The sequence below is a fragment of the Cricetulus griseus genome, chromosome 4 (genome assembly GCF_003668045.3).
Source record: "Cricetulus griseus strain 17A/GY chromosome 4, alternate assembly CriGri-PICRH-1.0, whole genome shotgun sequence".
Classification (NCBI taxonomy): domain Eukaryota; kingdom Metazoa; phylum Chordata; class Mammalia; order Rodentia; family Cricetidae; genus Cricetulus; species Cricetulus griseus.
In genome coordinates this window covers 28,214,354-28,286,442 of record NC_048597.1, presented here as the reverse complement: position 1 = coordinate 28,286,442, position 72,089 = coordinate 28,214,354, and the positions used below count along the sequence as shown (strand labels likewise).

The following is a 72,089-nucleotide window of genomic DNA, read 5'->3' as shown; positions in this document are numbered from 1 at the left end:
ACTATGAGAGCTAATACTCAGTGAGGAGAGTCTCAGGCCAGTTCTAGTGTGATTCCTCCAAGTGTCCTGTGTCCAACATGTGTAGTGTATTTAGTGATGTCTTATTTCCCCATTCAGGGAGGCAAACAGGGGCATTGGCTATGATCTGCATTATTTTGAGAATCCCTTTGATTCCCTGGCCAGTAACTCAAAGGGAAGTTTCACATACTTTGTACTGGGGTTTTGTGAGATAGATCTTTTCGGGAACATTGTCATCCCAAGTGGCATAACTTCATTCAAACTATATATATATATATATGTGTGTGTGTGTGTGTGTGTGTTTATATGTATACATATATACACATTAATTAATATATGTATATTTTAAGTAAATAAAAATCATGTTTCTCTATAGTTTCTTGAAACATCCTAAGCATTATTTAGACCTCTTCCAACCCTCTCTATCTTTGTTGCCCTGCCTTCCCTTGCCAGGTATATTCCCCCACCAGGTTTTCCCCATTTCCCCCTTCCTCGCCACTAGTCAAAATGTAAAGAGGAATTGACCAAGAGATGCCCAATCCCAACTGATACATCTACAGTACAACCCCCACAACTAAGAGAACATCTAGGAAGAGGTGGTGGAAAGATTGCAAATGCCAGAGGATGATGACATCAGCTGTGAGATAGTGTCTTCTATAGATGACAGTGAAGCTGTGCCCATGATATCCCCAAAACAGGTCATGTAAACAAGACTCAAAAATAACAACACCCCAGAGCAGCCAGCCACAGGCCTGACCAGTGCTGCTGTGACCAAGGGGACCACTACAATGAACAGGTATGTGGTGGAGAAATGGGAGAGGAGAAGCAGAGTGGTTCATGAACTGTGGCGAGAAGAGCAACTGAAGACTTGGTGGTGCTGAGGAACAAGCTGACATGGGTGACCTACATTGCCAACTAGGACCATGTGATATTCCAGTCTGGGCTGCTACCAAGGACCATGTCTGGATCTGTGGGCCTATTGCAACTCGGTTTGTGTTGATATCCATGGCCTATGGCCCATGTTACCACCGGCGGCTATGGGAGATCTGGCCCCATACCTGGGAGAACTGGCCCCACTCCTCACCATGCTTTAAAAAATAGCTGGCCCTGAAGGCATGGGCATGGGATAGAAGGCCCCGACCCTAGCCTGAAGGGGAAGTCCTGGTGGAAGCCAGGACTGATCATCTGAGCTACTAGCTAGGCCTGGTGTGTGGGGCCACCTCAATATCTACCCCTCTATGGCCTGCTGGAGCATGTGAAGGGACACAAAAGCTTTCCAGCATTGATGGGAGAAATCTTACAAGGCTGTATGTCTGTATAGACTTCTTTGAACTTATGATCCTCTGCACTCAATCCCCAGATGCTGGAATTAATCATGAATACCATACCTTTAGATTGTGGCTTTGCTTTTTACCGTTTGTTTTACAAATTAAAGTGTTTCATTATGAAAAAAAGAAGGAAAAACATTCAGTGACCCTAGTAGGAATACAGGATAAAATCACCATTTATGATACAATCTAGAAAGTTGTAGAAATTTAGCATCAGTCGCAAAACTGAGATGTTAAATACTTTTACTTAAAGTCAAGGATGAGTGAAGTCTATACTTGCAGTCCTTCTAGTCCATACTTAAAGGGAAGGGCCAGTGCAGGAAGGTTAAGATCTATAAAATACAACAGTTGCAAACCAGGGCAAAATTGTCGTTAATCACAGTTTTTGATGATCTCTTCCAATCTAAGTGAGTTTTCATCTGTCTGTTCAGGAACTTATGAGCCAAGTAACAACCAGATAGTAGTTGGATCATCTTTTTTTCTTTTTTTAATTTCAGAGTGCAGAAGTTCAGTTGATGAGTTGACAATACTGGAAGAAAAATCAGGATAAAATCATCAGAGAGAAAGAATCCTGTAGTGAACACGTAGCTTGAAGGTGACCCACTAAAGCTGAGCTGTGAGTCTCCCCGCTGACCTTCTGAGTAGGCAGTTTGAAGCAATAGGCTGCGCTTTTACTTTTACTTCTGGTACTTCTGTTTCTCCCACATAGGCACAACCTGATGCCACTCTCAGTATCCCTGCAAGTGCTCTTGAATGGCCAACAGGTCTGTAAACACGTGTTCCACTCTGCTCATCTCTGTCACTTCACCTGTTTTTCCTTTCTTGTTTCTTCCTCTGCCTCCCCCCACACCATCATTTTTCTTCTTTCTTTTGAGTAAACAAAACAAAATAAAAAAGGCATCTGTAATTTTCCAAATGGCACTCAGAAGAAGAATGAGAACATTAGCACGGAATATGTCATTTTTATTGGACATAATTTGAATGGTACATTTTAGTCATTCAGACACAAACAATTCCAAACAAGAGGTCATACCTCTTTGAATTAAATTTTGAGCTTAAATATCTACTTTAGTTAATGCATGCCTTGTGATCAGAATTCCTCCATAAAACGGTTTCTAAAATAGGCTATATTAAATGAATTTAATTGTGCACCTTGTTTTCTATAGATCAAATTTAAATTGTTTCCCATTTTAAAATTTTAACTTTGTAGTAACTACTTTTATAAAGTAAAATCTTTTCTGACATTATTTGAAGGGATGCTTGACATCTGTTCAACTCTGTCCTTACCAAGTTTTACCGTTTAATATTTGTGCCACTGAGTATGTTCTTTGTGCACACTGTTTTCACCAAATCCAGCATTCTTAAGTCAACCTGGAAATGTAAAGTGCATCGACGTATTCACACTTCCTCTCTAAAGTCAAAAGTTGTTAGCACTCCATTAAATTCTTTCAACCAGTTCTATGCCATCTAAACTGTAAAAGTGTACATCCACAGACTTAGGTAAACAATAAGCTTTGCTTTCCCTTCTGTATGTCAAGTTAGTTTCTAAACCTGGTATCTATCCCTCCAGGCCAGTGGAGCACACCGTGGCAATCTTCCTGAGTCCAGTCTCATCAGTGTGCACAGTGCTGAGTCTCAGGAGGGGGGAGAAGAGTTGTGTTTTCACACAACTGGTCCAGACATGTGTATTCTTTCTGCAGTACTCTTGCCCACCACTGCATCACTTGTGACCCGGCGAGGAAGTCTTCTGCAAGCCTCTCTGCCTTACTTTCCATCTGACTGTGCAGAACAAGAAGTTTCCTTATGGCTTCCCAACATCCAGCAGAAGCAGCACCTAGGTAGCTGGATTCAGACTCCTTCTGCTCTTGGGACTGAGGGATGCTACTCTTCACCATGGCTTGAAGCACTGCTTTTCAGTTAAACTTTGAAGGAGGAGCAACACTTTCTTTGCGGCTTCATCAGAGCACAAACTTTAGCTGAGGATCGCTTTTTTTCTCCCCACTTTTGCCTCTAAATTCTTTTATGAGTTTAGGACATATAAAAACACAGACGACTTCCATATTCTTTCTACCTACAGATTTCCCCCAGAGACATTAAAATAAGGAGCAGGCTGCTTTCTCAAGAGACTTAAAGGAAGAGAAGATAATAGGAGAGAGGCTATTGCGGCATCATAAAGCCATCGTAGTGAAAGTTCCACATGATCAACAGTCACATTTGGTCACAAATGGTCACATTTCCAAATGCTGTCAGAGAGGGTGCAGCTTCTGTCTGGTTGCTGTAAGGAGATGTAATAAACTTTCCCCTGGGACACTTCAGCTGCTCTGAACCACAGCTGGTATTTACAGTTCCAATAGTGAGGCTAAGTTAATGGCTGCAAAGATTCAAAGGGGGATATTTCTTTGAGTGAGGCACAGAGGGCATTCACAGGACAGAGTTTTGTTCCCTGAACATTAGGCAGAATAAAACTGTGGGCTTATAGCCAATATGTACTCATGGTGGTGAGGAAAATGACAAAGAATGGGACACATGTGGGTGATAAAGGTTTCTGTCCATTTATCTCCTTCTTTTGTGTGTTGAAAAGAAAAATAATGCAAAAACAATCTATCATATTTTCATGTTCAAGGATATCTTTCAGAAGGAAAGAGGAGAGGAATTTACAATTTCATTTGAAAGCCACTAAAGAAAGAATGCTTCTGATGGTCTGAAACAGGCTTGACAAACATAAAATAAACCCAACCCACCCACCCTGTTTGATATGACCCAATTCCACCACAGAAACATTACCAAGCAAGACTGTAGGTCTAGACAGAGAATTGCTGGTGTCTGTGTGTCTGAAATAAGAGTTCATCTAGCTTGCTCGTGTGTGTGTGTGTGTGTGTGTGTGTGTGTGTGTGTGTGTGTACGTGTGTGACTGAAGATTTCTCATGCACAACATATGTATCAGTGACATTCAAGTTGGTGACCTAAGACATCATGAGTTGACATTGGTTGAATAAAATCCTGGGAGAAAAAAATTCTCCTTTTCTTCTTCCACCCAACTCTGTCTCCCTCCTAACTTCAGGTCCTTTGTTTTTTATCTTATTATTAACCCCATGTATTGAATTAGCACTGTCATATGGACATGGGTATACAGCCATCCATGAGGGGCATGAATAGGATACCTGTAGCCACATCCCCAAAGGTGAGTGACGCTTCCACAGGAGTCAACAACTTCGAATAACTCCTCTGGGGCTTCAGGGGCTCCTTCTCCATGCAGTAGATTGCAATGCTTACCACAACTTACAGTTATTAAATGAATTAATATGTGGAACAGTTGCAGCATACAGGGTTAATTCAAAGAAGATGATAGATAGAGCGATTCTTCTAAGACCACAGAGTAGGTAAAATCAACTGTGTTCGTGTTTGCAATTATTTGAGTGTGGCTTTTCCATTTGGATTTTGTTTTTGTTTTGTTGAGACAGAGACTCAGCATGTAGCCCTAGTCTCCTGGAAACTCACCATATGGATCAGATTTGTCTTTTAACTTGCAGCTACCTTTTCTCTGTCTCTCAACTGCTGGCACTAATGGTATGCGCTATTATGCCTGGTTCAGTTTGCATATTTCCCCATTAACTTTGAAGTTTTATAGACAAGAATAACTTGTAATTTGTGCTTGTGATGAGTATGCTATTTTCTGTCAAAGAAGACTAGTGTAAATTTGTTTTCAGGTGATGCAATGCTCTGGACTAAATCTGTAAGTTTCACCTACAGCAAGATAGAGAGTTTAATAGTGTGACTCTTCTTGATAAGTATTCCCTATAAAACTAATTATTTATGTACTTTTGCCCATCTTGGATGGGGAAATGAAGGGCTTACCACCTTCTATAATATCTATTATTAATTATACAAAATGTGGTTGAATATTGTATGCAGGAAAATTGTTAGGATGATTTGGTTGTAGTCTAATGTGTATATATGAAGTGATTATTAGAAGAATGATAATGGGCTATTATTTTAGATCTTTATCCTCAAACCTAAGCTATTTACATTTTTTCAGCAAATTCCAGATGAAACTGTGGAAGCAGACTCCCAAAACCATCAAATGCTCTAAAATGGTAGTCATATAGAACTGATGAGAATATTAAAAATCAAATTTGTCTTTAACTTTAGAACATAATACAATATCTAAATGATAACATAAAACTAAATACAAATTCTTAAGTTGAGCTAATATATAATATGGAGAGACCCTGAACTGAATGTGGAATAGAACACCATTATAAAGAGTTATCATAATTACATATGCCTGCGAAAATGATGTGATTTCTTAGCAATTAAAGCTATTAGTTCTGGCTTTAGGTGCAATAATAATCATACAAAATTTACAATGAGTCCCCCTTCATCCAAACCAGACAAAGATGTTTATTGTACTTTGATATGAATTTATACTTATAAGCTGAGAAATAAAGGAAAATTCTTACATTTTGTAATATTAGTGAATTCTACCCAGCACAAGCAGCACACACATATACACAGACACACACAGACACACAGACACAGACACACACACACACACACACACACACACACACACACACACACACGAGAGATAAAGATTGCTCTTTCTTATTATAAATTTTTTATTTAATTTAGAAACTATCTTATTTCACATGTCAATCCCAGTTCCCTCTCACTCCCATCCTACCATGCCCCCCAAAGACACCCTTATCTCACTTCCCCATCCACTTCCAAGGGAGGGTGAGGCCTTCCATGGGAGATCATCAAACTCTATCACATCATTTGGGGCAGGGCCTAGGCTCTCCCCTGGGTATTTAGGATGAAAGAGTATCCCTCCATAGGGAATGGGCTCCCAAAATCCTTTTGTGCATTAGGGATAAATACTAATTCCACTGCCAGAGGCCCCATAGACTGCCCAGGCCCTCCAACTGACACCCACATTCAGGGGGCCTCATTCGGTCCTATGCTGGTTCCCCAGCTGTCCGACTGGGGTCTGTGAGTTCCCACTTGCTCATGTCAGCTGTTTCTGTGGATTTTCCCAACATGGTCTTGACCCCTTCGCTCATCACTCCTCCCTCTCTGTGACTGGATTCCAAGAGTTTGTCTCAATGCTTAGCTGTGGGTGTCTGCTTCTGCTTCCATCAGCTACTGGATGAAGGCTCTAGGATGGATTATAAGGTAGTCATCCATCTCATTATCAGGGAAGGGCATTTAAGGTAGCCTCTCCACTATTGCTTAGATTCTTAGTTGGGTTCATCTTGTGGATCTCTCTAGAGTTTGTTCTTAATGCTTTAATATCCCTTACTTTAGAAATACTGAGAAAATAGATAACACAAGTACATCTTCATAAAAGAAGATAAACCTCAAAGTCACTACAAACACATTTTATGCATATTTATATTTCCCATAAAATGTACTACGATTAACTGTGATCAGTACCCAATAAGATAGGATTTTGGTACCTTCAATTTCCTTGAAATCCATAGCAAAAGATATCTCTGAGTGCTTTCTAACCTTTTCATACTTGTAAGAACTGTGTAATTTTTTGAAGATCTTAATTGATTTGGTATTATGAACATTATGATCCAACTTCTTCCCAATACAAAGAAATGGGAAGAGAGTGTCAAACTTTTAGAGCTATCCGAAAATAATCACCCAAATCAGAATCAGACCTGAGCTGCACCAAAAGCAGTCAGGAGAATGTGTTAACTTGCAGCTGACAGGATCCAGTCTGCCAAGAGTCTATTTCAGTAGGTTTGTGATGAGCCAGATATTTGCAGATGACAAGTTCTTCTGATGATCTTGAAGCACAACACAGTTCAGGCTTCACCAAATAGTAACAGTGGAAGGAGTGAAGGATGGACTGTAACAACAGTCTCTGGACTGTCTACCCTTAACTCAAACTCCTAGATGTGAATGTGGTGTGGAGGAAGTCTGGATTCTCCTACATTTTTGGTTGTGACCCTAGCTTTTAATGGCTGAGCTATCTCTCCAGCCTGGTAGGCTGGATTATCATTCATCGTTTTCACTTGACTTTAACGGTAACTTCCACCATCTAGTATTTATTTTGAGCTTGACTTAAAAACCCTAACTTTTGTTATGCCACAGTGACTCATGGTCTACTATCCCTTTCTGTATAATGCAACAAGAAGAGTTTTCCCATAATTACAGCATTTTAATCCACAAATGATAAGGCTGACTATGAAAGAAAGTAACAGCTACACAATCCAAATGCTGATGCTGTTTCCCAAGACACCATTCTCTTTCACCTTTTTGTGCTGATTCTCTCATATTATGCCATGGTAAAATCCATAAATAACAACTAATGTCAGACAGACGGCAAAGGAAGAAGGATTAAAACTGAACCTCCCAGAAACTAACATTTCTAATATCACGTTCTGTGGCTTCTATAGTTTAGTTTCTTTTTAAAATTTTGGTATAGAGCTTCACCGTGTAACACAGGTTGTCTGTTATCTCAGGCTCCTCCTACTTTAGGTTCCTGAGTGCTAGTGTTACAGGCATATATTCTTGTGTCTATATCAAGGGCTTTTCCCCTAGATTGCAGTTTTCTACTTTCCAGAATACGTCCCTTATCTTTAATTTTAGAATTACAAAGCAATACTTTATTTACACCAATTACACAAAGTTCCAATTTTTTTTATAAATACATTATTACTATTATATATTTCTTTGCTTTTCTCAAAACAGGGTTTCTCTCTGTAATCACCCTGGCTGATCTGGAACTCATTCTGTAGACCAGGCGCCAGCTCTAGCTCACAGAGATCTGCCTGTCTCTGCCTTCTGAGTGCTGGGACTAAAGGTATGCACCACCACAGCCCAGTCAAAGCCCCATTTTGTACTTAAAATACAAAAATACAGTTTTTCAAGAAACTGTACTTCAAGAACTTTAAAAAATACTTTTCATAAAATGCTTTCTTGAGTCATTGCATTTCATTTTTCTTTTCATATTTTTTCTCGGCTTACCTAAAATTCCTGTCTTTTTAACCATTTCTTAAAATCCTCACTCTCATATTTTATTGACAGAATAAAACATACTGGTTATGCGTGCTGTAGCTGAGCAGCAGTGGAGAGAACGAATCATGGCAGTGGAGAGAACGAATCACGGAATACAACAAACCCACATAGAAGTTTATTAGGGAGGTAAAGGGGGCCATGAGAAAGCAAAGTGGCAGAAAGACATGGAGGGACAGGTATAGCTTGCTTAAAAGGGACCTTTGCACATGCGTACAGAGTCTTACTCGGCTACACAGCTCATGACACAGCCACTCTGCACATGATGCAGCCATGCAGCACATAATGTAGCCCACAGAGTGCATGGCCCAGAGACTTACAGGCCGTAGGGCCCCTGGGCTAAGTATTTGCCTGAATGATGGCAAAACGTATCCTGCCAGCTGAGAGGGGCAAGCTAACATTATGCCAGAATGCCAACAATGCTTCAAGAGCAATTTCATCCTAGAAAACACAATGAATATGTTTTATGGTTTCTTCTCATATGCACACACACACACACACACACACACACACACACACACACACACACACACACACACACATCCATACCAAGAGACCAGGAGTTCAGACAGACTCCCTGATAGGCAAATGGAAGGAGAGCAGCCATGGCTAGCTAATCAAGGGGGTGAACTTTCAAAATGGCTGGCTTCTTCCTCATCCTCCTGACCTGAGACAAAATTTCTATCCATAAAGGCCACTTTCCCTATCTGTCTGCCTACCAGGGTGACTGTTGAATTTCTAGTCCCTCATTAGCACTGCCAAACACATATGGACAGATGGTCTGAATTTATAAGTTTTGGATTTTATGGTAGAGCAAAAGTGATAACCATTGAGTAGAAATTATGCTTTGAATTGAAAAGTCTGATCTTGTCCTAGATTGATTGTAGCTAGTATATTACCTATTGTGATGGGGGGCTTCAGTTCACTGCCAAAGCACCTAGTCAACCACCAATTCACAAGGGTAATTGGCTGATATCTCCAAAGGACCGCGTTGCTAGGCAACCATGTCACGTAGGTTGGGTGTATTAAGTGCATTTCCACTTTCCATCATTTCAGTTTATGATGTCATCCAGAACAGTACCACACACTGGGTGGAGATAATTAGATAAATCTTCTCACTGTCACAGGAGCAGGACAGAAATGGGAAAACAGGCTTGAAATGCCATCTCACAATGGACCAGCCATACTGTCAGCCCATATCACCCAACACTCAGGGAACATAAACCATCAGTCATTCAGGGTCATTCACTGAGGACCAAGTTGTGGAGCCTGGCTGGATTAGCCACAGTGCAACTACAGAGTCTAGAGGCTTAATCATGAACATAGTAAAGGAAGCAGAGCAAAGATTATGCTGTTCTGAGAGAGAGAGAGAGAGAGAGAGAGAGAGAGAGAGAGAGAGAGAGAGAATTTGCCATAAAAATCATTTCCTAAGATTCCTTCATACATCACATTTTGAATTAGCATTGAGGAAAATAAGATTGGGTACATAGGGCCTGCTCCATTGAGCTCTATGGATGTGTGGCAATCAGGTGGCACACGATTAAACCCACACTGAGATCTCACTCAGATCAGTGAAAGGAGAATGCTGCTGAATTCCCACTGCAGCCCTACTTTGTGAATGAATGAAGATGTTTGTTAGAGAACTGTTTTTCTCACTCTCCAGGCTAACCCCCATAGTGTTAAACAGCAAGTGTTTTCTCGTTCAAGTTTCAGTAATGCTATAAGCCTTGTCTGTCTGCAACTAATGAGCCCCACAGCCTCCCTACAGTTTCCATGTAGTATATTCTAACTCTCTTTGGTTTAATGAATATACTAGTTTTCTAACTATAACTTCTGGTGAGCTTAAGGCTTGCTAAGAAGATAAATGTCATTAAGTTGATTGACCACTGATTTAGATCAAATGGACTAACTCTAATAATGTAGCTCATCTGAATATACCAACTTAAATGATGAGAACTACTGAGCTACATAGGAATCCTTTGAATGCTTCAAAAATATTAAATCAGCTATTATTTTAAGGTCAAATGAAAGCATACATTCTTATTAATAAAACATACCAAAGGGTAGGAAAAATGGAAGCTGTAATCATTTGGGTCAGAACATCGTACCTCAGCTAGGTATGGTTGTACATACCTTTATCCCAGCACTCCAGTGAGTTTCAAGGTAGCCAGGGCTATGTAAGACCTAGTCTCAAAACAAACAAACAAACAAACAAAGTGTTGTAGTTTAGCCGTGGTGAGAATGAACAAAATATGACAAACCCATGTAGAAATTTATTGATGGGGGTGAAAAGAGGGGTTCATGGGGAAGATGCCTTGGAAAAGGAAATGGTGAAGAACAAGGAATCAAGAGAGCCTACTTTTAAAGGGCCTTGGCACCTGTGTACAGAGATTTATGGAGCCATGCAGTGTGTGGGCGTAGATTACATAGTCACGAACGGCCTAGGACCCTGGGCTGACTAAGTATTTGCCTGAGTACTGACAAGCAAATTCTGCCAGGTGACAGGGAGTGATCCAGCATAATACCTGGATGCTAACAACCAATACCACATATTTCCCAAGTATTTTTGTTTGCTTGTTTTGTTTTTTAAACAGGAATCATTTCACCATAAATGTTTTGAGAATCAGTATTGATAGCTTATCTTGGTGGAATCTTTTAAATTTCTGTCTGGCACACTGATTTTCTTTATTTTAATATAAACGTAGTCATCTATCATATTTAATCCTGTACATTGTTTGGTTGATGGGTTATACTCTTTCCTTCCAGGAATCGTCTAGGTCGAAGAAGACACTAAGTCACTCCCATATAGAAACAAACACCTTGCGTTGGAGTTTATAGGGGGCAGCGAGGAAGAATCACGATATACAACAAACCCATGTGGAGGTTTATTGATTGGGTTAAAAGAGGAGTTAATGATGGTCGGCAGGGAAAGGGAAGTGTTGAAGAGATCGAGAGACAGGTGGAGCTTACTTTAAAAAGGGGGCCTTTATGCATGCGTGCAGTCTTACACAGCCCTGTAGCACACGACATATTGACATATGGCCATAGGGCCCAGGGCTGACTAAGTATTTGCCTGAATACTGACAAGAACTGCACAGAGTAAGACTGTGGGGCTGGCTAGTTATTTGCCTGACTGCTAACAAGTGCATCCTGTGAGGTGAGAGGGGGGCAGGTCAGGATACTGCCTAAATGCTAACACCTTGTCCATTGGAGCGCAGCTGTCTTAATTCCATCCCTGTTTCTGCAGAGCTCAAGGAGTGGTGTCTGGCTTCTGTGAAGGTGCAGGCCCCACTTATTAGAATGATAATCTGAGACATTTCACTTACTTTTTCTCACACACATGTTTTAATTATTGGTGTGGAATTAGAAGTAGAAATTACAAAGTGGAAAAGAAGATAGGAGTAGATTCAGGGTGAATGTACTTATGATTTCAGGGGCAGACTTTGCCAACGGTATGCATTAAATCACTGATATGGCTAAACAAGTATGAAACACAGCAACAAGAAAAGATACATTAACACCTATTACCTGTTCCATCATAAATTACACTAAGTAGAAGAAAACTGTGTGTGTGTGTGTGTGTGTGTGTGTGTGTGTGTGTGTGTGTGTGTTGAAGTGTAGGCACGTGTATGCCATGTCATAAGTGTATAAATATGAAAGTTAGAGGCCACCCTGGCTTGTCAATTGTTGCCTTACACCGTGTTTAAAACAGTCCCTTCTGCTGTTTGGCCACTGTGTATACCAAACTTGTTAACTTGGCAGTTTCAATCGATTATCTTCTTTGTCTGCCATCTCACCTAAGAGTACCAGGACTACAGATGCATGTTGCAATACAGGTTCCGAGGGTTCAGACTCAGATACTCAGGACTGTGTGGTCAGCACTTTGTACACTGAGCCATCTCTGCAGCCTGAACCGGGTTTTAAACAAAAGTTTGTTTTTTTTTTCCCAGGCTACTACTGTATAGTAGGATACCCTTGCTATGCTGGACAGTGGCTGTGAGGCTGATTTCCCAATATGCCCCATGGAAGTCAGAGGGATAGACTACAGGTCTACCCTGTATTTGTGGGTGATGAAACACGAATCACAAAACTCAACAAAACCCATGTAGAGTTTATTGGAGAAAGGGAGCAAAGGGAGGAGTAGTTGTTGGCCAACAGGGAACACGGACAGAAGGGGAAGGGGAAGGAAGAAAGGCAAACAAGTGGGAAGCCCTTGCTTAAAAGGGAAAGCTTGCACATGCGCACAGAGTTCATACACAGCCACGTAGCCATGCTACACAGGGCCCTTTGACCTTTCTAAGTATCTGCCTGAATGCCGGTGTGTGTATCCTGCGGGTTGTCAGGGGCTGTGATCAGCATAATGCCAAAATATTAAGAGCAGAAATGTGTCCACAATCAGAGAAAGGCAGAGAATAGCTGCAACCAGTAGCTACACCGGTGTTTGTGTAACAGAACCCTCCTGATGGCCATCCCAAGAGCCTAATCTTAATTTTGGCCTTCTAGCTTCCAAAACTGTGAGAAAATAAGCTTCTGATAGACTATGTTTGTAGTAATTTGTTAGGATCTTTGACCATAGACCATGAGACAAATATGGGGGAATGATAGAGCTAGTTCCCATTCTGACCACAATGTTACCTACATTAATACATAACTTTCATAGACACTTTGGGAGACAAACTACAGTAGAATAAGTATACAACTCCAGAATAATCATTTGTAACTTTTATGTAGCTTGTGAGCAAACGAAGCATAGCTGAGAAAAGAACTGGAAAGTTAAAAATGGGATATGGAACAAAACCTTACTGGCTGGAACTGAGTAAAAGTACAGTGAAGAAAGTTATAAAGCTAATTGAGTCAGGTTTCCTAGCTGGTAAATATAACAGGAACTGGTGTATGTGAATAAGATAATTAGTAAATGTACTGAAAAAAAGAAAATATACTAAAATGTCTTAGATGGACAGCCCTGTACTTACAGTGCTTGACACAAGGAAGCTTGAAAGAACTCCCCAGGCTGCCAGTGAAAAGTGGGTGTTAGTCTGAGTTTGCACACTGAGGTTTTGGTAATTTGAGCAGTATCTGTCTGGGGTAGTTGGTAGGACATGTCTATGTTGTCCTTGTGACTTACTTTGTAGGCATCATCTTGCTCTGCTGTGATAGCACCTTTATACCAAGAAGATGTGGACACAAGGTTCATGTCTGAATCATTTGGCAGCATGCTAATGTCTTTTAGGCAGAGTCTTCCTATATTTCCTAGGCTGGCCTAGAATTTGTGGTCATCCAATATCAGTCTCTAAATGCCCCAGTGATGCAATCATTGCCCGGCTGCAATGAGAAATTTTGACTCATGAATTGTTGATGTAAAATAGAAAGATAGAAAATGCATAGTAAATCAGCACATGGCTGTGGGGCAAGACTCTTCATAGGAATTGCATTTCTATTTATGAAGTGGCTAGTCCAAATGGCCTGTTTTCGTTAAAGCTCAGTGGTATTGAAGGCACTAGCTTATAAAATCTCTCAAGAATTCCATCCAATTCCTACAAACTTCTGGAGCACCATGATGGACAGCTGGAACCTTTGAAATCAAAACATTTTGTAGAATATCTCCTGGGCCCACCGACCTTTCCTTTAAGTAACGAGAAACTGCAGAAATGGTATGTTCATGGAAATGTCAACTCACAAGATGTTGTATTTGAGTGGCCAGACAGATCATGAGGCAAGACCAGATTAATGGGGTGGAGAAATAGGCTTAGTTGTTTGGTGTGAGATGCTGCAAAATGTTTGTAGATATTTCAAAGCTACCACATTCATTTTTATGTTGTTAATTTCTTTTTTATTTGACTGTGGGACACTTACTAAAACTCATTTGGGGCAAAGTCTTGTAATAAATATTAACGATTATGAGGAAAATTCTGTTGGGGCACAACCTCAAAACTTTGAAAGCAGCAAACAAACAATGGAGACTTAAAAATGATGGCACAGTTTAATCCAGGGTAAAGAATGAAGAAATGCACAAAGAGGCAATTAAAAACATTTCATCTTCTAATCTTACTTTTGAAATAAGGCTCCAACAGGGTAAAGGTGGACCCGTTAATTATTGTGTTGTGTAGAAGGAGGGTGCAGTAAATGAAGCTGGGTCCAGTGCAGAAGCTGTCCCGTTGGACCCAAATGGATGTGCTTTAAAATATAAAGTGGAGCAGCTGGGATGGAGCCTGCATCCTATCCCACAGCGGCGGGTGGCCAGGCACAGACTTCTGAGGCAGCTGTGCTTCTCCTAGAGGAAGTGAAGCTCAAGCAAGGGTGACATCCTCTAACCTGGTTTCCAGGTGTGCTGGAGTAGATTTGCATTTTTAAAACCCATTACCCAGACCTGCTCCTGGGAAGGCTTTCTTAGATCCTCTCAGCGTGGGCTTTGTGGTCCGCTTAGTCTGTCACATGCACAGGTTGTTTGATGTTGAAAATGTATACAATTTTTCCTCAGGGAGTATTGGTTATTGTGTTTTATGACTTCCTATTCTAGCCAAATCTACAATTTTGCTTTCCACATTCATATTTTTAAGTCATCATGAATTCATTTGGTGTGGCATGAAACAATTTTTCTCTATATGGACAATTCACCATTAAAAGCAATAGCTTCACTCAAGCAGTTTCTCTTCTTATGCCATAATTTTATTTCTTTATGCACGGCTCCCTGATGTGTCCTGGTTGGTCTCCAGCCAGTTGAAGCATCACTCCTGTCACTTGACTGGCTTCTGTATGTGTGTGGCCTTTTCAGATGCTTTGTGTTATTTTACCTACTTTCATCTCTAACGTGACTAAGGTCACCTTGACTTTAGTCCTACAGAAAATCTCTCTCTCTCCATATATGCATGTATGTGTATATTTGTATGTATATATGTATATAATTTCTCCAAACTTTTTTGTCATTATAATATCATCTCATTCTTCCTAAACTTGTTTTTCACTTGTGCATTTAAATTGCTACAAATTTTGGTTTTAAGATAAGCAGGCTTGATATATACATATGTAAATTGTGTGTGTGTGTGTGTGTGTGTGTGTGTGTGTGTGTGTGTGTGTGTGTGTGTTGAAATGTTCTTGTGTAGCTTATAACTCCTTATGGAGTCAATTTGGACTTGTCATTTGATCCTCCTGCCTCTATCATCCAACGACTGGGATTATAGGCCAGAGTTACCAGGTGTGGTTTTACACAACACTGGAAATGGAATGCACAGGCTTTGTCAGTGCTTGGTAATCACTGTATCAACTAAAGTATGAACCCACTTCCATGGTTTGATATTGTTGTAGGAATCATGCTTGGTTCAGGATTAAATTTTAAGAAAATCATACTTGAATATCAGTTATATTCTTCTATGCTATTCTTGTTTCTAGGAACTTCCCTAAACTATTTGCTTGGTTCCTTTATAGACAAATCACAACACACGGTTTTATATTTGGCCAATCATATTGCTGGCAAACACCGAGAGTTCCCACTGTCTTCCCTTGTATCTTTATTTTAGAACTCTGATTGGGACCTCTAGCAGAATAAGTAGTCATGGACGTGATGACAGGTTTTCTTAAAGCGATAGGCTTTAATGAGGACATGTCTAAAGCATCCACACTTTGTGTGGTCTCTTCGCTTGTTAACGAGAACCTTTTCAAACTGAGATAGCGAGTTTTATTGTGACTTTGAGAAAAGGTTACTTCTAGCTAGCAATTAAGTTAATCAAAGTGCTTCCCTTTTCATTTGGTTTGTTCGTAGTTTTTGAGACAGTGTTTTTCTGTGCAGCCTGGGCTGGCCTGAAACTAATTAACCTTCTGCCTCAACTTTGGTGCTTATAAGTGTGGATCAACCACCAGGTTTAATTAATTTTATTTTTCAGTAATGTTTTTATTTTATTGTGCTAGCATTAACAATTTGTTTTTTTTCTAGAAAACTGTGCATGTAAACCAATATTTTACTTAATTAAGAAGGGTTTAAATTACATTCATGAAATAGTTAAACAACAACTTTTCCTTTAACTGGACTTTGAGGTAGATCTACCTGTGTAGCCCAGGTTGGTCGTGAATTCATGATTTGCTGCCTTTGCTGCCTAAGGGCAGGGATTATACTTGTGCATTGATAGCTTTGGCTTAACTCTGTGCATTTTTAGTACTAATGCATCCTTTTGTATTAATTTCTTGTTTATTTTAAGTATCATTGCCTTTCAGATTGGTTAATACAACTCAGTATGTTAAAGCTCTCTTCCACAGAGACACATTGATAATTCTCTATTATTTGCCTGACTTAAGTCTTCACTGAATAAGCCATGCTCTTAATTTTATTGTCCCTATTGTTATCCTTCAGAGTTTATTTCTTCATGCTGTACACTCTAATTCAGATGCTTGCTCTTTTATTTCCAGTGTTTATTATGCTTAGAAAGGCTTGACTATCACTTCGTTCTAAGCATAACTTTAGATCTACCTTACAAGCTTTGTTACTCATAACTTAATTATGACCACTTTGTAATTTCTAGTTTGAGCAGTCTTTGGGAATCACCTAAGTGAAGTGGCTAAAACCTGGGAACTGGGGCATATTGTGGTGGTTAATCTACCTTTGAGAAGCTGGATAATTTAATTACCATTACTATGCTTCAGTTCCTTCATCTAGTAAAAGTAGACAGCAAGAACAGTCCCTTCACAGTGCTATTACCAGGATTAAATACTGTCCCCTCAGCTCTTAGAACAAGGTCAATCTGAGAATTCCTGGTTGTTTCTGTAGCTTCTAGCTACTGATTGATGTCTTTCACAGTGATAACTCTGCTTGTCCACTATTGTTTAATGATGACACACTTTTTAAAAAGGCATGTGTGTGTGTAATTGTGAAGATCTTCAAAGAATGACTTAGCAACATCCTTATCAGAGGTCTACAAAGGCAGACATTTTGAACTTCAGTGTTCAAATTTAGCTTTCTGAGAATTTGTTGGCTCTTCAGGAAAAGATGGCAGGTGATGATGGGGAAAGTACTTCTGTGTATGTTTATCTTATTGGTTGCTAAATAAAGTTCTATTGGCTAATGAAACAGCAAGTTAGACAGGACTAGGATTCAAAGAGAATTCTGGGAAATGTAGTAGAGAAGTGGTGATCCAGGCCGGAAGTGACATAGCAAGAGACTCATATTTAAGCAAGGAGAAAGAGGAAGTGCCCTTTTCCCCTTGGACTCCTCCTGCAGCGGGATGTGAGCCACCAGCAAAGAGGGACACCAATAAGGTGTCCAATAAGATAAATCTTATAAAATATATAGATTTATGATAATTAAGACTGAGCTAACAGATGAGCATCCTAGTCATTGGCCAAGCAGCATTTGAACCTAATACAAGTCTCTCTGTGTATTAATTTGGGCCCTAACTCGGGCAGGCGGCTGGCATAAAGAGCACACATGGAGGTGGGGCTCAGTGGCTTATGGCAGAAAGATTTATCGTAACAGAGTGGTGTAAGTGAGGGGGATGACCCCATGCCCTAAGGTTCCCAGAGAAAGAAGGAAACCTGCCACCACAGCCTGCCCTGTCGGGCCGCTGAGAGGCATCGGAGCAGCTTCCATATGCTAGTGCCGTCTTGGCACTCCGGAGATGATAAAGACAGATCCAGATAAATAAAAACCTCTAAAGGTTTATACTGCATTTAAAAATATATGTAGGCTTGTGAGAGAAAAAATAACAGGAGGAAACAGAGCAGCCGGTTGTGGTGGCACACACCAAAAGGATTTGCTGAAGGAAGCAGAGGCAGGCAGATTTCCACAGAGAAACCCTGTCTCAGAAAAAAAAAAGAAAAGAAAATAAAGTAAAAATAAAGTAATAAAAAGCCACATAAAGATGGAAAATACACAGAGAATCTGGATACTATATGCCATATTGTTGTCTTTAAATTGTTTGATTGACAAGGAAAGACTTACTGCTGCTAAAATACATTTGTTTATAGATGCTGCTAAATTACATTTTAAAAATGCTTTGACTTCAAAATTTAAGGCTAAGGAAAGGCTATTTGGAAAAATAATTTCTGTTTGTGTTTCCACAGAAAATAAAAAACTATGGATTCCTTCCAGACTAATATTGTTTGATCAAGCAAGACCCCCTGAAGCTGAGACAATACAGCCTTACAGACTACAAAAACAAGGATTTGGTCAGGATTCTATGTTTTATCATGATCCCCATGGTATATGAACATTGCCCCCAATCAGCAGGAAGCAGTTTAGAAGGAACGACGCCCAAATCCCTAAATATTGTTTATAAATGTTTGTTTTCATTTAAATGGGGTTAGTTATAAATGATAATGAACATAGTCAATCTCTTTTTAAAGAAAGAAAAGGGGAATAGGATATAGGAATGAACACTTTGCATTGGTATGGATTTTCATTTATTGATACAACTTTAAGATCAATTTTGTATATGTCTCCTCTCGTTTAGGTATTGTGTTTATACAGATCTTTTACCTATAATACTCAGAACTTATAATTAGGTTAGTTAGGTTTTCTACATATACAGAGATGTATTTGAGATGGTTAGGTATTCTTCAAACCTTTCAAAGACCTACAGAAATATGGCATTTAAATGGTTTAGGGTTTTTCTTGGCAGTGAGACACAACTGATCCTGGCACACCAATTACGGCAGAAAGGAGAATGGGCATCGAAGAAACTTGTTATGGAGTTTGCTTTCAACAGGGAAAGACTAGCCATTTGGTCAAGAAACTGCTCTTGCCTGGACTGTTTGTTGCTGTATAAACTGGACATGCAGGACCCACAAGAAAATGACTGCTAAAAGTGCAAAACAAGACAGTACTGAAGGGTTCCTGTTGAAATGGAGAAGTGTGCTAGACACACTGTGGCCTATGGGCTGAAGGCGTCCGATAAGATAAGTCTTATAAAATATATAGATTTATGATAATTGAGACTGAGCTAACAGATGAGAATTCTAGTCATTGGCCAGGCAGCATTGTACCTAATACAAGTCTCTCTGTGCATTAATTGGGGCCCAAACTCAGGCAGGCGACTGGCATAGAGTGCACACGTGCCGGTGGAGTTCGGCGGCTTATGGCGGAAAGATTTATCGTAACAGAAGGTGATAAAACAAGAAACTTGGTAAGTGTGTTTGAAGAAATTGTGAATATTTTTACAGTAGTAAAGAAATATTATTAGTATATGTTAAAAACAACTGTATTAAAATAGATAGGTTATGTTTGACTATTATGTGAAAGCAAAAAAATTATATTTGTCAGTTCAAATAAATAGCTATATTTTTCACATTATGTGTTTCAAAGTTGTGAGAACTGTAGTGGGGATGGACAGCCATGGCATCCTCAAAATGTTTTTAGCAAGAAAGAAAATGTTTATGGCCTTTAAGATGAAATGAAGACACACTCATGTGCCGTGTAGAAAAATCTTAAACATAAAAACACTTGAAGATTATCTTGGCAGGTATATCCTTGATTCTCACAACACTCTCTATATCTTCTCACACCTGAACCAGGGTGATGGCACTATATATTTTTAAAATGAAAGTTTGCAAAAAAAATAATCACACAAAAAGAGAATGATGTCTTAAGATACATTGTGAAAGGTGAAACTTTCTGCTAAAGAAAATTAAAATTGACAAGAACTGATGGACTTGCAATTCCCTTTTTAATACACAGAAATCTGATTCTGTAAATTTTCAGAGTATTGCAATCCTATCTTTAATTCTATCAATGATAAATAAAAATGAATTTGTTCCATCATGCAGCTAGCAGAATATAGGAATATCGGAATGAGAAGGTGTTGCTACAGCACCTCAATTGTGAGTGATCCTATGGAAGAGATTGGTGTCAGAATAGAGACATTAGTCTTGACAAGGGAAACAAATTGAAATTTGATACCTCATCTTTTTAAGCTAGTACTTTAACTTGTTCTTTGAAAGGTTCATACATGTATACAAGTATCTGATTGGATCCTTCCCCACGACTTCTCTCCAACTTCCCTTATCTCAACTTAATGGTTGACGCAAGAAGTTCGGCTGAACCATACTCAATTCAAGGAGCAAATGAAACATCTTGAATGGTCATGATAGACTTTAACATGCAGTGCTATCCTATAACCTTGCCCCTGTCATCAACAGTGTACCACCAACCCACATGTTCTCCCTCTAGCTAATATTAGGATCCATCTAGGTCATTTGAGGCTGCATTGGCTGCTTTCAAAACCTCGCTTTAATGCATTTTCTTGTTATCTTTTCCCCACCCCTCTCTATTTTTTCACTTTTGTTTATCCTTCAGCTCCACTTACCATGGGCCAATCTCAATCCCAAACACTTAGACAAGTCCTTCCATCCGCATCTAGGTTTACATTTTTGTCATACCATGTTTTTGTCCCCTCGAACCCTAATTAACACATTGAAACTTAAGGGTTAAAATAGAATGGAATATTAGCTTATTCACCGAAGTAATGCACAGCATAAAATAATTTCTTCAAAAACTTCACTTTTAAATTGAACAATAGCTGGCTGTGGAGGCAGAAGAATGGCTGATTTTGAGGCCAGATTTTACTACAAAGTGAGTGCCAGGCTAGCCTGGCTTACATGAGAAGACCACCTCTCAACAAACAAAGCAAATAATCAATGGACATAGGGAAGCATCATTGAAATCTAATGAATTTATGAAATCAATTATTGAATTCATGTGCCTTTCCCTATCCCTCTTCCATTTGCAGCAAAACAAATAATTCAGGGAAGTAAAGCTGAGAATAGAATCATAATTCCATAAATGTTGACATAGAATGTTATAGTTCAAAATTTATTACTAGTACTTCAAGTCAAACATGAATTTACATTTTTTGTACCAAAGTAATTAAGCTCAGGTTAAAATAGTTCATACTGGATTTGGTGTTCAAATAAATCCTCATTTAAAAATTATATGTAGGCCAGGATTTCAGAAAGTTTATAAATCAAAATTTTCTAGTTTAAAGTGCACTAAAGTTATGTCTCTCTGTCTTTGGAACATAATGCTAGAATCTGAAAAGAAAACACATATTAACTTATATCCAGAGAAACCCAGACTCTAGTGAAGAGTCTGGGTTTGAGGGGAAACAGGACCTGAGATGCTAGGGGCACTGCATAGTCTCCAGAATGAGAGCATAGGAAGGAATCTGGATGTGCATACAGCTAATGGTGTTTTGTTCTGAATCACTTCTTTCCCTAATGCACAGAGAGGTAATGAAGAAGGGATTCAGGACTCAGTGGTATCTGCAAACCTGGCCAGAAAGTCAAGACTCATCACTGACTGAGAGTCAGGCAAAAATTGTTAACCAAGAACTCCATAACATCCTCTCTTTGTATGATTCACAACTATTTGTGGGTCACTGAAAATAACTTTATGGAAACAAAAAATAATTTATGAGAAAAAAATGTATTCATGATAGTAAAATGAGATTTTACTACATTGTATTAGTGAAATTAATGAAAAATAGTAATGTTTCTTGTTGACAACATTGTTTTCATGAAAACTACTAAAAGCAGTAGGTTTTAAGTGTTCTCCCTACAAAAATCAAGTGAGTATATAAGAACTGGAACTTTTTCCTGCACCTCATGGCCAAGTTAATAATAATCCATGCGGTCACTTAAGACTTATCTTGATACCTTGCTGTCTGTCTAGTTTGTTTATTTAACCTGCCTTTAAGAGAAGAGTGTGACAATCCATGTTAATTAGTTTAGATTTCACATGCAATCAGTTTTTATAACCTACACTAATGTATATATTTAAACTTCTATTATGTATTCTTTCATGTCTCTGACCCAAAGGTACGTAGGTAGGTGTGTGTGGTGTGTGTGTGTGTGTGTGTGTGTGTGTGTGTGTGTGTGTGTGAGAGAGAGAGAGAGAGAGAGAGAGAGAGAGAGAGAGAGAGAGAGAGAGAGAGAGAGAGGGAGAGTAATCATTTCATGAAAACAGCCAAACAGGTCAAAACAACCTTATACAACAAATATCCACCATAAATGTTGGAAAATACATACAGGTGTTGATTTATAAAAGTGTGTTTTAGTGCTGAGTGAGTGCCTGGGAGTAAAACTCTGCTAAAGGGTTTTGTAAAAGTTCTCTCATTCCTTCTCCACCTGATGTTTTCTGGCTGCACAACAAACACTGAGCAAACCCTTGTCAATGACAAATCCATGCAGGCAACAAGAGGAGATCAGATATAGCAGACAAAGATGAGCGAGACACCATGGAAAACAGGCAAAGTACACAGGTTAAGAAGCAAAGGATTCAAACTTGGGCTCGCCCTTGGTCAAATTAATCCAAGGGGAAATGTTGACTTTCTTTCCTGAATGAGACACCAATGCATTTTGGTGCCTCTGAGGCACATTTCAATGCATCTAGCTAATGTAAACCTGGAATCAAGGCTTTAGAAGTGACATAATTATAGAAGCACCAGGCTGTTGTGACAAGGTACAGTTTATGATTCATTAAGTGCTTCAGTGAAAAACTAAGAATTCATGTCCCCAATTCAATACTTTCTCAACTCTAAAAATTCTAATTCTTCGTTAGATCTGCAGGTATTGTTTATAATTTGTCTCTTAGGTTTATCAGTCTTAACTATTAAAAATGTCCCCAAACATCTACAAATATGTTTAAGGGTTTGGAAGGATTAAGGTTACCAACAGAAACATTACTGTTTTTTCATTAACTTCAATAATATAATGCAGTAAAATGTGGTGATATATTATTTGTGATTTATTAAAGCTTGCCTGAGAGTACAGAAAGCAAAGCTAGCCACAAGCTATAGAGCCAGGCAATTGTGATATATTATTTATGATTTATTAAAGATTGCCTGAAGTATCAGAAAGCAAAACCAGCACAAGCCATAGACCCAGGCAGTGGTGATACACACCTTTAATCCCAGCAGCAATTCTAACTAGTCATAGAGCCAGGCAGTACTGGCACACAGCTTTATTCCCAGGACTCAAGAGACAAGCAGATGAATCTCTGTTAATTCAAGGCCACACATGAAATTGATCCGGTCCTAAAGAGAAACAGCTCACACAAAGGTGATCCCAGAACTTGGGATCACATGCATTTAACTCCAGGATTTGAAAGATATAAAAGGAAAAAGCAAAAGGCCTCATGTGAGGATTTATTCTCTAGCCATGTTGAGGAGAGGCAGAAGTCTAGGATTGCAGTCTGAGGATTCGTGGAGATAGCTGGATCACCCTTTCAGGCTGAGATAGAAGTAAGAGCTAGTCGCCTGCTGCTTTGCTTACCTGACCCTCAGCTTGAACCCCAGTATCTGTCTTTGGGTTTTTTATCAATCTTGTTACAGTAAAATTTCTTCATTTTATTATCGTAAGTATGTTTTTCTTTCCCATAAATAATTTTTTATTTCCTTGAAGTTATTCTCTGTGACTCACAAATAATTGTCAATCATACACATGGTTGACTAATTTCTTTATCAACATTTGTATCAACCTGACTCTTTGTTAGTCAAAGTTGTTTTGGCTTTCTGGCAATAGTCTACATAAACCAAGGCCACTGAGTCAAGCATCCCTTCTTCATCACTTCTCTGTATAGCAAGGAAGGGGTTGACTCAGAACAAATCATTAATAGTTTGAACATGCAGACTCCTTCCTATGCTCTCTTATCATGAAGACTATGCAGTGCCCCTAGCACTGTGCCTCAGCACTGTGCACCTAGAACTCTCAGGTCCTATCCCCTCCCCACCCCAAGACACACAGCAACCCTGTAACAGTCACTACAGCTTAGATTTCTCTGAATCTAAATTAGTGTTTGGTTCCCTTTCATATTGTGGAGTCATGTTCCAAAGACATACAAGTATGACCTTATTATACTTTGTAAACATATGAGGTAATGCATATATTATTTTTAATTATCCATTTTTACAATGTTTACATATTTTAACTCATAGTGTTTTGCATGGCAAGCATACACAATTTTTTATGCCTCAGTCATGTAACTTTAATTCAGTTTCAAAGTTAAGACAAATAGGCTCATGACATTGGCAGTCTAAAAATTATTGTGTATGGCGAGAGATCAAGTAAAAGATTCATCACAAGCGAATGTCAGACATTCTGTGCATATGTGTCCCACAGAAGCATACACAATTTTATTTGTAAATTTACATAAATAGAAACAAGTCTAAATACATTGTTATCAAAGAACAAATTAGCTAAATATGCATAATTTATTAGTGGCATTCAAATGAGGAAAATACCTGGGCTTTTAAGGTAAAACACTGCAGAGCAAAAGAATAAGAATTAACAGTGAAATTATCTTGAAGGAAATCAAGGGACTTGAAGGAAACCATCAATATGGGTGCTGAATGGTCCTCCTGCAGTTGTTAGAAAGGTAACAATTTAGATATGAAAGAGGGCAGAGACAGCTAAATTCTCAATACAATTGGGTTCTATAGTCATGAAGTCACTGTGGGAAGAAAGTGCATATGATGTCATGTCTGTCTGACTGGCTCCAAGGTTGCCCTGAGGCTTTGATCGTTGAAGCTCCTAAATTATTGCATGCATCAAGGCTGAGATTTAGATGGGGTCCTAGGCAAAAGCCCAACTCATTGTTTCAGGAGACCAGTGAGAATACACTTGTTTATTTCACTGTCTCCCTCACATAGCAATCAGTGATGTGTGTCTTAGTGCTTATACTATGGGCAACAGAGCAAGGAATTATTTAAAGACATTATGTAAAGGAATTAAAATGAAGGAAGTTTCTCTTAACTAAGAATTCCACATCAAAAGGTAAATCCACTACTAATGCAGGCATTTGTTTTAAACATACCTTGCCCTCTCAGGAATGGAAGTGGCCAATTTAAGGTGTGTTAACTTTTCCTTTATTTAATATAACTAAGTCCATTATTTTATTTTCAATAAAGTTCTAAAATTATAATTTTCTTATAGTTTCAGTCACCTTTCTGATTCATGTCATGCCTTTACAAAGATCTGAGATACTTTAATTGCATGAAGGTTTTAAGAAATGTATCCAAAATTAGTAATGGAATACAATTCATGGCAATTCCCCTTCACAATGCACCTGACACATGCATCAAACTGTGAAGTAATGTCACTTGTAAGATTTGAAAATAGAAATTCCAACATAAAAGCTATATTTTTGAGAAGATATCTGCCTTCTTTATAAACGTTCATGACTCAGACTTCCCATCACCATGTGAAAACTTTTCTTTGTCAACATTATGCACATAATATGTGACAAAAGTACATGCTAATGAATTGCAAGTATTGTGTAAATAAGCTGAAAGTTAGGAGTTATTTATACCTGTTTGTATTTAAGTCCAAGGCTAAATAAATATAAAAGAGGAAGGAAAGAATTTGTAAAAGTTGATCAATTTCTTGTTTAACAATATTTTTAAGATAACTTCCATGTCATTGCCTTATCTTTTAATTGTTTAAATACCCAATAAGGAATTTTTAAAAAATACCTTTGGTTTGTTGACTCAAGAGCTTTAATATAAAGTTTAAAAGTTTCCTCTGGATTAAATTCTGATCCTTGAACCAGCGCCTACTTTGTTATTACAGAAAGCAGTCACACTGAGTTCTAGCATGTGCCTCAATCCAACTTCACAGTTAAAGAAACTAGAGATTCTTTGGAGAAAGGGTTGTAGGAAATATGCAAGTTGATATTGGAACAAGTCACAGCAGAAAGCAAGTGGCAATATCCAAAACACTTCGATCAGGACAGTCTGTGACTACAAACAGGACAATTGCATCATCAACAAAGCCAGTAACAGAATGGATTCTGTGGATACAGATGTGCTGAGTTCTATGGGTTCATGGAGATACTAAAATATGAACTAATAGTTTGCTGTTAGTTTGACAATATTAGTGAATTAACCCATTAATTTTAAAATCGGAAACAAAGCATCTGGAACACATGTATAGTTGCTCACACAAAGGGAGATGACCAGAGATGTGATTCTCCAGGCACAAGAAGGTAACACTTTGTAGGAAATAGTCTATATTTTAAAACAGAAAACAAAGATAATTTAGGTTACAGATGTAGCTCACTGGCTAGAACCACAAAGTCATTGCACAGTATGAACAAAGTTGAGAATTTGACACCCAGCTCTAAAGAAAGAGAAGGGGGGGAGGAAAAGGAGGAGGAGGGAGAGGAAGAAATGAAAGTAACATGAATTCGATGCACTTAATGAAATCTAAACTGTAGGAAATTCCACACTCCTGTTTTATTTTTTTTCAGGCAATATAAATGCTGAGGAAGAAAGAGAATGGCAGAGATGTCTCTATATTAAAAGATAATCAGTTGTAATATGCAAAGCTTCCAGGAGGTACTGACTTCGTGATGTTTCTGGAGCATATTTCTTGACAGAAAGGATTTTTTTTACTCTTATCTTTTGAAGGAATCGAAGGATGAAAGACTAGAGCCAATATTAAATAATAAAGTAGAGCATATTGCCTAAAGAGTATATGCATTACTCAACTTTTCTTAAAATGTCTTTAGTTCTTAGCATTTGGGGAGTGTTGACACTGTTTCCAATAGTCAGCGTCCTGGATTTAGCAATGGAGAAGGTCACTTTTCTCTGAGCAGCTGACTTTCTTTTAGCTTGTTTATTTTGACATTTACTGAAGGAACTGTATTCTCCATCCTGAAATTTTCCTAGTGTCACCTTCCATTTTGTTGTGACATTCAACTTCCTGGGAACAACATCCTTCAATATATACGTGGGTGACATCAATTTATTCTGTTCAAATTTTGATTGTGTTTCCCTTTTTAATTTGTTGAGAATTGATTTATCCTTTATTTTTCCATTTTCAGTCATATTTGTGAAAGCGCTTCCCAAAAGGACCTGGCTCAGGGCTTATTGTACATAGCTAAGCTGTATTGTATTTATGGGAAATAAAACCCTGGATGACATCCCTATTTTATACATGCATGTACACGTGCGCACACATATATGTGAATGTACATACACATATCTTCAGGCGACTCGTGATTAAACTGATTGCAGTACATTGAGCTCCATACAGATAGTGTTGGGGCAAGCACACGCGTCAGACGGTCACTGGGCGACTCTGTGCCTCGCAGAAGAAAATCAAGTAAACATGGGCAAAGGAGATCCTGAGAAGAGGCAAAATGTGCTCGTACGCATTCTTTGAGCAAACTTGCCGGGAGGGACACAAGAAGCACCCTGATGCGTCTGTCAACTTTTCAGAGATCTCAAATAAGTGCTCGGAAAGGTAGAAGACCATGTCTGCTAAAGAAAAGGGGAATTTGAAGACATGGCAAAGGCTGAGAAGGCTCGGTATGAAAGAGAAGTGAAAACCTACATCACCCCCAACCCCTACCCCGCGAAGGGGAGAGCATAAAAAGAAATTTCAAGGACCTCAATACACCCAAGAGGCCTCCTTAGGCCTTCTTCTTGTTCTGATCTGAGTATCGCCCCCAAACCGAAGGAGAACCACTGGCTTGTCCATTGGCGATGTTGCAAATAAACTGGGAGAGATGGGGAACAGCACTGCTGCAGATGACAAGCAGCCCTACGAAAAGGCTGCCAGGCTGAAGGAGAAGCACGAAAAGGATGTTACTGCTTGCAGAGCTCAAGGAAAACTTGATGCAGCAAAAAAGGGGGTGCTCAAGGCAGAAAAGAGCAAGACAAAGAAGAAGGGGAAGGTGATGAGGAGGATGAAAGGGATGAGGAAGAAGAAGGCGACAATGATGAGTAAGTTGATTCTAGCAGTCTTTTTTTTTTTTTTCTCTGCCTATAAGGCATTGAATCCCCCTGTACAGAACTTACTCCTTTTAAAGAAAAACAATTGAAATGTAAGTCTGTGTAAGTCTTGTTTTTAACCTGTACAGTGTCTGTTTTTGTATAGTTAACACACTATAGAATGTATCTTTTTTCTTTTTAAGTAATTTTTTATTTAAATTAGAAACAAGCTTGTTTTACATGTCAATTCCAGTTACCTCTCCCTCCCCACCTCCCCTGCCCTCCACTGACCCCCTATCCCATCCCTTTCTGCTCCCCAAGGTGGGTGAGGCCTTCCATGGGGGATCTTTAAGGTCTGTCATATCATTTGGAGCAGGGCCTAGATCCTCTCCCGTGTGTCTAGGCTAAGAGAGCATCCCTCTATGTAGAGTGGGCTCCCAAAGTACATTTATGTACTAGAGATAGATATGGATCCAACCAGAGGCCCAACAGATTAACCACACCTCCAAATTGACATCCTCGTTCAGGGGGTCTGGAACAGTCCTATGCTCATTTCCTAGCAATCAGTCTGGGGTCCATGAGCTCACCCTTGTTCAAGTCAGCTGTTACTGTGGGTTTCTCCAGCCTGGTCTTGACCCCTTTGCTCATCACTCCTCCCTCTCTGCAACTGGATTCCAGAGTTCAGCTTAGTGTGTGTTTTTTTTTTTTTTTTTTTTTTTTTTTTTTTTGGGTTTATCGAGACAGGGTTTCTCTGTGTAGCTTTGGAGCCTATCCTGGCACTCACTCTGTAGAACAGGCTGGCCTCGAACTGACAGAGAACCGCGTGCCTCTGCCTCCCGAGTGCTGGGATTAAAGGCGTGTGCCACCAACGCCCCGGCTAGCTCAGTGTGTCTTTAGATAGATACTAGTGGTATTTTCAGTAGCTACTAACCTTGCCTGAGACAGTCTGGGGGTTGTAAACTGGCATTGAAATTTAAATAAGGTTCTTGCTGGTCCACAGCACAAATTGGTGATATAAGGGATGGTAGTTTTTCGTTTGTTTTGTTTTGTTTTGTTTTTCATCTTCAGTTGTCTCTGATGCAGCTTATATGAAGATAATTGTAGTTCTGTTAATTGAATATTGCTCTGTAATTGAAAAAACTGTAGCTGTTTTGTTGACATTTTGAATGCTTCTAAGTAAATACACTTTTTATTAAAAAATAATTAAACTGCCTGTGGGTAAACAGTGCCACAGAACGTTACTAATATAAATTTTATTTTTGGCAAAGTCATTAGAGAATTCTTTTGATGGTGGCCCCCATAAAATGTGTTACTTGATCAGAAGAAATTCACATTTCTGTGTGTTTGTGATAAAAACCAGACCCCTTTCAGGCTTAAAATAACAAAAGGGAATTTGGGAATTTTATTTCTAGTCTGTTTACACTAGAGGAGTTTACACCCAAAGGAGCAAAGTTCCCACAGAAATTCAGACTGAGGCAAGTGTCTACTCTCTTCTGTAGGCAGGCTCTTTCTCTGCCCAGAACTCAAACTTCTACTGCACTCATCAAAAAACTCCTCTCCATCTCTGCTACTTCTCATGGAAGAGCTGTACTTCTCACTTTTGAACAAAGATTGTGCGTGTGTGTGTGTGTGTGTGTGTGTGTGTGTGTGTGTGTGTGTGTGTGTGTGTGTGTGTGTGTGCCTGTGTGAATTGGGTCCTCTACAAGAGCAGTAAACCACTCTTAATTCTGATCCCTATCTGTAGTGTCCCCTGTAGTTTGTGTTCATTCTCCCTCTGCATTATTTGGTACATCTAACTGCCTAATGCGGATGATGGAGATTAGTTGACAGTCACACACACAATAGTAGAAATTCAGCATCTAATAAATGGGAAGGCACTTTTGCGATTATCTCCTTTGAGAACAAGACTTTCAGGAGTGTCCCATGGAAGAGGTAGAGTTGAGATATAAGCTATGACTAAAAGAAGGAGGAAACGGCATGCCAGAGGATGTTAGTTGAGAAGTGTCATGAGTAAACTGGGGCAATGAAGCTGAATACATTTGCAGAGAGTCTGGTCACAGCGGAAGTTGAAATGTGTCACCCCCATAATTGAAGGGTGTTTAAGGGAAGGCTGGTGAAATGTGTTTATCTTACATAGACCGAACACAACAGAAGCTAGGGTTGTCCGTTCCTTATTTTTGGATGTGTTGACCTGAGTATTTCCACAAAAACTATGTATGCAGAATGGATAAGTAAATCCAAACATCATAACAGATAAAGATTACTCAATAAAGCTAAGGAGAGGTTACTGTCTTGGTTTATTCCTGTTGCTGTATAATTACCGTGATCAAAAATGACTTGAGGAGCAAAGGGTTTATTTCTCCCAGAAGTCAGGGCAGGAACTCAAGAAGGGCAAGAACTTGAAGCAGAAACCACCATTTACAAATTAAGGGTTTATTCTCCTGTGAGATGCCACTTGCAGCCCCTGCTGTTGTATCTATTAATGGGAATAAGGATGTAGCAGCTCAGACTTGGGCAGGAGGCTATAGTTATGCACAGCATCAGAAAACATGATTTCACATAAATATTAGACCACACTAAAAGTTTTAGGTAGTATAGGGCTTTCTGTAAAGTTCTCAAACTTACTTTAAGATATTCATCCACATGTTACATATAAAGAGAAAATCAAAATACAATGATTAAAAATTATGCAAAAGTTTTATTTGTAGTAAAGAGTACTTGGGAATATTTTATGCTTTCTATATATTTTAGACTATGTCTTCTAGAATTGTGTCTCTTTTGAATATATGATGAAGTAATGAAGTCCTAACTACCAAATATGTGATGTGACCATGTTTAAAGATAGTTTCTGCATGCACATTATGCTAAGATTGTTAAGGTGAGGGCTAGGGTGACCTGAGACTTTATCAGAAAAGAAGAATCAATTCTCTGAGGGGAGACTTACAAGTGAGGAGAGCCATGATTGAAGCTATGCCATTACAGATAAGAATGGCTGAGGTCACCAAAGGCTCAAAGAGACAATTCTACCCAAGAGGCTCCAGAGGAAGCTCAATACCGACACCATCTTGATTTGGACTTCTATCTCCCAGAACTGAGAAAGAGTACATTTTTATTGTTTTATGTCATCCAGTTTGAGATTTATTTTTGGTCTATAATCACAGCAAATTTGTAAACAGTCATGCTCTCCTGGAAGTACAGTTCTCAGACATCTTTGACTGCTTTTTAAAATAACAAATATGCTGACTAATCTAAAATTAATTAATCATCTTATTAATACATCTTACCTACAGAATTCTCAAAATACTAATACTATACTTCTACTTTGAGATAAAATACAGGTATCTCAACAGCCAAATGTTTTGGTCAGACTTTGTGAGAAGACTTAGTAGAGGAGTCAGATACTTACACCTCACAGTCACCTTGAGTGCAGCATGCAGGTTCATGATGGCTTTTGCTGTTATTGATTTCCATTAATGACTTAAATTCCCTAGGCACCATTAACTCTTTGTACTTTGAATTTATGAAATAATTAACAAAAAAACTTTTGTTGGTTCCCAACAAAAAGGTCAATGATTCCATAATCTTCATGGTACTTTCCACTATTTTGACCACGAAACTATGCTGTGTTGTCAAGACTCCCATTAATTATTATCACCTCCTCTGTTGGAGTTGTCAATAAAATGCAATAAATTCCTTCTTTACGTTGCTTACAATGTCGTACACCTGATACATCTGAGCTGATTGTATTTGTGTGTGTGTGTGTGTGTGTGTGTGTGTGTGTGTGTGTGTGTGTGTGTGTCTGTGAGAGAGAGAGGGGGGAGGGAGAAAGGAAGGAATAAAGAGAGGAAGAAAGAGAGGTATATACATACACACTTATACATATGAGTAGTGATATAACAGGAATGTCCACCTCATCAGGCTTAAAGAGTTTGCTTTTTAGTATTGAAGTCATGACTGAACAGGGGTTTCATGAGTTCTGAAGCCCATATTACAGTCATTTATATTATATTGTTGCCTCAAGCTATGAGAGGAATGCTGCGAGAATACATGTCTAGTCCTATGCCTAATAATTTTAGGTTAGCCATTAAGTGTCTTTGTGAAATTCTGTGTTTTTTTTTTTACATCATGATCTGAAATCTTTCTACAATTGGTGTGTATCTTCTTTGTGAGGAATGAAGAGATGGGAGAAATGAAACAGACTGAGAGTGGAGCTCAGTGGCTTTTAACTGCTGTGCATGTTGAGATTTGAGATCAGATTTTGTTCCATGCTTTAAAAACTTCAGAAATCACTAGATGATACACAGAGCCACATCTGGCTTAAACTAAGCCTCATGACTATGTTTTTGTATCATTTTACATAAGTGACACTGAAATGATATTTTATTTATGTTCAGGTTTTAATTCCTATCTAGGCTTTTGATAGTTACAGTCTTCATGAAATTGATTTGATTTACTTTTAGATGTGACAGAACATGATTAGTCAAGGAGTCCAACCTTTGCTGAAGCAAGCCAACAAAAGACACTGACAATCAAAATAAACAGTCACTAAAAGTAACATCCACAGAACCACTTCTATTTCACTGTAAAAATTTATTAAAAGAGTTAAGCATTTTGCTTAACTTTCTGTTTACCAAATAAACAATGGAAGAAAATAAGCATTAATCAAGACTGGAATTTTCTATTACTAGTTCCTCAAGGTTCACTAGAAGGAACTGGAGAGATGCTCCAAGACTTTGAGAAACTAGTGCACAGTTTAAAATACTTTATTAGTTCCCCCATTAGGTAAATATTAGACCTACTGAACAATAAGCAAATGACTAATTTTCAAATCCTGCTGTAAGAAGTAGATTAAATGCCAGGAAACACAATCACACACTGATGATAAATTATTGCAATGCATTTTAGTTTCTACTATGCCATGCTTTTTGGATTACTAACCTTCCATTTTCTCAGAAAAGAGAAAATGAATCCTTAGAGACACTATTATATTGCAGAACTTCAGTTCTGATACGAATTGAAAAGAGCTAACCTATTAAAGAGTTAATCATTAATTCAAGATTTTTTTTCCTGCAAAAAATCATTAGTAGCATAAAACAAGATCATACTCATGTTAAGTTATACAATTTAATTTTTGAAGACAGGGTCTCGCCGTATAACCCTGGAGGGCCCAGAACTCATTGTGTGGACCATAATGGTTTCAAACACAGAGAGATTCACCAGCTTCTGCCTCTTGAGTTCTGGGATTAAAGGAATGTGCTCTCTCTATGGCAAAAAACAACAAAAAACAAGCATTATTAAAATTTTATGTAATTTCAAAAAGGTATATAATATCTCAATTTCACAAAAACAAGCAAGGAAATAATGCAAACTAATGAAGTCAATGGCTACTTATTTCTATAGAACTCATAATTTGGGGGAAATTATGGATTTTAGTCCTAGTTTCTCTTTACAATAGGAAAATAAAAGTCTAGATAAAGACATAACAATAAATTTAACCCAAGAAGAAATATATTTGTGAATTCATTTCCTTACAGAAATAAATTTACTTTCAAGGGAGATAGCTCATGACATAGAAATAGAATAACAATTGTCATGAAAGTGATTTCATAATTCATCATGCCAATAAAAAATAATGGAGAGATACTTAAGAAATCTGTGCTTCAGATCAGTAAATGTTATTGGATTCTAAAAACCTATTAAAATGTCATAACTCGATGCTTAGTTTGAGATTATTTGAAACTGAACAAAGCAAAAATTTGGTGCTCATTTTACACATGCATTTCCAATTTCAGCGTGCTTTGTGTGCTGAATTTTTAAATTAGTGCTGAGGATGAAGCCCGGGGCTCTGCCCGTGACAAGAATATATACAACCATAGAGACACATCTTCACTTCTCCTTTTAGGGGACAAGTTCTTACTATGTAACTCAGGCTGCTCTTCAGTTCACTTGGTAATCCAGGCTGACCTCAGTTTCTACTGTGCTGGAATTCAGGTATACACCATCACACAAAACCTCCTAAAGCATTTAAATTGTAATTTCAAGTTTATTTAACTGATTTTTCAATCATAGTATTGTTTGTTATTTAAACAAAACCTGAGTCTCTTTTTGTCAGTAGTTTTCATTTTTTATTAGTGTCTATATGTTGTTCAAATCAAGGAGATTAAAAATGGCATTTTTTCTTTTTTGTATATATTCTTTATTTAAATTAGAAAAAAGCTTTTTTTTACATGTCAATCCCAGTTCTCTCTCCTTCCTCTCCTCCCCTACCCCCACCAATCCCCTAGCCTATTCCCTTTCCGTTCCCCAGGGAGGGTGAGGCCTTCCATGGGGATCTTCAAAATCTGTCCTAACATTTGGAGCAGGGCCTAGACCTTCCCCCATGTATCTAGGCTGAGAGAGGATCCATCTATATGGAGTGGGCTCCCAAACTCCTTTCGTATACTCAGAATAAATACTGATCCACTACCAGAGGCTCCATAGTTTGCCCAGACCTCCAAACTGACATCCACATTCTGGGGGTCTGGAACACTCCTATGCTGGTTTCCCAGCTATCAGTCTGGGATCCATGAGCTCCCCCTTGTTCAGTTCAGCTATTTCTGTGGGTTTCTCCAGCCTGGTCTTGACCCCTTTGTTCATCACTCCTCCTTCCCTGCAACTGGATTCCAGGAGTTCAGCTCAATGTTTAGCTCTGGGTGTCTGCTTCTGCTTCCATCAGCTATTGGGTGAAGGCTCTAGGATGGCATATAAGGTAGTCATCAATCTCATCATCAGAGAAGGGCATTTAAGGTAGCATCTCCACTATTGCTTGGATTGTTAGTTGTGGGTCATCCTTGTAGATTTCTGGACATTTCCCTAGTGCCAGATTTCTCTTTAAACCTATAATGGCGCCCTCTATTATGGTACCTCTTTTCTTACTCTCCTCTGTTCTTCCCCTGACTCAATCTTCCTGCTCCCTCATGACCTTCTCTCCCCTTCTCTTCTTTTCTTTTCTTTCTCTTAGCTCCCTCCCCCCCCATGGTTCCAATTTGCTCAGGAGATCTTGTCCCTTTCCCCTTCTCCAGGGGACCATGTATGTCTCTCTTAGGGCCCTCCTTGTTCCCTAGCTTCTCTGGCTATGTGGATTGTAGGCTGGTAATCCTTTGCTCTATATCTAAAATCCATATATGAGTGAGTACATACCATGTTTGTCTTTTTTGTGACTGGGTTACCTAATTCAGGATGGTTTCCTCTAGTTCCATCCATTTGCCTGCAAGTTTCAGGATTTCATTGTTTTTTTTTCCACTGAATAATATTCCATTGTGTAAATGTACCACATTTTCTGTATCCATTCTTCAGTTGATGGGCATCTAGACTGCTTCCAGGTTCTGGATATTACAAATAATGCTGCTATGAGCATAACTGAATAGATGTCCTTGTTGTATGAATGTGTACCTTTTGGGTATATTCCTAGGAGTGGAATTACTGGATCTTGTGGTAGACTGATTTTCATTTTCCTGAGGAGTCACCATACTGATTTCCAAAGTGGCTGTACAAGTTGGCACTCCCACCAGCAGTGGAGGAGTGATTCCCTTTCTCCACATCCTCTCCAGCATAAACTGTCATTGGTGTTTTTGATTTTAGCCATTCTGACAGAAGCAAGATGGGTATCTCAGAGTTGTTTTGATTTACAGCATCCTGATGGCTATGGATGTTGAGCACTTTCTTATGCATCTTTCAGCCATTTTGGATTCCTCTATTGAGAATTGTCTATTTAGTTCTGTATTCCACTTTTTAATTGGATTGTTTGGTATTTCGGTAACTACTTCTTGAGTTCTTTGCATATTTTGGAAATCAGCCATTGTCAGATACACATCTCTGTGTGTGTGTGTGGGGGGGGTAAATATCTTTTCCCAATATGTGGGCTGCCAAAAATGGCAGTTTCTTAAGGATATTATTTCTTTGACAATGTTTGATCATATTTACCCATTCTCTCTCTACTGCCCATTCTTGTTCCCCTTCTCTCTCTCTCTCTCTCTCTGTCTCTCTCTCTGTCTCTCTCTGTCTCTGTCTCTCTCTGTCTCTCTCTGTCTCTTTCTCCCTCCCTCCTTCTCTCTCTCTCTAATATACAATAGCTATAAAATCTAGGGTCCACATATTAAGGAAAAGCATATGATACTCATCTTACTCAATCCATTTTATTTCACTTTGTATCATGAACTGCACCTTCATCTACAAATAACATAGGCACATTCTTCTTTTGCTGACTACACCTCCAGAGTATATAATCACATATTTGTTACATTCCTTCACCTGAGTTTGAATACTTAGGCCGACTCCATACTTAGCTATCAGGACCATGGCATGGCATGTAAGGCTTTGCAGACATCTCTTAATAAGCTGGCTTAGATTGTGTTGAAATCATTTTTTAGATTTAAGCCAGGGAAGTAGAGCTGGTCTAGATATGGTACTGCTTTCAGGGCCACATTGGTTCTGGGTCTAGGGCTAGGTGCAGAGCTGTTTCTAGGTTTGAAGCTGGTTCTAAGCAAAGCTGAAGGCAAGGCAATTTCTTGTGGACTATAACAAGCATGAGATTTATGTGGAGATAAGTTCCCAGGGAAGATTAAAGCCCATTATAAATGCACTCAGTGTGTGTGTGTGTGTGTGTGTGTGTGTGTGTGTGTGTGTGTGTGTGTGTAACCCAGTTTAGTGTTTATAAGCTATCACTAAATTTGCAATATTTATAGCAAGTATATACTCCAGATTTCTAAGTTCTCTTTAACATCCTGTTTTTGCACTCAGTATGACTATGGAAGGGAACCACAACACAATTCTCTTCATCCCTTTTCTCCCTTTCAAATTTTTAATTGCTGTTGCATACATATACATACACATGGATATATAGTCCTAAATACATAAATTCAAGCTTTCCAGTGTTATGATAAATCTTTCCGCCAAAAGCTGCTGAGCCCCACTGCCACCTGTGTGCTTTACGCCAGCCGCCCGCCCGAGTTAAGGCCCAAATTAATACACAGAAACTTGTATTAAGTACAAATGCTGCTTGGTCAATGACTAGGATGCTCATCTTTTAGCTCAGTCTTAGTTATCATAAATCTATATATATTATAAGACTTATCTTATTGGATGCCTTATTGGTGTCCCTCCTTGCCGGCGGATCACATTGTGTCGCTGGAGGAAGAGAGGAGGGGAAAATGGACACTTCCTGTTTCTCCTTGCTTAAATATGAGTCTCCTTGCTATGTCACTTCCTGCCTGGATCACCACTTCTCTACTACATTTCCCAGAATCCTCTTTGACTCCTAGTCCTGTCTAACTTGCTGTCTCATTGGCCAAACAGAACTTTATTCAACAATCAATAAGATAAACATACACAGAAGTACCTTCCCCATCAGTCCAGTCTGTATAATGTTACTTTATGTATGTTTTCAGGGCTGATGATTCAATATTGAATAAACAATTGGTGTCTTCTTCCCCGGAGAAAACTATATCTCCCACTCAGCATTCCTTAGTTACCCGTAGTTCTTTGAGACTTCCTGAACTTTCTCCAATGCCTGTTAGCATGTCTTTTGTTGAGCTTTCCTGCTAAGATTTAGGTAGTCTATATTGATAATACTTTATGAGTGTAGCTTCCATCATTGCTAAGAGACACAATGCCACAGCAAACTCCCTGTTCCAGTAGTGCTTACAATCTTTCTGACTCTTCTTCAATGATTTCTGAGCCTTAGGTGCAGATGTGTTGTAGATGTATCAGTTGTGACTGAACTCCACAACTATGCTTTTTGGCTGTGGTTTCCTGTTGTAGTCTCCATCTATTGCAAAGAGAAGTTTCCATGATGTAAGAAAAGAACTACACTTATCTGTGTGTATAAGAAGAAATATTTAAAATGTAGTTAGGGATTATGCAGTTTTGGTAGGGTGGTGTTTGTAGGTTGCCATGGTCCTTCTGCAGCCTGGGTTCAGGTCCAGAGATGAGAAAGTGGTGTCAGTGCAAAGAAATGAATTATTCAACCATCAGATGAGTTTCATACAAGTGGTCAAGCCTGAATAACAGCAGCCATCTTTATTTATACGTAAAAATCAAGCATGTTTTTCTATATTAACAAAAAAGTTTTTTCCAGCCCCCAGCATTAACCTCCAGCACAAACAAATATTCCAATATGTTTCTTTCCCAAGTTTTCCATCAAAACATCTTTAAACCAAAACCAACACATCACTTTGCCAGGTTGGCCAAATATCCAGCCAAGTCTATACTGGCTTTTAGTTTATAAAACTAAAAGGTGATTGACATAGGCACACATTTGAAGAACAACAATCTTGTTCAAAATCTATTTACAGAAACAAGGGTGATGTACCTCCGATCCTGCCAGCACTGAATCAGAACAGCTCCTGGGGTCAGAAAATGACAGGGGGCATCCCCAGACAAGAAACCTGAGTGCTCCCAGAGAATTTTAGGGAAGATAGTATACAAAAACTGGGGTTTCTAGGAATGATCATATTTGTCCCATGTATGATTGACAAAGTGACGCTAAAAACTTCCAAGAGAATCATCAGTATTATGAGACATAAGAGAATAAGCAGGCCATGCCGTCACACCAGCATTCTGCACTGTGCCAGAGTCCTTTGGTCCTTGCCGAGTGAAGCTATCCCCATGGGCTTTGCCTCATCTGGAGACCTGTTGGATAAGCACTCATCTACTGATCCCAAAACTAGGTTGTCCTCCATGATCCATGACTTTATTAGGCCTTGGTACTTGGCTAGGTTCTGGCACCTATCCAGCTGTTGATTGCTGCCAATGCACACATGCCACTAATTTATCGTTAAGGTGCTATGGAACCATCTTTTTGTACACTATCAATGTGTGTTACTCACTGGCTAATAAAGAGCTGACTGGCCTATAGCTGAGCAGGAGGAGGTTAGGTGGAAAAACCAGACTAAGAGGTTGCTGGGAGGAAGAGCAGTGGAGTCAGAGGAGTCCTGAGCAGACACAGGGAGAAGCTAGATGAGCACGCCATACTGAGAAACAGTACCAACCCACATGGTAGAGTGTAGATAAGAAAATGGGTTAATTTAATTGTAAGCACCAGCTATTAACAAGCTTGAGCTATTTGCCAAGCATTTATAATTTATATTGAGTCTCTGAGTCTGTTATTTGGGAAGTAGCTGCAGTTATTTGAGAACTACTGCAGAATAGAAAATCTCTGCCCACATTAGGGTACTTGTGTCTTGCTGGCCACTGTTGTTGTTTATAGGTGTCATAGCTATATAGGGGTGTTGGTTTCTTCCCTCTGCTGAAAATTTGCATGACGTCTTCTGGTACTGTGAAAACTTGTCCTCAGGAAGAAGGCTTTCAGGTTATTTGCAGCTCAGGGCCCTGTATCTGAAGTGAAAGATGTTTTCAGCAATGGGGATGTACTTTCCGTCTCTGGAAGGCAACCAAGGGTAATAGCAAGGGCTTGTGATGTCTTGGAAGTTTCTTGGACAACCATGGCCAACAACTGAACAGAAGGCTTCTAATGCCTGGTGCGGGGGGTTTTGTAAGATGGGTTGTCACTCTCAGCTGGAAAATGGGCAGCCAAGACAAGACCATTTCACTTATGCATTGACTTATGTGTCTTGTAGGTATTTTTAGGTAGATATTTAATAGCATGACATCCTTACTGTTATTTTACCCATCCCCTCTCTTTACCTCTCTCTCTCAATTCTAATTAGAAATTCCTTTTATTTTTCCCATTTCTTCCATCAGACCACTTGTATCCTGCTGTTCTCCTCTTTATTGCTCCCCAAACAACCCAAGAAATGATCCCTTTTTAGTTTCCTGGTTTCTTCAGCTACTACAGGATATGTACCCATATCTGAACATTTGTAGGTGAGAGAGAACATGCAATGTCTGTCTTTCTGCATCTGGGTTACCTCAGCCAATACGATCTTTCATCCATTCAAAGTTCATGACTTTATTCTTGCTTACCACTGAAGAGCATTCCCTAACGTAGATGGATCACATTTTCGTTATTGATTCATAGGCTAAACAGCATTTACATTGTTTCCATTTCCCAGCTATTTTGAATAGAATAGCAATGAACATGATTAGGTGAGTGTTTTTCTATGCATTGGAGTAGTATAGCTGGTTTATAAGGAGGGTTTACTTTTAACTTTTTGAGATTCTTCACAGAGATTTCCATCGTGGCTGCATCAGTCTGCAATCTGAAGAATAGTGAGTGAGGGCTCCCTTTTTCCCCATATACTCTTCAGCATTTGTCGTAGGTTGATTTGTTGATCTTTGCCATTCTGCCTGGGGTAAGATGAAATCTCAAACTTGGTTTGATTTGGATTTCCCTATTTGCCATGTACAATGGTGACATTTGGGGGGATATTTATCTTCCACTTATTTTTTTCCTTTTGGGAATTCTCTCTTTAGGCCCCAGGCCTATTCTCTTTTTTTTGTATATTGATGTGTTAATACTTTGCATTTAAGATTGTGAAATGGTTCCTTTTATTGTTGATGTCTATTTAATAAAATAATTACAAAAAGTTTACAAAAATGTCGTAAAAATTTCTATAGCAGGATATTTTGTATAACAGTTGATTGGAAATAGATAAGTAGAAATGAAATCCATGAACAGAATTTATTAGCTATTCATTTTATTTTTTTTCTTTCCTAGATTTTTAAATTTAAATTAGAAACAATCTTATTTTATATATCAATCCCAGTTTCCTCTCCCTCCCACCATCCCATGCTCTCCTTAAAGATTAGATGCTATTATACATTTTTCTAAAGATGTCAAAACCATTTCTCCTTCCTGTTACTAATAGATGAATAGTTTTCTAGTATTTATCATACATTATTTATGAGAATTTTGTATATGATGGATACTAATAATTTGAGTTTTTGTTATGAGGTTGAATATTTTCCTTGTCTATTACACATACAAATGTCAGCCAGATTTTGCTTCTGTGAGTATTGCTACCTAGCACAATGGTGAGAATCTTTACATTTTAAATATATAAAATCCAGGCCTACTCTTTCAATGGGTCATTTTTTTTCCTGTAACATGATAAATAAAAGACCCACAGACAGACATTGGGGTTCAAGCTTCAAGCTGAAGATCAGAAAAGCAAAGCAACTGGCCACTAGCTGTCACCTCTACCTCAGCTCAAAGGGGAGATCCTCAGACTTCTCCAACTTTCCTGCTCCTCAGATTCATTCAGACTGCTATGCTCTCCTCAACATGGCTAGAGAGTAACTCTCAGACTGAATGCCTCTACCTTGAGAGCTTGTTTGGAAGTTCCAACAGGGGAGTGCAGCCACTAGAATACCCTTGAACAAAAACCTGTCCTCCTCTATTGGGGAAGGCCATCCAGCTTCCTGAGGGACGTACATGCAGCGGTGAGGGAGGAAGGGGACACCCGCCTAGCCAGCCAGATCAGCCAAAATCAACCCTGGAGATCAATGGGGTGACAGATCACACTCACATCCAAATTCCTCTACCTTTTATCCTTCTCAAATCCTGGGATTAAAGGTGTGAGCTCTGATTCACTCTCTGATAGCCCAGGGTGGTCTTGGACTCAGAGATCCATCTGACTTTCTCCTGAGTCCTCAGATTAAATATATGTACCATCACCACCTAACTTGGTGGCTGCTGGGATTAAAGGTGTGTATCACCACTGCCAGACCTGTATAGCTTGAGACTGACTTTTCTTTTTGAATCCTCAGGCAAGCTTTAATAAATCATAAATAGTATATCACCACATTTTTCTTTCTTTTTTATCTCTTTATATATTCTGCATATTAATCTGTCAGATATGTAGCTAGCAAAGATTCTTCCCCATTCCTTGTGATTGATCCTTTCACTGATTTGCCAATATTTTAATTATAAGAAGAAAACTAACAAAATTTTATTGTAATTTAGTAGCTGATTATTAATTAAATTTCATAATGAATTCCCTCAGACTAAGACTAAATCTAAGAATAGATTGTCTCAGCCACCATTGACTGATTTAATTCTTGCATTTGGCCAACATCAAGCCTGCAGCTCCCTCTATCTGCTCACAACATTCTGACTGCAGCCATCAAGCCAGAGGGGTGATACACAGAAGAGCAGAGAGTCTTCCGGGAAGAACCTAGGTCTCCTACATGAGCCTGTCAAAGTAGGATGAGATGCTTTTGAACTTTTGATTCTTGTTCCCACTGTTAAAACCTTGACCAGTTTAGACCCACTATAGGTGGTAGAAAACACATAGCATTGTGAAAGTTCAGAAGTCACCTTCAAAGCTGTGGTGATATATTGTTTATGATTTATTAAAGCCACTGGATATCCAAACAGCAAAGCAGCCATACTAGTTAGCCATAGAAGCCAGGCAGTGGTGGAACACAATTTTAATCCTAGGACTCAGGAGACAAAGGTGATGGATCTCTCTGAGTTCAAGGCCACCCAGGGCTACAGGATATTGAATCAGTCTAAAAGAGTAACAGAGTTCATGCCTTTAATCCCAGAACTCATAAGAGGCATTTAAGGTAGGCACAGGGTCTTACAGTGGCATCCATTCTCCAGCCACATTGAGGATAGGAAGGCATTTATTTTCCATCCATGCTGAGGAGAAGCAGCAGTCTGAGGCTTGGTGAAAACTCATGGAGACAGGATCAGCCCTTTCAACCTGAGGTAGAGTTAAGAGCTAGTGGCTTGGCTGCTTTGCTTCTCTTATCTTCAGCTTGAAGCTTGGACCCCAATATCTATCTTTGGGTCTTTTATTTTCATGTTACACAAAGCCATCAGTAAGAAATGCCACTTAAATAAACTAGCAATTTAGCTTATTCTGACCAAATAATGGTCCAAGAGCACATGACATTATTCTCACAGAATTTCTGAAATTTGGAATTCATCTTTATAAAACATTTTGATATTGAGTTAGCAAGATGACTCAGCAGGTAAAGAAATATGCTTGCCATTAAACCTGGATACCAGAGTCTTTTCTCCAAGATCTACATGTTGGAAGGAGAGAATCAATTCCCACAGTTTTTCTGTCAGCACACATGTACCATGGTGCATACACACACACACACACACACACACACACACACACACACACACACACACACACACGTAAAAACAATATTGATTTTTATCACAGGTTTGAAAGGCTGATGTGATATTATTCTATTAACACAGAAACTGCTCCTGTTTTTATTCTATGTGGTAAGTCCTTAAAAGAGCTTCCTTCTGTAGTATACAACTTCTATTTGAGAAACAAACTTCATTGCAAAGCAACAAATGTCTTCAGTATTCATTATTGGTGAGTGCTTATTAGAAGCCAGGACAATGATAATACAATTTCTCTTAATTACCTTCCCGAGGCCCTACCTCATTTCCTGATGACAACTGGAAAACATCCAAATGACCAACAGCCTTAATTATGATCTGTTACTTTCTGAGCCAAACATAGTCACTCTGTTCATTAACCTCAGTCTCAAATTGGGACATTCCCCTAATGTTAATGAAATTTTGGAGTTTATCATATATGTCTAAAATTTGGATTTGTTTGGATGGTATAATACAGTATTTTTGAAGAATATTTGAAGTGACTTAATCTTCGTGGATAAATGTTTATAAAAGAACATTCACATAGCTATATAAGAGTCATGCTATGGCATTTCAAATCTTACAGGAAATATCATACAGGAATGAGCACATTATTGTTTATACAGGAAAGACTTTCATAAGACACTGAACCTTATTCCATGAAGCACACTCACACACACACACACAAAACAAAAAACAAAAAACAAAAACACCAGAAGAAACTACAGGAAGGACACAGTATGACACGGAGAAAAATAATAACTGACTCCTATTAGATACATTGAAGATTCTGCATGTGGTTTTGAGAATTTTTAGTACTTGGGAAATAGGGGCACATATGCAGTTTTCTAGAGGCCAGTAGAGCCTTTTAGAGTAGAAGAGCATGGTACTATGGTATTCATCTGTGTTCCGTTGTTTATGCATGTGCTGGGCAAACACAGAATAGGACACATCTCCAGAAGTCATGACAAATATCTAAGTTATTGCCATGGGGTAATGGACATGGGTTCTGACATTTTCATGTTCTAGTCTTACCCGTTGAGTACCAACCATGAATGCAAGTTTTAGGAAGGTGCAATTACTGCAGCTTTTTGTATTAAATGCAGCTGTTGAATTCTCCCAGCAGGGGGAAGCAGATCTCTGCATAGTGGGGGTGGCTGCTTCCAAAGGCAACCCATTTACAACCCATGATTACTAGAGAGTTGGTTTGTTAGTATCTCCGAGTCTAAATCAGGAAGATGTAAAAGTGTTGATCTATTTTATAAAGCCTTCTTTTCTGTGGACATTTATTCCTCAAACACGAAGACTTGAGATGAGAGATGCTGAACCCTGTATGTAGACTGCACATGAACCTCACCCAACATGAGAGGAGAGAGTGAAGAAATTCTCAATGCGTTCTTTGCCGCTATGTCTTTAGGGGCTGTGCAGCATGCAAATGTCTTGACTATACACGGTGTCCCCAGACATGCCAAGTGATAGAAAAAAATAAAACTTCAAGAAACTCCTCAAAATGATTTGTGAAGTTGCTGAATTCCATAAAGTCACAGCTGATAAGGACTTAAGTATTTAGTGTGACAACTAACAGAGAATTACATCTTTCAAACACCTTCATACTTCAAACTCTGTCTACTAAAATATACCTGACAGGGACCTTCCTCATTGTCCTGTCAACTAAACTTTTTACTTTGTGTACTATCTTGCCATAGTAAGAGCTTGTGATCAAAAGTGATCTTGATGCCACATCCCCCCCCCCTTTTTTTTTGTTTTTGGTTTTTCGAGACAGGGTTTCTCTGTGGCTTTGGAGGCTATCCTGTAACTAGCTCTTGTAGAACAGGCTGGTCTGGAACTCACAGAGATCTGCCTGCCTCTGCCTCCCGAGTGCTGGGATTAAAGGCGTGTGCCACCAACGCCAGGTGCCACATCCCCTTAATAAAAAGTGAAACTAGGTGCCATTTGTTTTCTATATTTCACCTTCTTTCCTTGTCTGCAGCCGAGCCTGTTCAGGCAACCCTGTTCTCACTCCCAGAGTTTGTTCATATTCACCATGGAAGGGAGATCTAGACTTCAAAATGATATCTACAAGAGCTGTACACTTTCCATAAGCACTTACTAGGTGCGCACCACATGCTCTCACATCATGCCTTTGCTGTAAATTGTCTCCATTTCCATACTGAACAGTAACAGTGGGACCGTTTTTCCTTTCATGGAGCTTAAGAATACATTATTATTACCTGGTTCTCAAGGAACATCTCACAATTTGTTTATTTTCACTCGCAGTTGAAAATAAACAAATCTATGTAAAATGATGAACATTTTCACAGATACTTGTCTGCCTTTGTGTTTTCTCCTAGTTTCCTGTGTCTTCTTAGGCAGAAAGGGATAGTATACTCAAGAATGTATCTTATTGATTTGGTGTATAGTCCTATACTTATATATTCCTATTAATCTTCTAAGACAACTGTGGGACACTTTGAAGATAAATGAATTTAGTGTCACTGATGAAAGTGAACTTACACAATAAATGTGCCCCATTCATGTTCACATTTATAAAATCCTATATAAATAACTCAATGGTAATGCTAGATACTGAGATATAATAGATTCCCATGTGGTTAAGAAAGAAGCAGCATGGATGGTTTAAGGTTAATTTTAAAACTCTGACTTAACACATAATTTAGTTCTGCCAAGAAACATGCCTTGTGACACCCATGTAAGGATAAAAATATATCTGTGCACATACATATGACAATCATTTTTGTTTCTATATCTCTTTTAGAACTAGTTCTGAACCATTTCTGCAACCAAATACATCTGTCACTTTTTCTCCACTATAAAAAGCAAAATTGATGGATTTACTATGTCGTTGCAAGTCAAGTGAAAGAAAACTTAATGTGAAGTACTTAAAAATAATTCACCCTCAACTCATTGTCCCCCTTTGCCTTCAATTTTCATTTATATATTACATGAAAGATTTGCTGCTTACATTTTTCCTTTTCTATAATGCCTAAGAATAGGAGATGATATGACACAATCAGTATTGGCTATAGCTTCATCTTCTCCCAAAACTAAACTGCTTGAAGTATATCTTCTGGTATTTAATGGAACCACAGAGTCTTGTGTTTTACTGATTTATAAGAAAGCTTGAAAAAGCAGCCTCAACAATATATATATATATATATATATATATATATATGCATAGTACTGAATTGATTCTACTTGTTGATCATGGATCAACATTGATCCAAGTTCAATCTTCTTTTAATTCTGAATGAACCTTTTATTATATAACTTTAAAACTTGCGTATCTTGTATTCTGAAAAACTCAAGGCAACTATAGGAGGTGCATTACAAATAGAAAATTTATCCTTTATTCTTCAGTAAATGACTTCTGTTTTCTAGAGGGAAATATCACACTGTTAAATATCAGCTTATAAAATAAAAGTAGTAATTAATGTAACACCTCCAGGAAAAGTTGTTGCTTTCACAAATCAGAATTTGAGGAAATGTGGAAGAATGTTGGGCTGGCATATCTGAGAGCAAGGCTGAGTTATTATCTAGAAGTCATGGCTATCTTATCTACATGCAAGCATGACACATGTTAGTAGATGTAGTATGAGACTCAATGGAGAAGACGAAGAGGAGGTGAGTAAAACTTTGCTCATTTACCCTTAAGTGTGTGTGATTTGTTTGTATTCCAACTTTCATGACCTTAACTTGTGTATGAGAAATTTGTGTGAATAGGAGATGAGTTTGGACTCACAATCAAGAACAGGTACAAATGTAAGCCATTTAGCTTACATTTGTTCCATGTAATTATAATGTTACATGAAATTATAATGACCTCCTATGTAATTTTCTAGAATGAAACATATCATTATCATATAATTGTGCTGTCTCTAGCCATATTTTCATTTGGGCCCCATTAACTCATATTCTTTGTAAACATAGTTGCATGTCCCTTTTCCTTGAACAATCTCTCTTTCTTGCTCCCTCACTTTTATAAAATAGATTGTCTTCACCTCTTTCCATCACAGCATTGCACAGTCTTTCACACCCCACCTCCTACCCTGTTGTTAATCTGGCTGCAGTTTGTCTCTGCATTGGTTCCATTAGATTTTTGTTTGTTCCATTAGTTAAGAGCATTATCGCAAATTCTATATTCTATCAAATTTGAGTAATGCCCATTTCAGCATTCATTCAACAAGAATTTTAATAGATGTAAGTCTAGTCTTGTTTGTAATGGCTTTCATATAATGATGCTAAACATGCTGTGTTGACTCATTAAAGCTTAATGATGTTAATAAATTCATTATAGCTTTCCCTCAATTTTGTTAGTGTTTTCTTAATCTTTTTAACTTTCTCAAAGCATGATGTGCCATTAAAATCTCTAATAACTCACACTCCACTTAAAACAACTGCCCCATTTATCATATTTTAGGAATAGTTAAGCATATCTATTTTGGTATTTGTTAAATAGAATAAAAGAGAGAAACAATGAGTGATCAAAAGAGGAAAAAGTTACAAAAATTAAGAATGAACTAATGCTCTAATGATTCATTAACCCTTTACCAACTAACTTATACAGAGATACCTCCTTAACCTGTATGTACACATTTTTGAGCTAGAAAAACATCATTTATGTAAATCGACCACATACTGGACTGTCAGTGAGCTTCAACTAATTTCAGAGGAATGGTATCACATAACTCATGTCCATCAGTCAGAAAGAAATTTACAGATATAGATAGTAAAAACAGGAGAAAGAACAATCCATTTGGAAACCAAAGAACATGGCTAAGCAACATGAGGAAGAGACAAATTCCTAAGGTAGACACCAGGACACACTTAAAATTGAATGATTATATACAATATACATAACATATAATTGTATGTACATATTGTATATGTAATTTTACAATATTATATACATGTGCTGTGTGATATGGGCTAAAGAAATTTTGGAAGACAACTTATAATTTTAACTAATAAAAATATCAAAACTCAAAAATTAATGAGCTATGTTTGAAAATGGCAAAAAACTAAAGCCAAATTAAGTAGAAAGGAAAAGTACTAAATATAAATAATTGATTAGTGCAATAAAAATAAGATAGAATATCAACAGATTTAATAAGATTTTGAAAATAATTAAATTGCTACAAGTGTGAAAAACAGTTAACAAAATAGCACAAATGAACAAAGGAAAGGATAAAAATATCTAATTCCGTAGATGCTAAAGAGATTAGATAACAAATGAAAAACTTCATTTTATTTAATTTGAAAGTTTAGATCAAACACCTGAATACACAGAACATTGTCAAAGTGTCAGAAAAAATAGGAAGAGCAACTTCAAAAGCACTATAAAATTAAATCATAAAATAATTCTAAAAGATTTGCTGGCAGAAATTTTCATAATTATTGACTCTAAGCCCTAATTTAAAAATATCAACATATACCTGGTCTAAAATGAGTTGTTCCAGAATGCAAAAGGGATGTGTGCTGCATAAACACAACACCTGTCAAGGGCTGATAGTATGGAAGGAAAACCATTGATGAATTTTACTTATGGGCATACAATGCAGGAAAATACTTGAGACAAAATCTACTTATGTTTGTAATAGGCAATGCATTGTGACCAAGTTGAGTTTATCTCCCATGACACAGTTGGTTGTTGTGTTATTCTTCTATGGGAGATGTAACAAACATATACTCACCACAGATAAAATGGCCTCTGAAAGGACAAACAAATGATTCCATCCCAGTGCAGCTTTCTGAACTCATGAATTTCCTGGGCTCACTAGAGCATGGATGGTTCAAAGGAGTGGAACCATCTGAACTCCTCCGTGGGGCTTGAGAGCAGCTACAGCACTGGGAAAGTTCCACTGCTGCTAACTGGGGGAGGAATGTCCACTAAGAATCTATACCAGGAGAACAAACAAAGGTGGTAGGTAAAGAATGCTCTCACACTTGTGTTTTCTGTTTTGTGCATTGTAAGAGGCCAGAGCTCAAAGCAACAACAACAGCAATGAGCAATATTCTTCTTTTCATGTGGAACTCTGATTTCCCTCAAGAGGGTAGAAAAAAAAGTCAATGAATTAGTCCTTGGAAACAACCATAAAGGAGTTAGAGCTTAAGAGAAATATGCAGTACTCCATAGGTTGGTCTACGGCAAACAGATGATGGTATTTCTTGAAGAACAATGGAAGAATGCTTGGTTCTTGTATCTCACTCTAAGATATAAAGAAGAAGACAAGAATATTGGGTATTGGAATGGAATTATTCCTCCTTTATAGTGTTCCATGTAGAGTTCCCATAGACAGCTTGCTTTTGTTGTTGTTCAGATTTGTTTTCCCTTATGGTGGGTTAAAAAAAGAAGCATCTTTCCGATATTTCTAATATTTGACAACCCATTCAGGAGGCTGGTCTTTGAACTCCACCATATCCATCTCCACAGACACGAAAGTTATTTTGAACAGGTTTTGGCTCTGAATTTAGAACATATGGAAAATTGTGCAATTTAAGAACAAAAATGACAGAATTTCATCTTGTTATGAATGTCCTTTATCAAGAGAATTTATTGTGTTAATTCTCCGCTGTGTCATCCTGGGCCAAGGACAAATGACGGCTGGCCCACGTAAGGCCAGAAGAGATGGACTATAACAACATTCATTTGAGGCTGGAGATAGTAACAAAATAAAATATATAAGAAGAATCTGGAAAAAGATTTGAGAAATAAAGATCTGTTTCTCCAGACAGTTGTATTCAGTAAGACTAGATTCTAATAGACAGTGATAGAAAAAGGATACATAGGAAGCCATCTGTTTAAAGTTGCTTTAGTCTAGCAAGCAGGAAAATTGGAAGAATAATACCAAAATGTCCTCTCCTTAAAAATATTGATGATTAAGATACAAGAAACCCTACAGAAATGTATCTGTGAATGAAAAAGAATGACAATCATATCTGTGCTCACTTACCACCACCTGGCTTAATAGTTCCCACAACAGTAAACTATGTGATAATTTATATGTTAAAGGGACCCCTGATTACAAGCTAAACAGTTTGATTTTGTGTCCAGCATTTCTACTGTTTCTGTGGGTGACCTCAAAGAAGCTACTTCTTCATTTTCAAATGCCAGAGTGTAGACTCCATCAATATCTCTGATCTTGGGCCTTTAACTTTCAACTTTACAAAACATTCTTACAGTCCTCCTATTTGAATGAATTAATAACTTTCAACTTTACAAAACATTCTTACAGTCCTCCTATTTGAATGAATTAAAATAAATCTTCAAATGAATGCAAATCACAGGTACTTAATATTTCTAACTTCTGGTAAAAGTGCACAAGCCTTTTTTATGTCAACATATAACTGGCATAATCAAAATTATGTTTCAATGTAATGAGATTGAGAACAGTGAAAATTTACAATAAAATCTAAGGTGACTCATTTTTCCCATAAATTTAATTTGAAAGATTCCTGAATGTACGATATTTTTATTAAATTCTGAAGAACTTTGAACTAAAGGATAAGTAAATTTTATTGCACATTAATTAATGTCAACTTTTCCCCACAAATTATATCAGAAATAATTAAAAAGTAAAATTACCCTTGATAACAGCATTGCAATATCTCTAGTTTTTTAAATAATTGAGTAAGATGCTAAGAAATGTAAGGATTATAAAAGATTTCAAAGCCCCAAGCTGAATTGCCAGGAAATAAAAATGAATGGTGGGATGTTTTAGTGCAAGACTTATATTCTCATGTCTAGATAGAACTAGTTATATGGTTCTCATTTTATATTTTATTCTTTTGTCAACAGACTGACATTATTATTTTTGGTAGCAAAGTGTAACTAGCAACATTGATGCACTATTATCACAACTCATGCTCTTCAAATACTCTCCTCTGTATCTTCTTGTGTTCTTTTGAGTTTTCATTTGTTCACAAACCTCTGGACAAAGTTCAGTTCTTGGCTTTTTTTTTTAAATAAGCTATACAGGGTCCTAGAAATGTTTCTACTTGATAGATAATTTATCTGATTGTTTTTGATGTCTAACTTGCAACAAAACTGTATCAATAATTATTTGATATAGTTATGTGTACAAGGTAGCCTAGAAGTTCTTACCTAACAGAGACAATTAAAATTTTTTGAGAATCGAGATTAATACATTTTCCAAGAGACTAAGACTGAGTGTCTAAATGGATGCTTTGAGATAAATAAGAACTTTCCGAAATGTTTGTAAAGACTCTTTGGCTATTCTGATCCTAATTTTATATTTTGCTGTTGGCTTCACCTTGATGGTATAAAAATATTTGATAATAATATTTTGACTCATCAAAATGTAAATTCACCTTTCCTTTTGCAGATGAATTAATCTACAAAAAGAAAGTGAAAAATATTTAAGAATTTAATAATGGTCAAATCATCATGGATATTTGGGTTTTTAAAATTATAATCATATTTCTTTATGCCCTCCTTGATTTCAAAGACAGTAAAAACTGCTGATTTAAACTTTTTTTGCAAAGTACATGTTATATGCCTGTTAGATGTTTAATGTATGAAATAGTTATCTATAAAACTTCAAACCTCCCTTTCTCTTTCTCCTAGAAGACATTTCTTCAGCAGAGAAAAGGCATGAACTTCCATTCTACACAGACTGGATTTATTATAAGAAACGACATTGGAATTTAACTGAGGGAGCAATTCCAAACTTCCAGCATCAGCCCCTTTGAAAAGATCACACTAGTGATCTGCAATTTGCAGGAAGGTTGCAGAATGACATACTGCTATTCACACTGAGCATCTCCTCCCAGTCAATGGGATAACTTCCTTCAGGTGGGTTCTGGTAAGTTCCAAGTGGGGTTCTCAATCAAGGAATGACTTGGAAGTCCAAACTCGTTTCCCAAGCAGTGTCCACATTTCATCTCTTCGTAACGAAGAGACTAATGATTCATACTGAGTTAGTAAAATGTCAACACACCATAGAAAATAATCTTTAATTGGTAGAATAGACACGGTTTACTGGTTTCTGCCCCATAGTAGGTCATTCTATTCAAAGAGTTGTCAACTCTGTTTATATTTTGAAACGTATATTGGATAGAGATACCTTTTATTTCGTGGTTTAAGTAGCGTTTTCAGTAGCACTGCTTCAAGGAACACACACTATGTTTAATTCATAGTGTGTTGTGTGGATCAATAGCAATCCATTATTTATAGCAGTTTTGACATGGAGGGAAAGAGCAAGAGTCTTTGGTATCTCGGAAGAGGAACAGGAAAACATTGCTCTCCTGTGCTTTGCTGAAAAGTCTTTTGCAAAGACACAGCTAAATATGGCATCCTTCTGCTAACAGTATGTGATTCTGTTTGTATCATCTGGATGTTCTGCTCCACAACCAAACACTCCAGTGTACTAGCAATGATATTGAACTGACATTTTACATTGGGATTTAATAGCAAGAGTTTACCATGTATTCAAGAGTAAAATTAATACACTGTCTCAGGATCACAGGTCTTTGTCTCATAGTGCTACCCACACTATCTTATCTCCCTCCTCCTTAACATGGAGTCCATGCTCTGTCCTTGCCTTCTATTTTCTCCTCAGGAAATGATAAGCTCATAACTGTTATTTTTTTCAGGAAGTATCCCCTCATTGTCATTGTCACATAATATCTTCCTGATCTCTGAAGTGCCATTCTGTCTTGCTTATTAATCTTTCTGTTAAAAAGAAATATCTTCCTGTATGGAAGATAGGGACTTGAGCTAGAGAAGATAATGATAGTACTAAGGAAACATTTTATGCATGTATAGGTAATGCATTCTTGTTATTAAACATATACCATCATTGTCTTTCTCAGTCTAATACTCTAAATAGCAGAATGGGACACAATTAAGGAAAATAGAGAATTCATGTTATTTCCTTAAACGAAGTGAAGCCAACATCTCTCTTCCTCAAAGCACCCACAATTGTTGAAGGAAAGAAATTTCTGAAATCTAAAGTCTTGTTTGGAATATTCCCCTTGCAGTATCCTTTGGTTGTCCATAAATTTTAATTTCTTTTTCCTATAGGTCAGGGTCTGTAGCTGAATGTTACTGTTTCTAACTGGAGAAGCTGGGAGACAGGGATGGGCATGGCCACAGTAAAGAGGTATTCACATTCTTCTAACGTTCCTGCTAGCATTTAGGTCTGTATTGGTTTAATGCTCAGAGCTGCCACGTTCTGTCATGTAGTTCTGGAATGTGAGTTCTCCTCAGAAGAGAAAAACACAAACATTTTTAGTTAACTTTGTTTTGCTTTTATTCATGTTAACAACTTTCATGTTATACTATTTCTCTTTCATTTTTTGTTATACCACTTCTCAAAAAGAAAAGAAAAACCAAGTCCAAAAGCATTCAAGATTTGTTTTAATTTCATGGATTTTAATTTGATACATTTTTATTGTGATACTTCCTTTTCTCTCCTTGGTGTCTTTAAAATGTGAATGTATGGTGCACATCTCCATGGGTATATGTGGATTTGTCTAATGTCCTTTTTACTTTATGAAATAGAAACCCCTGGTCTAGTGAAAGAAATACCATTGAGCATCTACTTAGCTGCAGCTAATTCTGCCCCTTTAGAAAATGACATCATTTTATGTACTACTACTTTTTTTCAAACCAAAAAAATACAAACAAAAAACCCTCCCTTCCCCCACCCCCAGGCATTTCAGAAATGAATCGTTGTATTGTGCACTACAGTTCAGGAAGCTGTGAGGACAAAATTGTAAGCAATGGCTGAATTTACTCATGTAGACATTTACTATAGGCCAGTTCCTCTCTTAATCTTTAACTTTGATAAAAAATACATTATGCATTTTGATTCTTGCCACACTTCCATTTGTGTTGTTTTATGCAACAGTATGATTTATGTTGGTTCACAGATTTTACTGTTTATTCTTTTCTGTATCATGCTTTTTAATCTATGATAATTTCTCTGCTGTCTTAGCAGTCTTTCTAGTATTATAACTTCCATGATGGTTCAGACTATAATGTAATAGTTCAGATTTCTTTTATTCAAATGTATCTTTATTTTAGACGTTTCTTTCTCTCCCACATGCTTGGGGAACATAGACATTTTCTATCAATATTTAGCAATGTTATTAACCCTGTCTCCTGTAAGAATCTACCTGTAAGTTCTTAATTTGAAATATTGTAGTTTTACTTCTATTTAGAATTCTATTAATGGGCAAACTAAATCACAATTCACTGGTACTATTCTTCCACGTCAGCACATATTTATTCATGGCTAGTTTGAAGTGTGATAATTCCAATGCCTGGGTCATCTGGGATTCATTTATTTTCCATTTTCATGTTTGGGCATATGGAACTCTCTCTCTTAATATGTTTAGTAAAAGTAGTTTTTGAATGAATGCAAGAAATAGTTACTAAAAGTTGTGTCTGGGAAGATGAGAGAGTTTTTCCTGCTCCTTCCTGGGTTCACAGGATGTAGCCCTGTGCCTCAGATCTGAGCTGATCTGACATGGCTGAAACTCAGACTCTTGTTACACTGTAGTTTTGAGACCATGAGTAACTGCACATCATTCCCTGAGAAAGACAGAAACAGAGGAGAATTAGAGTTATATCACCATAAAACCAGCTACAGAGAGTTTAATGCTGGAAACATTGAGCCAAGACAACTTCTAGAATCTGAAAGCAGAAGAAAAAACTTCTCTCTGAAAACCTCAAGAAAATGTAGGCATAAGACCTTGTACAAGATCAAACCATCCCAAATCCCAGAATGGACTGGAAATCTAAGGGCTCATGAAGTACCATACCTACCTGATTCACGGACTCTGAGAGCTTAAAACAAAAATAATAAGGCTAATGGGAGGAGAAAGTGGTGGGAAGGGAGGTTAAGATGGGAAGAAGAAAATTTGGATTGGATTTGATCAAAATACATCAAATAAATTAATAGATTAAAAATATAAAAGAAAAAGTTTAATAAAGAGATTTTAAATAAAAGACCTCCAATAAATGTGGACAACACTCTTGACACCTTGATTTTATCTGACATTACATATATTTGAATTGCAAATTCATAATATATATATATATATACATATATATATATATATAGTGTTGTTTGAAGCCACAAAGCTTGCAGTAGTGTGTGTGTGTGTGTGTGTGTGTGTGTTTGTGTGTGTGTGCAATAGCAAGATAATATAGAAGGTTGACATTTATAATACAAAGTTTTCCTTTCAGCATTTAGAAAGTGCATGGTAAAGAAAGAAGAAAATAAAAATACAAATTTGAGTCTTTCAAAAAGTCAGATTCATTCCTTGCAAGACTTACCATATTTTTCTTGGATCCTTTCACTTATTAAAAGCCCATAATCATATAAATGTGCTTTCTTTGGGTATATGCCCAAGAGAGGAGTTGCTGGATCTTGAGGTAGACTGACTCCCATTTTCCTGAGAAACCACCATACTGATTTCCAAAGTGACTGTACAAGTTTGCACTACCACCAGCAATGGAAGAGTGTTCCTCTTTCTCCACATCCTCTCCAGCATAGACTGTCATTGGTGTTTTTTATTTTAGCCATTCTGACAGGAGTAAGATGGTATCTCAGAGTTGTTTTGAGTTGCATTTCCCTGATGGCTTTATGTTGTGCACTTTAAGTGTGTTTCAGCCATTTTAGATTCCTCTGTTGAGAATTCTCTATTTAGTTCTGCACTCCACGTTTTAATTGCATTGTTTGGTGTTTTGGTGGCTAGCTTCTTAAGTTCTTTGTATATTTTGGTAATCAGCCCTCTGATTAGATATGGGGGTGGGGAAGATCTTTTCCCATTCTGTGGGCTGCTGTTTTGTCTTGCTGACTGTGTCCTTTGCCTTACAGAAGCTTCTCAGTGTCAGGATGTCCTATCTCGTTTATTAACTGTTGATCTCAATGTCTGTTCTTCTGGTGTTATGCTCAGGAATCTGTCTTCTGTACCATTTGAACTTAAGTTTTGTACATGGCGATAGATATGGATCTATCTGCAATCTTCTACATGTCTGAATCCAGTTATGCCAGCATCATTTGGGGAAGATGCTTTCTTTTTTCCATTGTATAGCCTTTTCCTCTTTGTAAAAAATCAGGTGTTCATAGGTGTGTGGGTTAATATCAGGGTTTTCAATTTGATTGCATTGGTCAACCTGTCTACTTTTGGGCCAATACCAAGCTGTTTTCAGAACTATGGCACATTCATACAACAAGGGCATATTGTTTAACTATGTTCATAGCAGCATTATTTGTAATAGCCAGAACCTGGAAGCAACCTAGATGCCCCTCAACTGAAGAATGTATAGATTTACACAATGGTACATTTACACAATGGAGTACTACTCAGAAGAAAAAAACAATGGAATCTTGAAATTCGCAGGCAAATGGATGGAACTAGAAGAAACCATCCTGAGTGAGGTAACCCAATCACAAAAAGATAAACATGGTATGTATTCACCCATATATGAATTTTAGTCACAGAGCAAAGGATTACCAGTCTAAAATCCACACTGCCAGAGGAGCTAGGAAACAAGGTGGACCCCAAGAGAAGATTGCATAGTCCTTCGAAGAAGGGGAGGAGGACAAGAACATCTGAACAAAGTGGGAGCATGAAGGAGGGTGGAGAGGAAGGAGGTGGGAAGGGAAGAATGGGAGCCAGAGGAGAACAAGAGGACTGAGACAGGGGAGGAATAGAGGAGGGCAAGAAAGGAGATGCCTTCATAGAGGGAGACAGTACAAGTTTGGAGAGAGGTCTGGCACAGTGAAAATGTTAGGGGATCCACAGGGATGACCCCAACAAAGAATTTAGGCAGTAGCGGAGAGGCTGCCTTTGATGCCCTTCCCCTATAACAAGATTGATGACTACATTGGTTACCATTCCCAGAGCCTTCATCTAGTAGCTGATCAAAGCAGAAATAAGCATCCACAGCTAAGCACTGAACCATACTCCTAGAATCCAGTTACAGAGATGGAGGAGGGATGAGCAAAGGGGCCAAGACTGTGCTGAAGAAACCCACAGAAACAGTTGACCTGACCTAGTGAGAGCACTGAGACCCTAGTCATAAAGGCTGGGGACCCAGCATTGGACCTAACCAGCCCTCTGAATGTGGGTGACAGCTAGGAGGCCAAGACAGTCTATGGGACCAATAACAGTGAAGCCAGTATTTATCCTTAGAGCACAAATGGACTTTGGGAGCCCATTTCCTATGGAGGGATACTATTGCAGCCCAGATACAGCAAGGAAGGCCTAGGTCCTCCCCCAAGTGATATTATGGACTTTGAAGGTCCCCTGTGGAGGTCCTCCCTATCCCTGGGGAACAGGGTGAGGTGTGGGTTGGGGCAGTTGGTGGGGAACATGGGAGGATGGGAGGGTGAGCGAATGGGGAGATGGATAGGTAAATATGAGTGCCTCCACAATAAAAAGAAAAAAAAGTTCACATTAGAAACCAAAAAAAGCCCATAGTTACAGTCACTTACAGTTCCTGTAATCAGAATGCTTCACACACAGGCCATGCTTGAGCAGGCATGAGGGTTCATCTCATCCTAGAACATTCATTTTACTTCTTATTGCCTTCTCAGTTACCCAACACCCCCACATATGTAGTTTTTGAATTATATTATTAATTTTAAGTTGTTTTCTCTTGGGTGTCTGCTGAAGTCTTGTTACCGTGAGGCAAAAGTCCACCTTTGACCTTTTATCTCATCTTGTTTGACCATTAACCCTTTTCTTCTACTGTTTCTTTGATTATATATCCACTTCTTGTGTCAGTTTTATGGAGATCATCAGTTACATTGCTTTTTATCCCTTATATTTAAACACTAGTTACCACTATCTTTAATTCTGGGTTAATTTCATTATTTTTTTCTAAAACATCAATATCATTTTCTTCAGCAACAGGCTCTGGTTTTAACAACAAACTTGAAACCTATTGAATATTTATATTCATTTGGTGATAGAGTGAAATTGTAATTATATAGGGTTGTGAGGTCAACAACACAGTGCTTTTCTCAAGTTGATGTCTGAAACTAGATTGGATATAATATTTGTGTATCTTTTTATGGTTGCCACCATTTTATATACAATGCCCCATGTCTTGTTTAATCAACTCTTCTAAGCTTTCAAAAATCTCTATCATTAGTTTGCATTCGCAGTCATTATTATGCAAGTATAAATTTAGATTTTGAAAACACATTTGTTTACTAAGTGATTGACCCTATAAACCTATAAATAAACCTTTAAAATTCAATACTTATGCAGATTTTGTTGAGTAGAATACTCTATACCATCCCACCACGCAACCTTCCCTTCCATGAGAAGACACAATCTGAACCTCTGGCTCAGACAATCTTTTTGCCCCCTCCTCTGTAATGTTCCTTAAGCCTTAGGAGTGGAAATGTTCTGCAGGTATATCCATTGGGACTGAGCTCCACAACTCTGCATTCTGATTGGTTGTGGTTTTCTGTAATTAAATCTGTGTGTTGCCAAGAGAAGTTTCCTTGGTGAAGGGTGAGAATTTCACTTACTTGTGGGTATAAGGACAACTGTTTAGAATGTAGTTAGAGATCATGCTACCTTAGAAAAGTGCTTTATGATTTTAAAAAAAAACAAGTCATAAAAATTCCTACATTATTAACAATTACCAAAATAATTACATGGAGAATTAATAATGAGTTGAAAGTAGATAAAACTTCTCCTGTAAGTCTTGTAATTTAGATACCTCAGCCTTGTGAAACCAACTCCAACCAATGCCCCTTCCCCTGTTTTTCTTTTTTATACTCCTTTATCCTTCAGCATTGGTTTTTATTAGGTTTTCCAGGTGAGTTAGTACAGTTCAATTATATTCTTCATGACAAGGGATCAGTGTTACCAGCAATCTGTGGCAGGCTTAAGTGTTCCAAACAAAGGTGATACGAGTTGAGAGCAAGGATTATCCAGTCCCCCTTTTAAGGTGAACAGGGCAGAGGTGATTTAATTATTGTGGATGTCTCTTTATATTGCTACATTGCCTGCCATAGCTTTTTAATTTTTTTCGAAATTACATTTTTTGTGTGTGTTTGACTAAACAATATTTTGAGAAGTCATGGGTGGGCAATCACACGAGTCTTTGAGAAAGACCCTTGCTTGAGATGCCTTAAGGTATAAATCAACTTGGGACCTACTTGTTATTTCATTGAGTTTTGTTAAATAATAGTAATAATAATAACAATAATGTATTTAGGCACCAAGAACCCTGCATTTCTACAAGCAAAGCCATACTAACAACTTCCATTACTTGAGAATCTGCTTTATAAGGACCAGACCATGTCTCCTTCATCTTACAGGGGCATAATAGGTGTGGCTGTGTAACATATCAGAGACTAGGAAACCTCCTATCAAACTTTAAAGAAACAAATCCATACACAATCTGTCCACAAAATGTGTCCTCTTCCCTGAAATCTACTTGATAGGACATGGTTCTGTAAGCACTAGGCATTGATTATCGTTAGGTAAATAACAGAAGGATATGTACCCTTATTATTCACATGCTGGTATATAATAAATACTTATAAACCATTAGTGTTTGTTTATGGTATCATTTTTCTTAACTGAACATGCAGAAGTTTATTCTTCATTTCCTCAGGGATGTATTTTAAGAATCATACTTAGCATATCACACAGATAGCTAGATATCCCATTCAATAGACAATGGAATCTGAGAGAAAACCGACATACATCCTCACATGGCTGACTTGTTGCAGAATACTGAATTAGAAGACTATCAGTTTCTTTCAGTCACCGTGTGTGTGTGTGTGTGTGTGTGTGTGTGTGTGTGTGTGTGTGTGTGTGTGTGGTGGCCAGAGGTTGATGTTGGGGGTTTTCTTCAATTCCCATTCACCTATGTGTAAAATAGGGCCTTTCCCTAAACTTGCAGCTTGCCATGTTGAGTAGACTGGCTAACCAGTCAGCCCCCAGCAATCTCCTCCCCTTGCTGCCCTTCATGCGAGTTTCAGATGTAAGTCACCATGCCTGAATTTTTCATATGGACACTGGGAATCAATGTCAGGTCCTCGTGTCTGTGCTAAAAACATAGTGACTGAGCCCCTCTGTGGATTTATTAAACATTCTGAAGTAATGTGCTAGGACAGATTTGGGACAGGAAGTAGGAAGAACAACAGAATTAGGCCTCTGCTCAGTCTCAGGTGTGTAACAGGGACTAAGGCAACCTGGAAGGCAATCTTCAAAGGTGAGGCCAAGTACACTGTCATAAGATAAACCAGTTCTGTAACCTTGCATATTCACACATGATAGCTAATTCAAAACTTACAATAAGTTAAGAATCTGTCATTCAGGGTCACCTCTATTTTCTGTGAACACACATAATTTTAAGTGTAGAAGTATGTGAAAGTGGGTTTTTTATCCTTAAAAACAAGTGCTTTTGTATAATTTATGTATTTCAATAACATAATAATGAAAATTTGTCACAAAGTAATTTAAATTTGGTATAATATGTCAAGCTACCAATATGAATATTTAAAATTCTTAGTAACACATTGTTGCTATTCTCTCCTTGAGAAAAAATGGTCATACAAAACTACAACAAGAAGTTAGATAACACTTAAAATTACTTTCAGTCATCTAAATATTTACAATTTCTGAACCTATATGAATCTATATTAAAGAAAAGTCTGGAACGCTACTCCCTTTTATGCAGCCAGTTAAATGACTCATGTGGCAAGTACTTTCTTAATGGAAAACAAGTTTTTACATTTTTCTTTTTTTTTGTGTGTGTTTTTTTTTTTTTGAGACAGGGTTTCTTTGTAGCTTTGGAGCCTATTCTGAAACTCTCTATATAGACCAGGGTGGCCTTGAACTCTGACTCTGCCTCCCAAGTGCTGGGATTAAAGGCGTGCACAACCACTGCCTGACCATTTTGTCTTAATTTCCAAATTAATTTAATATTCAGGAAATCTATATAAGTATTCAATCTGTTTAGGAAAATTTGGAATAACTTCAACCATGCAGCAATATATAGTTTAGACAACATGTATCAAAATAAAACCTTGCCTTGTAATGCCTGATATTATAATATTATTACTGCTTCCAAATTAGTGTGTATAATCTAAAACTGAGCCCATGTCACAAAATAAGCTCACCCATTTACAAAATATACAGAGTAGTGTATCATTTCTCTCCATAGGGTAGCAAACACAGCCTCCCAGTAGTCTGCTTACAATGCATTCAAGGCTTGTACACCATTAAATGACTTGACATTTTACATACAAAGGAAAGTGGAACCTATATTGAAACTGAGTGATTATTAAAAGATAATACTTCAGAAAGTATGGGGTACTCAGAAAATATGTGTTTTACTTTACTAATCATATTCAAAGTCAATTTTGTATAATAGAATAATTGATTTGGGTGGAAATGTTCAAATTTAGAGTGGAAAATTATCTGGAATAAGTTGTGTTTTGTATTTTAATATTTCTCCTAGAATGTATAAAGGAGTGGTTGAATGATTTTATCAGATGTGTGCCTGAAGAATTGTGGAGTTTCTGTGTTGTTTTCTTGTCTGAGTTCCATTTGAGAGGTCATCTTCAATACAGATGTACTCCATGAAACTCAGATTGAGTTTTTGACAAAGTCTAGCCAAGCAACAATAACATTGCTTTAAATATTTTGAAAACTGCCAACTTTATTTTCCTCTTAAAGGTTTCTGTTCTACAGACAGTGTTAAATGCCTATTTTTCCATTATTTCCAGATCAGTAAGTATATGTTGAGAATGTCCTAGATTCTTAGAACAGTGTTGGGAATTGGGAAGAGAAAATTTACATATAACATAATGCAACAGTAAAAGGGAATAATGACTCTTTTATGTGAATGTAATTCCCACACACATTTGGATCATGGGTAGATGCTTTTGAAGCAGTTTCCCTTTGCCTGAAGCTACTTCCTTTGTTACAGAGCCCAGTCTTTTTTGATGCCTCCAGCTCAACTGCTATCATTGGAATCAAACTTGGCTTTGTTTTCCATAGCCATTGTTTGATTTATAAGCCTCGGTGATTTTATGCATATTCTTTTGCTCATTTGTTTCTCCTACTTTGTTCATTAGGTACTTATTTTTATATATTAAATTGAATTGGTGAGAGAAAAATCAAGAAATGCACAATTTGGAAAATATGCCCAGAAAGGCCTATTACCACATTCCAATGGCTTAGACATCTGAATAGAATTCCCTAACTAAAAAAAGTCTCTGTAAATATATCTGAATACTGTGTGGTTTATGCTTATACTACTATCAAAAGAAATGGAAACGTTACAAAATCACTTTTGTTTGTAAGTCATGTGAAGGTCTTCACTCAAATCACAGAGCCATTCAAATGGTAGGGATTTGGTCTATAGGCCAACTTTTAAAAGTCTTCAAAATGTAGTCATTGACATTCAGTCTAGAAGCCAGGGATTTAGACTCACTGTTACTCTAGTTAGAAATTTACCTACATGGATATGGGTATTTCTAAGATGAGAAACACATGATATTGAGTAGGAACACAGTTTCTCTTAACTCTTTGTAGACATTTAAAAAATTGAAACTGTATGAGATTTTATTAATGTAAATAATGGTTTTTTTTTATCATTCTGCTAATCCAGGTCCAGAAATCAATCTACAGAAAACGGAGTGCAAGGGTTAGCAACTCCTACAAAATTAAATTGTGACTTATGAATTGTTAATTAATATTTTAATAGCTTTTTCATATGCCACACATTGTTATCTTTTTTGAGGAAAGCAGAATTAATGCTATATTTAATGATATAGTAAATATTGCATATGTATGACTGTAAGACAACTGTAAGAAATTCCAGATGCCCAATAATCTTAAATATCTTTTAAACATTACTTTAACAATCCATTACACAAATTTTGGTCAATTGCTAGATATCAACACCATTTCTCAGTAGTTGCTCTTTTTCCTCCCAGTATAACATAGCAAACTCAAGTTCACATTGATATAATTTTGAGACACCATGTGTGTCTAGACCTTTCTCTAATCTAGGCTGTTTTATGGAGCTAGAGTTACAAGCATTTGAGGTTAGCATGTGTTAAATGTGTTCTGGGATTTGAACTCCACTTCTTACGATATTGCAGCAAATACTCTTCACTAAGAAACTGGAGCCATTTCTCCAGCCCCCTCAGACTTCATAAAAATTAAAAAGTACCAAAGAGGCTGACTATGGATGTTCAGTTAATAGAATATTTGTCCACCATGTGTGATTTCTGAGGTGGAATCCTGGGGTTTTGATTCCTAGCACTATGTACAAACTGGGCATGGTTACACACATCTGTATTCCCAGAACTCAGGAGGCTGGGCCAAGAAAATCAACAGTTCAACAGCACCCTTAGATACATAACAACTTTGAGGACAGCTTGGGCTACAGGAGATCCCGTCTCAAAAATAATATAGACATAGATTACCAGTTATTTCAGGGCTTTCCTAAATATTAGTCAAAATTTATTTGATGTCTTTATTCTCTGTATGGCATATAGTAGATTATACATAGATTTGTATGCTAGTGGTGGCTATTATACCATCTTCAGGAAAATTACTGCAAGTAATTTGAAGTAAGTAAAATATAATCATCAAATAGATGGGTGAAGCACACTATTCAGCAGCAGAGTAGAATATCAATGTGATTTTAAAATACTAATTTAGTTAACAGTAACCTCAGTTTAGTGAGATTTCTCAGGGCCCACTTCATAGACCAATACAATATTAGAAGTAGGAGCAAAGTGATCTTCAATACAAGAAGCCCTCATGATGTTCTCTGAGTAAACTTGCTTACATTCTCATGCTTCTATAGTTGGTTGTTTTTTTAACTCGTTACATTTTGGGGACCCACCATCCAGCTCCCAAATAAATATGTGGAATCTTATTCTTGCTTATGAATGCCCAGCCTTAGAGTGGCTTGTTTCTAGCCAGCTTTTCTTAAATTATCCTATCTACCTTTTGCCTCTGGGCTTTTACCTTTCTTGATTTCTGGGTATCTTTTGTTTCCTTCTTATTCTGTTTCTGGCTATGTGGCTGGGTGGCTGGCCCCTGGCACCCTCTTCTCCTCCTTCTCTCTCTCTCCTCCATCTCCCTTCCAAGATTTCTCCTCCTATTTATCCCCTTGCTTGGCATCCCTGTCTATCCTTTCTCCTGCTTAGCTATGAGCCATCCAGCTCTTTATTAGACTAATCAGTTTATTTAGACAGGCAAAGTAACACAGCTTCACAGAGTTAAACAAATGCAGCATAAAAGAAGGCAACACATCTTTATGTCGTTAAACAAATGTTCCACAGCATAAGTAAATGTAACACATCTGCAACTAATATTCTACCACACCAAAGGAGGGAAGCAACCAACATTCTCACCTAGCTATCAAGCCTATGAACCACAACAATGACCAGCATGGCATGAGAACACGATAACACAGTAGTGGCATGAAGACCTTGATAGTACCTAGCAGATCTCCAATTGGACTTAAGGCCTACTCAACAAGAGGGAGACTGCACCTGACACTGGAAACCTAGACAATTACTTGATGTAGGGAAGTCCTGGTTTTTGGAAGAGACTCTAAAACCACCACACTACTAAACCAGCATAATACCTATCTGCATTCTTAACATTTGTCCTTATACATACAGGTAATTGTAGTTCTCACCCATCATCATGGAAAGTTCTTTTTGCAACAGAAGTAGATCATTATAGAAAACCACAACTAATCTAAAATGTAGAGTTGTAGAGTCCAGTCCCAACAGACATATGACTAGCACCTCCTGCACCCAAGGCTCAAGGATCATCATGAAAGAGGGGAATGGAAAGATGGTAAAAGCTGGAGGAACAGAAAGTGTGCTGTAATATTGTGCCTCTAGGGAATTTCAGAGAAGCTACACACATGAATTCTCCCAAAATGACTGTCTTAACATGACTTGTGCAGGGATGATACCAACAGATATAACATGGGAGGGAAAAAAAGATCAAATGGAACACACAGATGTGTCCCCTCCAAACCTCCTACCCCCAAATCATTATCCCAGCCCTCAAATCAACATGTTCCCTGAGATCCCACAGGCCTCTCAAGCCAGGGAAGACCCACTGTTGGGGATACCATTCTCTGGGTTTGGACTCTAAGAATAGAGAGAATAAAATGAGTAGTGATCATGCAAGCATTTGTGTCTCTCTTCTCTTGACTGTGGATGTGATGTGACTACCTTGACTTCTCTGCTATGAATGAAACTTAATTGTGACCTAAAATAAACTCTTTCTCCCTCAAGTTGCTAATGTGATGGTATTTTATCAGTGTAACAGAAATGAAACTAATATAAAATAGAGAAATCTCATACATATCTCAAGATTATCCCCCTAAATAAAAAATACACTATAATTCCCCACTCAGTAACAAGTCATCTTGTCTCATTGTTCACACTGCACTGATCAGGGTTGCTGGATTGCTGTTTTCTAAGTTGTGACTTGACAGTATCTTCTCATTTCTCAGCTCCCTTTGCCTACTATTCTTTTTAACAAGTGACCACAAACAGAGATACTATGTCTTACTTAAGGATAAGACTCAAACACAGATAGCAGAGATTTTCACATCTGCGTTTCTGTTGTGCTACCTGTAGAACACTCCTGCAAATAAGGAAACCACAAATTAAAAGTGTCTGGGGTTCTACCATATCACGTACTACCTTGCCTGCTTCTCATTACACATGCATTTTGCCAATACTTAGGAAATAGACCTCCATAGGAGGAAAAAAAATCCAATGAAGTACTTCCATAAAAGAAATAAGTTTAGATGTGAAATGGAAATATATGTTCTTTATCCTAAACTCACTTGAATTACAGTCTCACAGTGATTAGGAGTCTGAAAGTCCAAAATAACAATTGATTGATTATAGATATGAGTATAGATATGAGTTTTCTGAAACAAAACCAAGAAATTATAGATAAATTTTAGAGAATTTTTTGATATATATATATATATATATATATATATATATATATACATACATATACATATATATATAATATATATATACATACATACATACATATATATATATATATATATATATATATATACAGTCAGAGCTGACTTTAACTCTTCTTGTCTCCCAGACCAAGATGTATGAAAAGTAGCAAAATAAGTGTAGAAAGAAGAAGCTGCCCAGAAGAGAAAGTGCCATTGCCTTACTCTTCACCCTCTTTCCAATTGTGTAAAAAAGATTAATGAAGTCGGTTAGGAATTTGATCCATGAAAAAGAATATTATTAGCTTTAGAGGCATATGTTCCTAAGTGATCACTTTAGAGTGCCCACTTTCTGCATCAAACATATAAGAATGAAACTGAATTTCTCTGTGAGTGCAGATTAGGGATGAATCTGGCAAGAGGTGCTGAATCCGGTTCAGAGCTCTTGGTAATTATCCACAGAACAGGCTCTCAAACATCCATTATTTGGGTGTTTTCAGGGAGAGGACTTTTAAATTGAAAGAGAAAAGTGAACTTCAATGGAGGAAAAATGATAATGGCACACTCGTCCTCTATATTTTTCCTTTATGTGGCCTAATTTAAAGTCCTCAAAATAAATATCCTAATTATTTGAAATTTAAAATGAGAAAAATTCATCAAAGATATTTTTACCATTAAAACTAAAGAAATTTTACCCTTGAATTAATTGGTACAGAAATTTTATATATCAATTAAAAAGATGTATTTTAAACCATGCTCAGTTGTGAGGTTGAAACAGCGTAGCCATGTTATCAACTCAGAGTAATAGAAAATATTTCTCAAAAAATTTGAGAAACTTCTATCCACTCTTAAAACCACCTCCCTAATTATTTTTATGAACATTTCAGAATCCTTTTAAATGTGTACTACACTATGATTACTCTAGTGTGGTATTTTAATACATGTCACTTAGTTAATCGATAGATGGGCAAAAACACATCATTGCATTTTGTGCTTTGCTCTGGGTTTTTGTTGCAGTAGTACTTTTGTATTTTCAGATCAAGCCCAATGAAAAGATAAGAAGAATTTCTGGATGTTGCAGACATTGGTAATACACTGTTTTCTTATCTGTAGTCAAGATTATAACTGTAGACTCAGTACACAGAATTCAAAAGTAAAATTGGCAGCACTTCAGTACCAAGGATCCACCAAGTACAGGGTTTTAAATGTGAACAAGAGACAAAGCTAATTTCACACTTATTCTGAAAATAAAATACACCTAGTCAGAAAACAAACAGAAATTGGATAAATGCAACTTTTAATCTTAAGTTTGATATTTAGTTCCAGCTGTATACAGCTATGGTGGCACTACTCTTCCCAAAAATGCTTTTTCTATTAGTCTCTGATGAATGTTAGGAACAGATGTCTAGGACATTCACTCATTAATTAATTTATTCATCATTGATGAATTAAAATAAAGTTGGAGCAAACAGAAAAGGAAAAAGTTTACATATACTTTTTAGTATTTCATCATAGCAAGGGATGATGACTTGGGTATTGGCTAGCAGCCATCCTGAAATACTTTGAAAAGATTAAGAGATAAAATAGTAAATAGTACAGACTCTGTACCTAGTTCATTAGGCAAAACCTCAGAATAATAAATGAGGCTGTGATGAACATCACATCAAAGACTGAGTGTGCTTGCAGTCATCTGCATGCTGACAACTCCCTAAGGACCCACCAACAGTGCCTCTATCATCGACTTCCTTTGTGATAGTAGCCTAGGACTTTAATCTCAATGGTTTCCACATTTAATCTTAGTATATGTCGTATTTGGGGACTTTAAGGACTCACTAATAGTGCCTCTATTACTGATTTCCTACATGACAATTGTTTAAGACTTTAATCTCACTGGTTCTCAGGTATAATTTTAGTATATTTAGACATATTTTTCCTACTATATCTCATGGGTTGTTATTAAAATGAAAAGCTATATAAAAGCATTTTGAACAAAATAGTTTTGTTATTGTTTCTAGGCTTAGATTATATACATCTACATTTACTTTCATTCATGGAAATGTTCAGAATCCTAGAGAAAGAAGAACAAGGAGAGATTGAAGAGAATACCAGGCACAGTGGCACACACTTGTTATCCCAGCCCATAGGAGGCCAAAGCAGGGGCTGTCCATGAGTTCGAAGTCTTCTTGTGGTATGCATCTGGACTTTGTCTCAAAAAATATGAATAGAAGGAGGAAGAGGAGGAGAAAGGGCATGGAGATAATACTTTGTAAAAACAAACACCTTTATCCCCAATAAAATAGGATAACTACTTTCTGAAAGACAGCATGTTGAAAATCTCTTTTCAAGCTAGTTTAGAACACCATCCAGTCCCAATGTGCCTCATAGAAAGGCAAACAAACAAAAACAACAAGTAGATCATGGCACTTGGCACATCTGTATTGTTTCCATTAAGTGAGGAATGTTTGCCATAATACCTGCTTGCTAATGACGAAACAGTAAATGCAAAAACAATGGACAGCAGTAAGGATCCAGTTCATTAGGTAAAACCTCAGAATATTAAATGAAGATATGACAAATAGCACATCTTACAATCATCAGTATGTTGATAATACACTAAGGACCCACTAACAGTGCCTGAAATAATAACATAGAAAGCAGCAGTACTAGAAGAATGAACAGATTGCAGGGCTGAGTTACCAGTATGAGGAGCCAACAGTGCAGTGCCAAAGTTCTTAGAATTAGCAGAGCCATCACACTAAACTAAACTACCTCAGTTAACACAGCACAGATGCCAGTGTTTCCAATGGTGCCCTATGAGTTTGGAGTGCCATGTTCCTTATTAGTATAATTCTGAAAGAGCTACACTAAATTAGCCTAAGGAAGCATTCTAAATTCATGCTCTCTTTAAAAGTGTACACTTTATGGAATAGTATTTTGTTTGTGTCTCTAAGCAGAACTGGTATCTTAAAAGGCATATTTTGATAAGTCTATCAGACTTATTTCATGTTTTTTATTTCTAATTAGTACCTTTGAAAAATAAAATTATACTCTTTTTGGTTGTGAACCTAGCCTTTAATGGCTGAGACATCTCTCCAGCCCTATAATTTCATACTTTAATGTCATAGAGCTCTGGATTGCTGGTTATCCTAAATAATTTAGGAAAATCATGTCTTCCCACTCATTGTCATACCTACAGCTAGGATGCATAACATGTACACAAATGCATACATGTATGTATACACACAGGCTTACACACAACCAGAGTGCATTTTAGAATACCACGGACACAAATCTTGCAGTCTGAGGCTATTGGGAATTGCAGGATGGACCGTTAGTTTCTGAGTCAGAAGTGGCAGAATCCTCTGGGATCAGGAACAATGCTTTTCCTGATCAATTCCGTAACTAAAAGAAACTTTAGGGAAACAATAAGGGTTGGAAGATGTGGCAGAAGATGGGGAGACGATGGGCAGGGCAAGAGGAGGCAGGATGCGGGAATGAGAAATGTCTTCATTTTCAGCAGAAACTTACATAATAATGAATCACAAACGGCAAAGAATGCAGTGATTGTACTTCTCTCCTGACAATGTACAAAGGGAACAAAGCAAGGGAAACAATGCAAGAGCTGAGATGTCAGACAGCTACTTCATTAGACTCGGCAAAAGCATTTTCTCTGACAAAAAATGTCATGTTACTTTTTCTCTGAGTTTTAAAGGGGAAGAAAAAGGAATACACATAAGCTTAATAGAACTTTCAGAAAAGTCTAGTGGATATTTGATACCATTAAAATTTGCCCGAATTTAACTAACATCTACCAACCCAATTGTACCCACTTTCCTTCTCTCAGTATTTGCCAACTGCATTCTTTTTTTTTTATTTTAGAAGCACTCTTATTTACATATCAATACCCCCATCCCCTCACCCTCCCATCCTCCCATGCTCCCCACGGAGCCCCACCAACCCATGCTCCACCCACTCCCCAAAGATAGTGAGGCCATCCATGGGAAAATAGCAAGTCCTTCATATCATTTGGGTTAGGGCCTAGGCCCTCTTCCCTTTATCTGGGCTGCATCAGTATCCCTCCATAGGGAATGGGCTCCCAAAGTCCATTTGTGCTCTAGGGTTAAAGACTGGCTTCACTGTTAGAGGTCCCATAGATTGTCTTTGCCTTCTAGCTGGCATCTGCATTCAGAGGGCTTGGTTCAGTCCAATGCTGGATCCCCAACTTTATGACTAGGGTCTCAGTGCTCTCACTAGGTCAGGTCAACTATTTCTGTGGGATTCTCCAGCACAGTCTTGGCTCCTTTGCTCCTCCCTCCTCCCTCTCAGAAGCTGCATTCCAGGAGTACAGCTCAGTGTTTAGCTGTGGGTGCCTGCTTCTGCTTTCATCAGCTACTAGATGAAGGCTCTGGGAATGGCAACCAAGGTAGTCATCAATCTTGTTATAGGGGAAGGGCATCAAAGGCAGCTGTCCACCGCTGCCTAGACTCTTATTTGGGATCATCCCTGTGGATCCCCTAACTTTTCACCTGTGCCAGAGCCTGCACTGGCTCTATCAAGACATCTCCTTTCTTGCCCTCCTACATTCCTGCCCTCATTCAGTCCTCCTGTTCTCCTCTCCCCTCCCCTTCTTCCTTTCTCCCCTCCTTCTTCCTCCCCCCCTTGCTTCCAATTTGCTCAGGGTTTCTTGTCCCCCCCCTTCCAGTTCCATCCATTTGCCTGCAAATTTCAAGATTCCATTGTTTTTTTTTTTTTTTCTGCTTAGTAGTACTCCATTGTGTAAATGTACCACATTTTCTCTATCCATTCTTCAGTTGAGGGGCATCTAGGTTGCTTCCAGTTTCTGGCTATTACAAATAATGCTGCTATGAACATAGTTGAACATATGTCCTTGTATGAATTTTACTTCTTTTGGGTATATGCCTAAGAGTGGAATTGCTTGATCTTGAGGGAGACTGATTCCCATTTTCCTGAGAAAATATCAGACTGATTTCCAAAGTGGTTGTACAAGTTTGCACTCCCACCAGCAATGTTTCTCTTTCTCCACATCCTCTTCAGAATGTCATTGGTGTTTTTGATTTAGCCAGGAGTAAGATGGTATCTCAGAGTTGTTTTGAGTTGCATTTCCCTTATGGCTAAGGATGCTGAGCACTTTCTTAAGTGTCTTTCAGCCATTTTAGATTCCTCTATTGAGAATTCTCTATTTACTTACGTACCCTCCTTTTTAATTGCATTGTTTGGTGTTTTGGTGACTAGCTTCTTGAGTTCTTTGTGTATTTTGGAAATCAGTCCTCTGCCAGATGTGGGGTTGGTGAATATCTTTTCCCATTCTGTGGGCTGTCATTTTGTCTTGTTGACTGTGTCCTTTGCCTTACAGAACCTTTTCAGTTTCAGGAGGTCCCATTTATTAATTATTGATCTCAATGTCTGTGCTACTAGTGCCAACTGCATTCCTTAGGAATTGGCTCAAGGAGGAAAGTATGTGGTACTAATCACTGTTTCAGATGTCAAAGGTCAGTATGGATTTTGTCTATATAAGTCAGGGCAGAGAAGGCTATGCTCTGACAGCAAACATTTTCTATAATTCAGTGTCTCAACATCTCACATGTTTATTTCTTGCTCATATAATATGTGATATAACCCTGGTTAAAAACAAAGCTAGACTATGTGATTCATATTCTCAAGATCATATTTTGTTGACAACTGGATTTTATTCACAGACTTTGACAAATAATTGCATTGAATAAATTGATATTTGTGGTAGTTATGAGAATTTTCTTTACCTTCCATATATTTAAGTCATCAAGGGAACCCAACAACATATCTTAAGTGAATTTGGCCAAAAATGAGAGATATCCTTCTTAGGAAAAATTAGTTTTGAAAGCAATAAGAAGTATTTCTAAGATGGTACACTTTTCATAAAACGTCAAGAACATTCTGAAACTCTC

General features: G+C 37.8%; 1 pseudogene; it reads left to right on the top strand.

The window, feature by feature from the left end:
- The first annotated feature begins 19,435 nt into the window (after positions 1-19,435).
- On the top strand, positions 19,436-28,085 carry LOC113835372 (annotated as a pseudogene).
- Positions 28,086-72,089: the final 44,004 nt, after the last annotated feature.